At 39.3% G+C, this 68808-nt stretch overlaps 2 protein-coding genes across 2 annotated transcripts in view; one reads left to right on the top strand and one right to left on the bottom strand.

The window, feature by feature from the left end:
- Nucleotides 1-22653: 22653 nt before the first annotated feature.
- Nucleotides 22654-60042, bottom strand: EPDR1 (ependymin related 1). The gene is made up of 3 exons (XM_016199150.2): nt 59732-60042; nt 25462-25670; nt 22654-24310 (listed from the first exon to the last, which is right to left on the bottom strand). The coding sequence occupies exons 1-3, from the start codon at nt 60025-60027 to the stop codon at nt 24114-24116; spliced, it is 702 nt and encodes a 233-aa protein (XP_016054636.2). The 5' UTR covers nt 60028-60042; the 3' UTR covers nt 22654-24113.
- A 4076-nt stretch (nt 60043-64118) lies between these two features.
- SFRP4 (secreted frizzled related protein 4) overlaps nt 64119-68808 on the top strand; it is a 10060-nt gene continuing 5370 nt past the window's right edge. Inside the window, exons 1-4 of the mRNA XM_016199157.2 lie at nt 64119-64578; nt 65893-65973; nt 66069-66134; nt 68283-68481. Of these exons, the coding sequence (XP_016054643.1) occupies nt 64134-64578; nt 65893-65973; nt 66069-66134; nt 68283-68481 (791 nt within the window). The 5' untranslated portion in view covers nt 64119-64133. The remainder of the gene's footprint in view (nt 64579-65892; nt 65974-66068; nt 66135-68282; nt 68482-68808) is intronic.

Raw genomic sequence — 68808 nt, forward strand, 5'->3', positions numbered from 1 at the left:
CTTAATCTTTGGAAGGGCTACAAACTCCTTTAAGAGTTCAATGAAAGCAACGGATATTGCTCGGCCAGACGTGGCTCAGCGGTTGAGCATCGACCTAGGATCCAGGCGATCTGGGTTTGATTCTCTGTCAGGGCACATGCCTTAGTTGAGGGCTTGATCAATGACTCTCTCATCATTGATGTTTCTCTCTCTCTCTCTCTCTCTCCTTTCCTCTCTCTGAAATTAATAAAAGTATATTAAAAAAAAAAAAAAGCAATGGAATTGTTATGGGCTGAGTTATGTCCCCCCCAAAAGAGATATTGGAATTCTAATCCCTAGTATCTGTGAATGCAATATTATTTGGAAAAAGAGTCTTTGTAGATGATCAAATTTAAGATGAGGTCATTAGAGTGAACCCTAATCCAATATAAGTGATGTCCTTATATAAAGGGGAAATCTGGACACAGAAACAGACATGTACAGAGGGAGACAATGTAAAGACACAGCAAGAATGTTATCTTGTAGAACTGAAGAATGCCTGAGACATCCAGAAACTAAGAGGCTTGAAACAGATTTTTCCTCAGAGGCCACAGAAAGAACCAACACTGCTGACACCTTGATTTCAGATTCCTAACCTCCAGATATCTGAGGCAATACATTTCTATAGTTTAAGCCACCAAGTTTGTGGTACTTTGTTAAGGCAGCCTCAGGAGACTAACAGAGATACTCTCTCTCTAGAAATAAAAGTCCTTATGGACATACACAACTCTGCATGTAATTCAAGGTATTCACAGAGCCGCCAAAGTCCAGGTTAATAATTCCTGTACAGGTGCTATAAAATTCCTGGACCAAAATCTCACAGAATAAGGGCAAAGAGAGAAGAAAAAGAAAATGGGCATCAGTAACTCTGTGCTTGTTCCATGTTTGGCCCTTGGCTAGACACTTGACATTTATAATTTTGTTGAATCCTCATAACCACTCCATGAAGTAAATGTTAGCATTCCCATTTCAGAGAGGAGGAAATCCAGACCCTGTGAGATTTAATACAGTGCACTAATTTATAAATCTAGAAAGTGGTTGTTCTGGGAGTATAGCCTGAGCTAGTTTTACCCTGAACCATTGCTTTCTCCATTCTTACCCTACTTCTGTGAATGAGTGATATATGAGATGCACAGCACAAGATGTGTGGTTTCTGGGGCCATGAGGTTACAGAGATCAGGGTTATGCATGTGTAAGTGGCTTTGAGGGAAACAGGAGAATAGTTAACATTTTTAAGTTAAAAAAATTAAAGGAAGGACATTTCTTTGACTGCTTTCCTTTAATTATTTGACATAACTTCTTTTGAACAAGGATTTTGCAATAGAAGGATTTTTGTTCTTGCTAGGCAAGGATAGAGATGACAAAAGATTAATTAGGTTATACTGATGATAATTTTTAATAGAAATTTTAGGATTTTTAGGAATGGAAGAGTAATGTGGATGAGAAAGGAAAGTCCATCTCCCATACATCAGGAAATAGTTACTGATCATCCACTCAATGGCAGGCTCCCTGTCCTGTGGACAAAGCCTGGCCACATAGAACCTTAAGTCCAGAGGGGGAAATCAACAGCTATATCTGTCAATACAATAAAGTAAAATGTTGTATGATAAGCAAAAAAGAGTATACTATATAGCAAATAGTGAGAGTAACTACCCACTTCTAGCCAGGGAGGAAGCTGGGTCTAAGTTTACCGAAGTCTGAATAGTGATTATCCTGGCACAGGGAGGTAAGAGAGAGGTTGTTTCAGGCAGAGGTCCTGAGGCAACAGAAAATATAAAACATTTGAAGACTTGAATGCAATTTAGGGGCAAAAAAGTAATGACACTGGAGACCTGTGCAGGAGCTAGACCATGATGGGCTTTGTCATAACTGTGTGACGGAGACTGAGTTTCCTCCAGAGAGCAGTGGGAAGACATAAAAATTGGCAACAGAGGAGGAGTGTGGGAGAGAGGAGTATTGGCTGTGGGAATCAAGCAAGTGAATTAATCTCTGAGTCTTAACTGCCTCATAGTAAGAGATAATAAGGGCCATTGTGAAGACTAAATTAGACTTTCATTCAATATTCTTAGAATAGTGCTCCTGGGCAGCATTAGCTCTTATATAAGTAATGCAGGCAAGACATGGTGGAGGCCTGTGTTACTGTCAGGTTCAGTATTCTAAACACCATACCTTTCATTCCATCTGTCTCCTGAGAAGGGCTCCTCCATGGTAAGTGCAGCAGTGACACTTTGCCCACAGCCTCCTGGGATCATGCACAAGTTTTCAACAGGTTTGTCTTATTCCACCTTGGTCAGGATGTGAGGTGTTTTCTTTCACCAACAAGGATGTAAGTCTTCAGGTTTGTCAAAGCAGCCTGTCCACAGGTATTGCATGCAAGAGAGGCAGCAGGCAGTGTCCAAGGCATGGGGCATTCAATGGTGCAGTTCTGGGAGGCCCACACTCTGTCTCAGCTTGGAGCTCACCAAGGCTTAACTTGTTTGGGGTTGCTGAGGGATGATGGAAACACCTTGGAAGCATGCATCAGAATCTTTATGCCATATACTTCATTGCTTTTCAGCTTTTAAAAGCATTTAAAGGTTTTTGATTTTGCTTCAGTGAGGCCTGGGGGAGGCAATACTTAAAAATATCACTCTGCCTCACCACCAGAGAAAACACTTCAGAAAATTCAGTTCAATTGAGGGCTTCCCTGTTGTCTCCTTCATGTGTGGATGTGAGTTACAGCTCTTCCAAACATGCAGTATCATGGGACATAGGAATTAAGGTCACATTCATGCTATTCACCAAAAGCCAGGCCTCTGAGGATGAAGACAAAACCCATAGATATATGGATACCAGAGAAAGCAGGTTGTCTGTGATCTGAGGATTTCTTCTCATTGAAGACAGACTCTTATATATTCTAAATATCCACCATTCACATGGAACTATTGTAGTTGTTTGCTCAAACATTATCTTTTACTCTATTAAACCTGTGAAGTAATTATTAGGATTATCATCTTTATAACTATAGAAAATATGGCCCAGGGAGGTCTCTAATTTGGACCAGAAATCCTTCCTGAAAGAAAGAGAAAGAAAGAAGAAAGAAAAAGAAAGAAAGAAAGAAAGAAAGAAAGAAAGAAAGAAAGAAAGAAAGAAAGAAAGAAAGAAAGAAAGAAAGAAAGAAAGAAAGAAAGAAAGAAAGAAAGAAAGAAAGAAAGAAAGAAAGAAAGAAAGAAAGAAAGAAAGAAAGAAAGAAAGAAAGAAAGAAAGAAAGAAAGAAAGAAAGAAAGAAAGAAAGAAAGAAAGAAAGAAAGAAAGAAAGAAAGAAAGAAAGAAAGAAAGAAAGAAAGAAAGAAAGAAAGAAAGGAGAGGAAGGGAGGAAGGGAGGAAGGGAGGAAGGGAGGAAGAAAAAGAAATCTACAGAGTAGATACATGAGAAATGCTGGCTTTTAAAATTTGTTTTTAGTAAGAGCTAATTCCTTTATTTACATCTCTCAAACCCACTCCCATTTTCCTGAAACTCCATTAAGGATCTGGGTGAACTGAATAATACCATCTTTGTCCCATGATTATCTACCATTACTATTGACGTCCTCAAGCAGAATTCAGCCAGGGAATTTTAGAGGAGACTTACCATCATTAAAATCTTCAACCTCAAAGTTTATTCAGCTTATCCTCAGCTACAAGTAGGGTAATGGAAAGATAGGGATTTAGTGAGATTCCTTAATGAATCCAAAGTTGTAGCTGTGGTTATAGGCCCAGAACTTTCTATAGGGTCTTTCTTCTCAGAGTTTGGCGGTTTATGAATTAAGATCAATTAGCAAATTTACATTGGTCATTGTGCAAATAACTATAGGGATTTCAAGAAAAGCTGAAGGAGTCTTGCTCTTGAGGAAAATAAAGTCTAGCTGGAAAACCATGAACTGATCTTACATTAAAAATAGTGACTGTTAGAGTCTTGCTGGGCTTTTATGATGATACCGAAATATTTCTCATATACTGGCTAAAGCATGTTTGAAAACATTCCATCATAAATTCATTTTTTAAAATATATATCTTTATTGATTTCAGAGAGAGAGAGAGAGAGAGATATCAATGATGAGAGAGTCATTGATAGGTTGCCGCCTGCACACTCCCTATTGGGGATCGAGCCCACAACCCGGGCAGGTGCCCTGACCAGGAATCAAGCCGCAACCTCATGGATCATAGGTCAACACTCAACTGCTGAGCCACACAGCCGGACCACAATTTCATTTTTTAACTCACATTTTTGCTCCCCATACTGCTCTCCAAAAGTCAGATGATTACTTATCCTGCTTACCTTGGGAATAATTTCCTCCTGGCCAGTGGTTCTCCAACAGCATCAGCATCACCTGGGAACAGGTCAGAAATCCACATTCTCAGGTCTGGCCCAGATCTATTGAATCTAAGATTCTGGGGATGAGGACCAGCAATCTGTTTTATCAACTTTTTCCAGTAATTCCAATTCATGATACAATTTAAGAACCATTGCTCTAGAAATTTTACTCTAATTCCCTGTCCCAAACTGTGTTAAAGACCTGTGGAGGACAGTGTTTTTTGTTTGAATATGTCTGTTTTTGAGGAGAGGATCCAAAGTTTCTATGGCCAATTGATGGAAGACCAGGATTTTAATAGCTCATTAGGTTGAATTAACACCCTTTAATCAAAAATAGAAAACTGATGGATAGAAAATTCCTTCAACTCTCAAAAGTGAGACAAGAGAGTATCAATGCATTCTTTAAAAAATAATGTGTGGGGGGAAAATAATGTGGAGCCTATGCTAAGAAATGATCAAATGATTCATTAAAATTTAAAAGCTCTATAGTTTACAGCCACACTGCAAGAATTTAGCTGGAAATATTTAAAGTTGGTGATACTAAATGTTTTCTCAATCATTTGGGGACAGGAGTGGGAGATAGTGGCATAAGAAATATTATAAGGCTCTCAATTTCATATCACCAAAATGGTTTCCAGAGATGCACCAAAGTACAGGTCAGCAGCTGTGTCTAAGAGTTCTTACTGCATCATCAACCCTTTAACATCACTTGGTATTGTAAACTTTTAAATATTTACAAGTCCAAGAAGGTAAAAATGGCATTATGTTGTTTAACTTGCATATCTTTGATTACTACTGAAGTTGGAGATTAAAATATGTTTATTAGCCATTTTTTCTTCCTTTATGAATTGTCTATTTGTGTCTTTAGCTTATTTTCCAATGAACTATAAATGTTGATTAGTAAAATGTCACATTATGTAAGAAGTATGTTGTAAAATATTTTCCTCCACTTGTCAATTGTCTTTTAATCTCCTTTTTGATATCATATACTTGATAGTATAATATTGCATAATGGAATATTATATATCTATTATACTTTATATGTATAATATATGTGATATTACATATATTTCTCATTTTAATTTATCTTTATTGTTGGAAGTATTACAGATGTCCCCCATTTTCTACCCTTTAACACCCTCACCCCATCTTCCACCCCTCCCCAGTTCTTCCCCTGTCTATTGACTGTGTCCATGGGCTGTGTATATATGATTATTAGTTCTTTGGTCAATCTCTTCCCCCCACACCTTCTTGCTTTCCCTCTGAAATCTGTCAGTCTGTTTCATGTTTCCATGACTGTGGTCTTCTCTTCTCTGTCAATTTATTTTGTTCCTTAGATTCCACATATAAATGAGATCATGTGATATTTGTCTTTCTCTGCCTGGCTTATTTCCCTTAGCATAATATTCTCCAGGTCCATCCATATGTCCCAAAGGGTAAGGGATCCTTCTTTTTGAAACCTACATAGTATTCCATGGTGTAAATGTCCCACAGCTTTTTTATCCATTCACCTACTATGGGCACTTGGGCTGTTTCCAGATCTTAGCTATATAGTACTTAGCTAAATAGTGCTGCTATGAACATAGGGATGCATAAATTCTTTCTGATTGGTGTTTTGGGATTCTTAAGATATATTCCTAGAAGTAGAATCACTGGGTCAAATGGCAGTTCCATTTTTAATTTTTTGAGGAAACTCAATACTGTTTTCCATAATGGCTGCACCAGTTTGCATTCCCACCAGCGGTGTATCAGGGTTCCCTTTTCTCCACAGCCTCTCCAGCACATGTCTGATTTGTTGATGGTAGCAGTTCTGATAGGTGTGAAGTGATACCTCATTGTAGTTTTAACTTGCATCTCTCTGATGATTAGCAACACTGAACATTTTTTCATATGTCTTTTGGCCATCTGTATGTCCTCTTCGGAAAAATGTCTATTCATGACCTTTGCCCATTTTTTAATTTGTTTGTCTTTTTCTTGTTGGTTGTATGACTTCTTTGTATATTTTAGAAATTAACCCCTTATCGGATGTATCATTGGCAAATATGTTCTGCCCTACAGTGTTTTACATTTGGGGGATGATTTCTTTGCTGTGCAGAAGCTTTTTAGTTTGATGTAGTCCCATTTGTTTATTTTTCCCTTTGTTTCTCTTGCCCAAGGTGTACTGGCAAAATTCCTCTATGTGAGATGACTGTGATTTTAGTCCCTATGTTTCCTTCTAGGATTTGTCTGGTTTCACGACTTACATTTAACTCTTTTATCCATTTTGAATTTATTCTTGTGTATGGTGTAAGTTGGTGGTTTAGTTTCATTTTTTTGCATGTATCTGACCAGTTTTCCCAACACCACTGATTGAAGACTGTCTTTACCCCATTGTATGTTCTTGCCTCCTTTGTCAAATATTAATTGACCATAATGGAGTGGGTCAATTTCCAGAGTGTCTGTTCTGTTCCATTTATCCTCATGCCTGTTGTTGTGAAAGTACCAGGCTCTTTTGATTATAAGGCTTTGTAGTATAGTTTGATATCTGGTATAGTGATCCCTCCAACTCTGTTCTTCTTTCTCAAGATTATTGCAGTTATTTGCATCTTTTTTGGTTCCACATTAATTTTTGGAATATTTGTTTTAGTTCTGTTAAATATGTAAATATGCTTTTGGTATTTTAATAGGGATTGCTTTGAATCTATAAATTGCTTTAGGTGGTATGGACATTTTAATGATATTAATTCTTCCAATCCATGAACATGGCATATTCTTCCACTTGTTTGTATCTTACTCTAATTTTTGTATCTTACTCTAATTCTTTTTCAGTGTCCTGTAGTTTTCTGAGTGCAGGTCTTTTACACCCTTAGTTAAGTTTATTCCAAGGTATCTTATTTTTTTAGTTGCAATGGTAAGTAATATTGTTTTTTAGTTTCTCTTTCTGAAAGTTCATTATTAGTGTATAAAAATGTTATCAATTTTCAGATATTAATTTTGTACGCTGCTACATTGCCTAATTATTTATCAAATCTAGTAGTAATTTAGGATTTTCTATGTACAATGTCATGTCATCTGCAGATAATGACAGTTTTACTTCCTCCTTTCCAATTTGGGTGCCTTTAATTTTTTCTTCTTATCTGGTCACTGTTGCAAGGACTTACAATACTATATTGAATAAGAGTGGTGAAAATGGACATCCCTTTGTTTGTTGGGAGTTTTTTGATTATTGCTTCAATTTCAGCCTATTCAGGTTTTCTGATTCTTCCTGATTGAGTTTTGGAAGATTGTGTGTTTCTAGGAATTTGTCCATTTCACCCAGGTTGTCCAGTTTGTTGGCATATAGTTGCTCATAGTATTTTCTTACAACCCTTTGTATTTCTGTGGTGTCAGTTGTTATATCACCTCTTTCATTTCTTATGAAAATGAGCTTGGGCATGTCACCTCACGGGGGGCACCTGAGAAAGAACCTGGGTCAGTCACTAGCTAAGGGTGAGGGACAGGAAGGGGCAGAGCCTTTACTGTGGTTTCTTCAGGAAGGAACAGGTGAGGAAGGGCCAGCGGGCTTAGGATGGCCTAGTCCGAGTGTGTCAGTGATCTCGGGGCCCAGGAGCTGCCCCCAGCTGTCTGGCATCTGGCCCTGGGGCCCAGGCTGTGAGAGCCTCCGGGAGAGGGGAGGGGGCTATGGATAATTGGTTTGTACCTGGAAGTCGACCCAGGAGGAAGACTCCTGGAGGTGGGTTAGGGAGGAGGGGGTCAAGGCAAAAGGTGTGTTTTCCCTAAGGTCATATTTTTCTGCGATTTTCCAAAGCAGAAAATGCGGTTGGTACAGTTTCTGATGTTCAGAATGTTTACGACAGAACACTCGGCTTCTGTTTGCGCATCAGTCAGTTTGGGAGAGGATTTGACATTCATGTCCTCCGATTTACTCTCCGCTCCTCCTTCAGCTTGTTACGTGTAATTCACACTGGTTAAAGGTGTGTTGACTGCTAGCATTTCCTTCTAATGCCCCGTGACCCGACTGGGTCTTCTCTCTTTGTTTCTTAGTGAGTCTGGCCAAAGGTTCATCAACCTTACTTATCTTTTCAAAGAACCAATATTTTGTATTATTTTTTAGTCTCTATGTCATTAATTTCCACTCTGATCTTTATTATTTCCTTCCTTCTACTTCCTTTGGGATTTTCTTGCTGTTCTTTTTTTAATTCTTTTAGTTGTAGTGTTAAGTAGTTTATTAGACTTTTTTCTTGTTTTTGAGGTATTTCTGTAATACTATATACTTTCCTCTCAGGACTGCTTGCACTGTGTCCCATAGATTTTGGGTTATTGTGTTCATTTTCACTTGTTTCCATTAAGTTTTTGATTTCTTCCTTGATCTCATTGCTAACCCATTCATTGTTTAATAGCAAGATATTTAGCCTCCATGTGTTTGAATATTTTTGTTTTGTTATAGTGATTGATTTCTAGTTTCATGCCATTGTGATCTGAGAAGATGCTTGATATGATTTCAGTCTTCTTGAACCTGTAGAGACTTGTTTTGTGTCTTAACACGTGGTCTATATTTGAGAATGTTCCATGTGCACTTGAGAAGAATGTATATTCTGCTGCTTTGGGATGAAATGTTCTGCAAATATCAATTAAATCCATCTAATTTAGTGTGTTATTTAAGATCTCTGTTTCCTTGTTGATTTTTTTTGTTTGGATGATCTATCCAATGATGACAGTGGGCATTAAAATCTCCTACTATGATTATGTGGCTATCAATCTCACCCTTAAAGTCCACCAAGAATTTTTTTTATATATTCAGGTGCTCTTATATTTGGTGCATATATGTTTATATGGGTTATATCCTCCTGTTGGATTGATCCTTTTAGTATTCTGTAGTGACCTTCTTTGTCTCTTGTTATGGTCTTTATTTTGAAGTCTATTTTGTCAGAAATAAGTATTGCTATCTCAGTTTTTTGTTTGTTTGTTTCCATTTGCATGGAATAGTTTTTTCCATTCCTTCATTTTCATTCTGTGTGAATCTTTTGTTCTGAGATGGGTCACTCGTAGACAGCATATATATGGGCCATGTTTTCTTTCCATTCTGCTACCCTATATCTTTTGATTATTTTATTAATCCATTTAAGTTTAAGATTATTATTGATGTGTACTTATTTAATGCCATTTTTTCCCTTTATGCCTATGTGCTTTACTCTCTATTTTTCTTCTTCTTCTTAAAGCTGTCTTTTTAACATTTCTTGCAATGCTGGTTGGTGGTGCTGAACTCCTTTAGCCTTATTTTGTATGGGAAGCTCTTTTAAAATAGACAACTTTATAAAGTCAGTTGTTTCTCCTGTGTGTTTTTTTTCAATACTTTTTTTGTTTTTGCTTAATTTATCAAATCTAATATCAGGTTATATTTTTTTGTATTTTATTTTAATAGGCTTAAAAAAGCCCTATAGTGGTTTCATACTGTTTTTATATCTATCTCGTTAATACACTACAACTTATTTCAGTGCATGTTATGGGAAAAACTACAACTAGATTTTCTTTCTAAAAGAAATGGATAGAAAATTTTGGTCAAGATGGTGACATAGGTAAATAAGATATTCAAATCCTCCCACACCACATCAAAATTACAGTTAAACTACAAAACAACCATCATTAAGAACCACCTGAAGCTTAGCTGAACAGAAGTCCTACACTCAAGGATAAAAAAACAAAGCCACATTGGACTAGTAGGAGAGGTGGAGACATGGGACAGGCTGGTCCCACGCCCATGTATGGTGGATAAGAATCAGGAAGGATATCCAGGCCCTCCAGCCCAGGATTCTAGTGCCAGGAAAAGAAGTCCCCATAACTTCTGACTGTGAAAACAAGTAGGAATTGTGGCTGAGTGAGACAGAGGGCTGCTTGGGTCCCAGATATTTCTCTTAAAGGGCTTGTGCACATGGACATACTTCTAGTCACTTGCTCTGAGCTCTTGTGCTAAGACAACAGCTCAAAAGGCACCAGGGACATAGGGGTTACTTTCTCCCAGACAGAACTGCTGGCAGAAGGTATTGTCCCTTTTCTGAGCTCACCCCCCACAGATCCATCAGTCTGGAGCCATTTCTGAGTCTCCAGTAACCTGGTTAACACTGTTTTAGCTCCACCCAACTTTTAGGACCACATAAGCCATTTCTAATGACTTTTATATACAAACATCTTCTCTTGGCTCATTCTGTGGACTCTCCTAAAATCTCTCAAAGAAAAACCAACTAGCCTCAGTGTACCCTATATTTCTTGTTAAGTGGTCCCAGGCTTACCTCTAGTGGAAGCCAGCCTCAGTTTGCAGCTTGACTTGTGCCAAGCACCTGCAAGCCCAGCACAGGTAACAGCCATCGGCAGGTCACTCTGTACTTCATGCCAAGTTACCCCAGGCAGAACACAGGTGATGGTTGTCCTTGGCCTGAACCTCCTGGAAAGCCACAGAGCCAGTGGACAGCTTCAGACCATGTAGAAGCACTACCACAAGCAACACAGTCAAGGGGCAAATTTGGCATGCACCAAAGTCCGACTGAAACAAATCCTGCTCCATGGGGGTCAGTCTCTGCACAGCATCTCCTTCATAGTAGTCCCAGTCAGTCTTCCCAGCCAGTGGGTTTGAGGGTCAAAATCTGTCAGTGACATGCCAACAGTAATCAAGTCTCAACTATTACAAGAGGGTGCACACAAATCAAATAGAGGGGCACACCTAGAGCACTGACTGAGATGATTCTGGACACTGTACCTCTGGGCCCTATAGAACACCTACTACATCAGACCAGTCTACCAAGACCAGAGATGTAGCAGCTCTACCTAATATATAGAAAGAAACACAAGGAAGCAGCCAAAATGAGGAGACAAATAAATAGAACCTAATTGAGAGAACATAAGAAATCTCCAGAAAAAGGACTATATGAAATGGAGGCAAGGAAACTAACAGACATAGAGTTTCAAACAATGGTTATTAGAATGTTTAAAGAATTTGGGAGAACTTCAACAGCATAAAAAGACATGGAAACCATAAAAATGAACCAGTTAGAAATGAAGAATACACTAACTGAAATGAAGAACAGATTACAGGGAACCAACAGTGGAGTAGATGAAGCAGGGGATCAAATTAGTTACTTGGATGGCAAGGAAGCAAAAAACACCCAGTCCGAACAGCAAAAAAAAAAAAAAAATTTAAAAAGTGATGATAAAAGAAGGATCCTCTGGGACAGCTTCAAACATACAAACATTCTCATCATGGGAATACCAGAAAGAGAAGAGAGAAAGCAAGGAATTGAAAACCTATTTGAAAAAATAATGACAGAAAACTTCCTTTACCTAGGGAAATAAATAGACATACAAGTCCAGGAAGCACAGAGAATCCCAAACAAGATGAACCCAAAGAGGCTCACACCAAGACACATAATAATTAAAATGTCAAAGGTTAAAGACAAAGAGAGAATCTTAAAAGCAGCAAGAGAAAAGCAGTTAGTTATCTACAAGAAAGCTTTAGTAACTATCAGCTGATGTCTCAACAGAAACTCTACAGGCCAGAAGGGATTCAGAAGAAATATTCACAGTGATGAAAAGCAAGGACCTGCAACCAAAATTACACTCCCCAGGAAAGTTATCATTAGGAATCAAAACACAGATAAAGATCTTCCCAGACAAGAAAAAGCTAAAGAAGTTCATCACCTACAAACCAACTTTACAAGAAATGTCAAAGGGTCTTCTTTAAGAAGAAGATGGAAAATAAAAGATTAAAACCATGAATAACAAAATAAAGACATATCTATCAACAATTATTGTAAATGCAAATGGATCAAATGTGCCAAACAAAAGACAAACAGGGGCTGAATGTATAAGAAAACAAAATTCTTACATATGTTGTCTACAGGAGACTCCAGTTTAAAAAACACACCCAGACTTATGGTAAAGGAATGGAAAGAGATATTTCATGAAAATAGAAACAAACAAACAAAATGTTGGGTAGAAATACCTATACCAGACAAAATAGACTTTAAAACAAGGCTATAACAGGAGACAAAGAAAAACCCAGGGATTTCACTTGTGGGTATTTATTCAAAGAAACCCAAAACACTAAATCTAAAACACATATACATCCTTATGTTCACTTCAGCATTACTTACAATAGCCAAGGTATGGAAGCAACTTAAAGGTCCATCAATAGATGAAATAAATGGATAAATAGAAGTGGTGCATATATATAATAGACTATGCCTTGGCCATAAGATAAAGAATGAAATCTTGTCATCTGCAGCAACATGGATGGACCTAGAAGGTATTGTGCTGAGTGTAATAAGTCAGAGTCATAGATATAGAGTACATTTTTATGGTTACCAGATTGGAGGGGGTTTAGGGGGAGGGATGAAAAAGGAGAAGAGATTAAGAAGTGAAAATTTGCCCTACTCTTTTTGGCTCAGTTGGTTAGAGTGTCAACCTGTGGCCTGGAAGGGTCTCGGGTTCGATTCCGGCCAAAGGCATGTACCTCGGTTGCAGGCTCAATCCCCGGGCCCTGGTCCAGGTACATGCAGAAGGCAACAGATTGATCTGTATCTCTCAGATTGATCTTTCTCTCTTTCTCTCCCTCCCTCTCTCTCTTTCTCTCTTTCCCCCTTCCACTCCTTCTGAAAAGAAATGGAAAAAATATCCTCTGGTGAGGATTAAAAAAAAGAAAAGAAGTACAAATTGATAGTTGCAGAATCATCATGGGGATGTAAAGTACAAGCATAGGGGATATAGTCAATATATTGTAGCAACTATGTATGGTGCCAGGTGGGTGCTAGATTTACCAGGGTGATCACTTATTAAGTTATATAATGTCTAATCACTGAATTCAAGAACTGAAACTAATATATTATTGTATGTCAACTGTAATTGAAAAATAAAAAACTAAAGTAAAAAAATAAAAGAAATGGATAATTTTCCCAAATTTTTTTTATAAGAAAACCCATCCCTTATGTGGCTTATGATGCTTTATTATGAAATGCTAAGTTTGTGTATCTGTTTCAAGACTATGTACCCAATGAATTATCTGTGAACTCTAGATTCTGTCCAACCTTTTATTTAACACTTCATTCTATAACTAACATCTCATAGGGAGAGTTCACAACTGTGTTCTCTAGTCCCATTGTTTATTTTTCCAGATAAACTTTAAATTATGTTGTCAAATTGGAAAGTAAACCCTTTGGGGCTTGGAATTAGATTTTTTTAAATCCTTATATTAAGTGTGGAAAATTATCTCTGTAGACTACTAATAGGTAAATTAAAAATTATTTTAAAATTATTATATACTGATGTATATTTATAAAGTCTATGTTTACTGGGCATTTATTTTTTAGACTATAGGTTCCACAAATTTCTGATGCTAATGTGAATAAAATTTCTGTTTGCGTTTTATTTCTGCTTATGTCTGGCATTTTAAAAACTATTGATTTGCAAAATATTTGCCATTAAAATGTCTCCTTTCTAAAACAGATGTTCAACTGAGTAACAAGAGGCCAACAGGCCAACACATTTGTGTTTACAGGTGATGTGGGCAGGGGAAGGCCATGTCTCTGTTCAGAAGCTGTGCACTCCCTACGACACTTGTTTCTTCACAGTCCTCATCTTATGTGATGAGTGGTAGGGCCATGTCTTAGTCTCTTTGGACTGATATAAAAAAGTACCACAGCTTAGTGGCTTATAAACAACAGAAATGTATTTCTCAGTTCTGGAGGCTGGGTGGGAAGACCAAGATCAAGGCACCAGGAGATTTGGTGTCTGATGAGAGCTCCCTACCTGGTTCATGGAAAGCTGTCTTCTCACTGTACCCTTACATAGTGGAAGGGGCAATGGACCTTTCTCCAGCCACTTTTATAAGGGTACTAATCCCATTCATTAGGACTCTCATTCATGATCTAATCACCTCCTAAAGGCCACTACTTCCTAATACAACATATGAATTTCATGGGGAGGGAGGCACATAAACAGTCGATCTATAGCAGGCCAATTCTTCCTTAGTAGAAGAAGGTGGCAGCTAGCCTCAACTACTGGCAGCTCTCTAAATGTTGTTCTCAGCTTTGAGCATTAGCATAATTCCATGAATTTAGGGAAAATTCTAATTTATATATTATTACATAGCATCACAGACAGACACGGTCATGCATGTATACACAGTATCCATAAAATGTTCTAATAGTTCACACACACACACCTATATACTACACTGAGGGAAGATTTTCTCCTGCTTCCATTACCTAGTTCTCTGAATCTGAGGTAAACTTAATCATGACTTACAGTTGACTGGGATTTCCTTGACTCAGTCTTCCTCCTCATCTTCCACATCTAATCCATCAACACATCCCACTGACTCCCAAACGTACCCTGACCCTGTCCTCTTCTTGCCAGCCCACTGCTGCCATCCTTTCCCTTGATGACTGCAGTAGCCTCCACTATTATTGCTTTCCCTCCCACTCTCCTACCACCCATTTCCACACTGCAAACAGAATGCTCTTTTTCAAAATATAAGTCAGATATTTTTCATTTCCATCAGCTCCCCATTGTCTTTAGAATAAAGTCAGAGTCCTTTCTCTGGTTGCCAGCATCCAGGACCCTGCCCTCATCTGGAATTACTCTTTGAAGATCTTGACCACAAAGCTCCTTTTACTTGGGCTTGTATGTTTCCTCAAACAAGATGAACTCATTGCATCCTGATGCTGGATCTTTTTATGGCTAGCTGCTTCTTGATCTCTAATTAAAGGGGACCTCCTCAGAGAAGCCTTTTCTGACCATCCATCTAAAGTAACTATTTATTCACTCTACTCTATCACTCCCTTTTCATTCTGTTTACTTCTTGTCACTCTCTGGATTTTTAAATGGTCTCTCTGTTGAACCCCCGCCGTGCACACACACCAGAATGGAAGCTCCCTGAGGTCAGGACCTTGCCCATCTTGCCCTCCAAGGTATTCTAGTACCTAGAGAGTCACACACAAGAAGGCCTCAGTAAAGCTCAATGAATGGATGAGTTTCTGATCTTTCAGACTGGTGACATTTCTTCAGCCTGAAAACTATAATTTCTAGGATCTTTTCTCTCTGTGGGGAACTTTACATACTGTGTACAATGAACCTGTCCTATTTCACCCTTGGCTACTACTAGAAATAGTATTACTTGGAATTGATTCAGTAATGTGACTCTATTGATGAGTAGAGTGAGAAGAGAGGATGAACGGTAGGCTTTAGCTGTTCCAGAAATTTTCTCTCCCAGTAGGGAAGATACATGCTCACTTTCTGACTGATCAAGCCAGACCTTTGGCAGAAGTAGTAACAGTGGGTGGGAACATTTTTCTGTTATTCTTGCTTGCCATGGTGCTTTTCAAAGCCTAGCAGTGGAATGGCCATGGCCCCTACTCAGCTAGCCCCTCTGACATCTAGTTAGTGATAACTCTTGCACATCTTGGCAAACTGCTGATGGAAAATTCTCTTTTTCAGTACTATTGAGAGTTTGTATCTTTTTGTTTGTTTGTTTGTTTGTTTAAATGGACATTTTACCATGAAGTTTGGGAAAAGATAAGAAGGTGCCACCATAACCCAGAAGTCCACCAGGCACTGCTGTCAATCAAACAAAGGTAATTTTACCATAGTTTTCTATTCAGACCATACTCAAAATTGGCTGCAGAGAACTGCGTTTTAATGTATTATTAGGCTTTTCTTCACTTAACAAATGTGACTTTATAAGTAAGATGCTAATAACATACACCTAGGGTGTAAAATAATAATTGAAGATTGTTAATAACTATCCTCTTAAGTCAAGGGCCTTTAATATAAGTTTCAGTCTTCTCATTTATGAGATGGGAATAATAATAATAATATATAGTTCAAAGGTTATTGTAGAAAGTAAATGAAATAATCTATATAAAATTCTGCATAATACCCTGACACAAAGTAAATGCTCATTAATGTTCTCTAAGATTGAGGTTGATACTATTTTAATTTTTTCTATCCTTAAGGTATTGTATACAAAATGTCAAGAACCATAAGGGCCATATTTATTAAGAGACAGTCACTGTTATTTTAAAAACTAAGCTTATGTTATACCTTATGGTATCTCAGTGTGGCTAAGGTTAGGTGTACATTTCTGCCAATGGGCATGAAGCAATGGAGAACAGACACAACTATCTCAGAGGGTAGGCCAGCTAATAGGTCAAGGGGAGCCCACAGAGGGCACTGCCTTTGAGGGTTATCATAACCCTAATCCTTAACAAATTTACACAGTAACAAAAGTGTGATTGTGTTGGCCCAGAGGTGATTAGTCTGACTCTCAGGGGAAAGAGAACAAAGGTAGAAAGTATCTAAAATTTTGAGTGTCGATTACTTGCAAAGCCATCTGCTACACACTTTATAAATACTACTTCATTTAATTCTATAAAAATATATATTTTTAAAATATATCTTTATTGATTTCAGAGAGAGGAAAGGAGAGGGAGAGAGAGATATAGAAACATCAATGATGAGTCATTGATCGAGCCCACATCCCGGGCATGTGCCCTGACCGGGAATCGAACCCTGATTGCCTGGATCCTAGGTCCGTGCTCAACTGCTGAGCCACTCCAGCTGGGCTCAAAATCTTTTTTTCTTTTTTTTTTTGGTTAACCCTCACCTGAGGATATTTTTTCCAATGATTTTTGGAGAGTAGGAGTGAAGGGGAAGGAGAAGTGAGAGAGAGAGAGAAAATCAATGTGAGATAGATACATCAATTGGTTGACTCCTGTACACTACCCAAGAGAGGCTGGGGATCAAACCTGCAACCCAGATATGTGCTCTTGACCAGGAATCAAACTCACGACCCTTCAGTCCGAGGGCTGACACTCTAACCACTGAGCAATACTGGCCAGGGCTCAAAATCTTTTAAAGTAAGAAGTAGAGAAGACTTAGGCTCATAGAAAGTTCTAATATCTCATTTAGGATAATAAGTAACCTAATTAGCCTTTGAACTCAGGCATGTATATTTCAAACCCTCCTCCTTTCTATTATACCACTAGTGTTTCTCAGAAACTTACATATACTAAGCAATTTTAACTTTGATAAGAGAATAGTATATAAACCAGAACAACAATGCCTTATTTTATAATGGTATTTTTAACCTTCATAGTGACTGAAATACTTAAATCTGACATTTAGGACATTCACCTGTGATAAATTTACTGAGAAGCAAAATTTCTAATCAGAAAGGAATCCGCCTAGTCAGAAGGAATAGTTCTTCTAGGCCACTGAGTCTATTGAGTTCTGCCTGATTCACAGGCCTCACCACATCTTTCTCTCAATTTTAGGTGTTCTTCTTCATGCGAGCTGGCCATTGCTCTACCAGTCAAGGCCTAAGGAAGGCAGCACTGGGCATTAAGGCAAATGCTTGCTTTCTGTTGCCTTGCTCCTTTCCTCTGGTGCCAGGAGGTCTGCTCTGTGGGCCCTTTTGCTCAACTGGGAGTGATAAGATCTATTTGAATTAGCATTTGTTGTAGAATGGGCAAACCTAGTAATTTAGCCTTCTCTGGCCCTGGCTACTTTGGCCTCTACTTCTTCCACTTGGTCTAGCCTAATTCACTAGAGTTCTTCAGAAGGACCTGGAGCAAAGTTCCAGCTAAATAATGGTAATGGTTTGTTTGCCTCTCTTCCGAGCTTGCTTGGTTATAGGTCCCTGACAGACAGGGGGAAGTAAAATCTGGGTATTTCTGGATCTTGGTCAAAGTAACATCACATGATATTTATCTTAAAATTGTCCCCAACATTCTCTGTTTGACAGATTCCATAATTTTCTCTCCTGGACACAACACAGTTAAATAAATATAAAATAATCCTTCATCTCAGATTCCCTATCTAATTCAATGTAAACCAAACTCCTTCTGATAAAACACTTTGTCTTCAGACAAAATAATTATTTTCCTGTGTTCTTTCACATGAACCCCATTCTGACAGCAACTTGATGAGATGGTATTCCAATGGCAATCTGGCTTTATTAGGTCTTCATAATTTTACCACTTTTTCATCCCTGAACATGTAGACCTTCTCTTTCCATGGCTTAAATATTGAAATAGCTCATTTGTCCATTCATTATGTATTGATTTTAACCTTTCAGTTACATAGCTTAACCTTATTTTAAGTTTGGGGACAACTAAGTTTAACCCATCTATGTCTGACTTACTTAAATTTGTTACTTACACTCTCCTAGAGACACATGGATTCATCTAAATGGAAAATTTATTAACAAACATTTTTTAACAGATTGATTTATTGAATGATTATATATCACAAGACTCTGGGAGGAAATGTGTTTCCATTCCAGGAACATCCATTGTAAATATCATAATAAATTCTATCATTCTTGTATTATCTGAACTATCTTAATTATCTGAAAAAATATTGTTTACCCTTTTTCCTAACTTTCAGCTCAGGAAATACAAAGTTTTCATGGCTGAATTGGGAAAGTAAGGGGTTTAGGAAGCCTGAGATAGACTAGTGAGTTTTCAAAATCACATGATAAACTGTTATTATCTAAAGACTATCCACATAATAGTATAATTTTCATACAAAGTTAAACTGAAAACTGTCTTCCAAGGTTCAGTTTCTACACACTTAAACACACCAGAATACTGAACTTTAGTTGTTCTGAGTAAACAAAATAAAAATCATTCCAAATTTGTTGAACTGAAAAAGCAGGGGCCATATTCCCGAAATCAGTAGACTTTCTCATTTGAGCTTCCTTTCTCATTAAGTGGCAACATCTTCTGTGAGGTACATAAAGCCACAGGCATGGAAATAATTCTGAATTTCTGGTAGAAGGGGACAATGGTTTATGGTTTAAGGAAGAAAATTTGGTTTGGAAATGCTCTATATTAGGATAACTTTAAAGGGGAGATATCTGAACTGAAAATATCTAAGGTGCTGCTAACAGTTTGCATTCAACTGTTGTCATGTTAGTTCATCAATACACATCAATAAATTTGGATTGAGGATTTATGATAATAAATCAAACAGCTTCTCCTCCTCTTCCTCTCCTTCCTTCCCCCTCTTCCTCCTCCTCATAGTCTTATTTTTCAGTTCTCTTTGCCATTTGGGACATAGTTTGAACTAGAATTTATAGAATTGCTGTAATCATGATATTTGTTGATATTAGATAGAGAGATAGAGATAGAGATAGAGATATATAGATATAGACAGTCTCTATGTCTTAGCCCAAAAGTATACAGTTAATGAAACAGGTTTTTCTATATTTAGTTAACTGGGAACTTTCCAATAGTTTAGGTTGATGGGAAACCAATACTAGTGTTTTCCCAACCTTTCTCAAGGCTGAGAATTCTAATCAACTATTAGGCTGAGAGGTTAGTAAATAATGTACTTTAGGTTTGAAAAACCATTTCACAAGGTAAGCTTATTTGCTTTATTTTATAACTTTTTTTATTAAAACTATAAACCTCAACTGAAAATTTTAAAAATAGCAGTCACATTTTAGTAAGAAGAATACATATTTTGCCATAAAAAATTATTCTGATAAAGGAAAGAACACTTAGCTATGGGATTTGAACAAATGTATGCTAAAATAATACACAGTATGACATTGGGAGTGATACAGCTGCAACTGCTGCACAGCATATGCACATACTCAGATGACCTAAATACTGTGCAGGCCGTACTCACTGCAAATTACTCCTAATTTATAAGATAATGATAGCCCACCCCTTAACTGCTGAGGCTACACTACATGTCCCATTTTTAAATATGAAAAAGATATTATAAATATGTGTTAATTTTTGCTCTAATGAAAACAATATAAATTTTAAAGTTGTCATATGATAAAAGTAAGCATTACTCTCCCTGAATAAATTATACAACAAATTATAGGCCCAATCTTTTTTCTACACATGTAGCTGAGCTAATAATTCTGCTTTAAAACAAATAAAAATATATTTCTGTTGTTATTATCCTAGCATAGTTATTAAAAGAAAATATTATTGATGCTAGAATATCCATATATAAAGTTTGTCTTTTAAAGAGATGTTTAGTTACAAGGCTTTTATTTATTATTATTATTATTATTTTAATTTTCACTTATGGATATTTTTTCCATTGCTTTTTCAGAAAGAGTGGAAGAGACACAGAGAGAGAAACATCGATGTGAGAGAGACACAGTGATTGGTTGCCTCTCACACGTGCCCTGACCAGGGCCAGGGATGGATCCTGCATCTGAAGTACGTACTCTGGGCCAGAATCAAGTCTGGGACCCTTCATTCTGAGGGCCGATGTTCTAACCACTGAGCAAACCTGGCTAGGGCTAATTAGAAGGCTTTTAAATCTCAAATTTATTCACAAGATTGGCTGAGAAGGCTTAGTCTCTCCTCCAACTGAAATCGTTTTAACTCAACAAGAAGGGTAAGGATATGGTTCCTACATTTGAGGGGCTTTCCACATACTTGGGAAAACTGAAAAATACCTTAGTGTGTTACAGGTGAATACATAGACAAAGTGATTTAAAATAACAGAGGGAATATAGAAAGGGTAGACTTTGTAAAGAAAAATCCAGCAAGAGGTGAGTGCTGTTTTCAAAGATATGGAATTTAGCTTGGTAAGAAATTAAGTGGCTCAGCGATTGAGCGTCGACCTAGGATCCAGGTCAGGATTCGATTCCCTGTTAGGGCACATGCCCGGGTTACGGGCTGCAGCCGATCAATGACTCTCTTATCATTGCTGTTTCTATCTCTCTCTCCCTCTCCTTTCCTCTCTCTGAAATCAATAAAATTATATTTAAAAAAAAAAAAAAGAAAGAAATTAAGTGTACTTTATGGGAAATTTCCTCAGACCTAAACTTTGTGGCTTTTAAAAAATATTTAAATGATTTTAAAATGTGAACACAATTTCAGGAAATGAAGCATTATCTCAATTAGCAAAGCTTCTTCTAAGAAAGTAACCCTGATAATAGAGCAAATGGGGGCAGAAAGGCCAGGCCCCTTTGACTCTACATGGTCAGTGGGAAAGAGGGAAGGATGGTTCTGTCCCAGAGCTGGGCCTGCAAGGTTGAAGGCAGAAGATAACAAACATCCAGAGCTTGCATGGATCCTGGCAATTTGCCTGGGGAGAGGCGGAAAGGAAGGTGTTCTTTTGTAGCATAAAAGCTCAGAGATACATGAGGCAGGGTATCAGGCAAAGTGGCAGGAATACCATGGCTGCAGGTGAGACACAGGATGCTTCTCTTTGTTAATATTTAAGAGCCCTTTTCTTTCTGACTATAATGGCTACTAGAGAGATTTACATAAGACTGGTGACTAAGGAAACCCTCCTGCCACCCAGAGGTGGCCCAGGCCTCACTTCTCAGGCTCTGTAACCATTGGGAAAGAGAGGGGAGTGCCAAGTGCTGAGGCTGGAAAAGGAATGAGGAACCTGGTGGGCAGGGCCTTCCTTGAGACCATGCTAGGGAGACTCCACCTTACTTTGAGACTGGAGAACCACAGGAGCAGGGCACCATCAAGTGTGTATTGAGGTCCCACCAGATGTAAAATCCTTCTGGAAGGGGGACTTTTCATTCATTTCTGTGAAATGGCTTACCTACTAAAACAGGCCAATTGAAAAATGAACAGGCACACACTTTGTATATTCCTGAATAAAATACAAGGAGTTCCTTTCTCCTTTGAATAGGAGTGTGGGTTGGGGTGTGCACTGCAAAGATCCACAGCTAAGGGGAATGAGCATTCTGGAGAGCAGCGGGGCCATCCTGCTGGGTGGAGAGATAAGAATTGGGGCAAACACTGTCAAAGGCTTTATCAGGCTGGCTCACCTTGAAGGCACTGTGAAAGTCCCCTGTCTGTGCATTCCTTGTCTGTGCTTCACTCTGCTCTGTGACTCTGCCAACCAGCATGGGCCCTGGTTGGTAGGTAACAAGGTTTCAGTATTGACTTATGACTGACTGACTGAGCAGAAGGTGACTTCTAGAAGAAAAGACCAGGGAAATGACAGAGGATATAAAGGTAGTGCAAAGCCAGTGATACTAACAGCCTAGACCTGAATGGTGGCTGAAGGGATGGACAAGAGGCAGCAGCTCTAAGAACTATTCTGATAGGACTCAGGACCCTGATTGCATGTGAGCACTAAAGAAAAATGGGTCAAGAATGACTCTAATGCTTCTGACCCAGTCAACAGGACTTTAAGCAGAAGAACAAACTTTTGAGAAAGGATAAAGAATTTGGCTTAGATCACATAAATAACTTTATTCATTAGAGAAAAGTTTTAACTCCATTATCACCTAGATAATTCATATTTATTACAAAAGCAAATGTATCAAAGAATACTTTGAAATGCAAAGTTTGTTTATTGAAATAATATAAACAGTGAGTAATACAGATTGTTTCAGCATAATATAGATGTCACACATTTCTCTGGGTAACAGATAATATGTAAATAGATGGGCAGAAGAAACACAATAATACAGTAATCTAGAATAATCCATTTTATTACTGGGAGCCCCCCTAGAGATCTGCAAATGCAACCTCATTAACAAATGAGGAAACTAAAAACTAGAGAGGTTGGCATTCTCCACTCTACAAATTTTTAGGGCATTAACCATGTGCCAGGCACTTACTTGGTGCTGGGCATATAAACCTTAACAGAACATGGTATCCATGCTGTATGAGCTCCTAGCCAAGCTAGTGTATGACAGTGTCCAGTAAGCAGGAAATTAACACAACAGCCTAAATAATGCTGTGAAAATTGCATAAGCTGCAAAGTGCACCCAATCCAGGCTTGGGAGCAATTCTCTGAAGATCTTGTGTGAGCTGACCTATGAAAGATGACCTGAAGTCAGGTAGACAAAGAGGTTGTACCCCAAGAAGGCCAAGGTGGGGGAAAGCATAGAGCATTTTGTTAATCAAAGGAATTCAAGTACAAGGAAACTCCGGTCCTGGATTTTGGAGACAGTAGTCTTCAGACTCCCAAGTTGGGGCTATTTTTAGAATACTACCTGTCTCTGTAGGCCTCCTGACAGTAGGGGATGATTCAGCACAAGTATCAATACTCTTGCATAGAAAAATGGAAGCATGCGTGGCTCATGTTTACCCGGGGGTAGACATTAAAGATTTTCAAACTCTCTTGTTTAAAATGTCTCTTTAGAGGAATAATTACTTTGTATTATAGCCTTTCATTTCCTTCCAAAACGTTCATATCAATTGACTCATGCCATAAGCTCTTAAGTCTGGAAGGGGTTTTAAGGGATAACTTTTTCAGTAGTCTGGGGAGCATGGGGTGGGGACAGAGGGAGCAGTCACCTCCTTAGTGAAGGCAATACAGGGGTCATTATCTGTAGCAAACTTAAAAATTAATAATAAATTGACCAAAATTGTTCTGCTTTTTATTATTGCCATATGCCAGGAATCTGGTGATTCTCACTAATGTCAATAATAAAACATTTTTCCCTGCCAAGACGAACTGCTCCCACTGACTCTCAGCCCCATGCAAGCTACTATACTTCATATACACATGCACATGCAGAAAGCACAGCACCCAGATAGGCTACACAAAGTCCCCATGGTCATCTCTGCAGATCATATTACCACATCATCTCCATCCTCTTCCCTCTTTTAATATAGCTTGAGTAGCCAACATCATATGTACAAAAACAGCAAAACAAAACAAAAAACCCCACATCAATTTGTATCTACAAATAAGATTCTCATCTCTCAAGTTCAAATACATTTTGAGCTAAGGCCGCCAGTGTCTGATGTCTGATGCTCTCACACCTGCATTCACAGGCTTACCAGGAACAGTCCTCGCTCATCCTCTCCAGCTGGGCCGTCTGGCACGTGCTTGGGGGAATAAACACTGAGGGGTCTTTAATACCCAGCTGTATGTCAAAAAACCGTGTGGACAATATCACACTGTAATTTTTGGTGAAGGTTTCCTGGACCGGATAGCAGTCCTTGACTGTATAAATGCCAATCCAGGTTTCATCTATAAGAGGAAGGAAAGTTGACTTTTTAATATAGAAGACAGGCAAAATGCCTATATTTTTGTTGTGGTAAATAATACATAAAATTTACCATTTTAACCATTTTTAAGTACAGTTTAGTGGCATTAAGTACATTCACATTGTTGTGTAACCATCACTACCCCCTCTCCAGGACTTTTTCATCTTCCCAATTGAAACTGTGCTCATTAAATGCTAACTCCCCATTCTTCTACCCCTTAGCCCCTGGCAACTACCATTTTCTTTTTGTCTCCATGAACTTGACTACTTGGAACCTCATATCAATGGAATTATACAGTATTTGTCCTTTAGTGACTGGCTTATTTCACTTAGCATAATGTCCTCAAGGCTCATCCATATTATAGTAGCATGTATCAGAATTTCCTTCTCTTTTAAGGCTGAGTGATATTCCATTATATGAATACACTACATTTTCTTTATCCATTCATCTGCTGATGGGCACTTAGGTTGTTTCCACCTTCTCACGATTATGAATAATTCTGCTATAAACATCAATGTTCAAATGTCTGAGTCATTTCTTTCAACTCTTTTGGTTATATGATCACAAGTGGAATTGCTGGGTCTTATGGTAATTTTATGCTTTTTTTTTTTTTTTTTTTGCAACTGTCATAGTGTTTCCCACAGCATAAAATCCTGTGTTTCTGACAGTCTTGGGCTAGGCATGTTGACAGACAGAGAGGAGTTTCATATCTATGTATAAAAGCAGACACTGAAAATAATGGCAGTAAATCTGGTCACTTTGGCTTTAGGCAGTGATGTGGGGAAGGAAAAGGAGGCACCCAATTGTAATGTGTGCCTTAGACAACCTTCCATGTCACTGGTCTGGGGAGGTGGGGTGGGAGGATCATTAAATGTTGAAGTCAAGGCTAAGTCCATAAGAGCTAATGCGGAAGAAAGGTGCAGGCAGGACTAGAAGGCTGAAGTTTCAAATATGATGCTTAGATCCTGGTGGTACACAACTAGCAGAGTTCATGTGGGGGTTTTAATGGGGCCTTAAACAATTCAATTACACTTGTAAATTCCCCTAACAACTACCATCCTTAATGGACTTAAACATTTTTTCACATGATGCTCTCTGAGATGCAACCATCCCATATTTTTTTTGAACCCTTACATGATCTAGCTGACTTTCTGTCAGACCATTCCTGAACGGTGATCTGCTCCTGGGGCCCCCCTATGGAGTACTGGTCCTCAAAGGTGGAGTTCTGAGGAATGTCAAGAGGGTCCCAGGGGTCTGTCAGGGTGATCTTGGAACACTGCTTGGTGGCTTGTTCAATCTGAAACATCACTCCATCCTTATAGAGCAAAATATATTCAAATAATCTGAAATACAAAGTAAAAGAGAATATTCAACACTTTAAGTGACGATCATCATGGCTTGTATCAGCACAAAGGCTAAAAGCCTTTGATATAAATTACTGTTAAAATAGAAAATAAATAGTTTTGCTTGTAGGCAATCATTTACTTATTTATAAACACTAGTCATACAAACAATCTAAATATAAAATAATTAAAGTTCAGAGTTCAAAACTGAATATTCACTGGACAATTACTTATCAAGCACCATATGCCAGATTCTGTGCTTGTGATACAAACATGAGAAAGACCTGAGCCTGGATTAACAGATCTGTGACCTATCTTTTAGACACAGGGGCACAGGAGGATTTGACCGTTGGCTTGGTTGAGCTCTCCTTACAGCACTAAGTCAAGGAATTACATATACTGAACGTAGAACGAACCCACTGAGGATGGACCAGGCACCCTAGCCCCATTGTCTCTACTGTCAGGCATGAATAAAGGGCTTTGGTGAGAAGACAGGTGCACTGAGAATGGGTGGCCCCTCACATACTGGGAGGAAGCCGAGATGAACAAGGACAAAAGCTAAGGAGGCCCCAGAGTGAATGGCTTCCCAGGCAGTTTGTCTGCATGCTCTCTGCCTCACCTCTCATGCCCATGTGCACAGAATATTCCCAGCCTATGCCGGGAGTCAGCAGACTACCCAGTGATCACCTTAAATGCTGTATTGTCAACCATCCTGTGTCATTCTTTTTTATTTTTTTTAAATCCTCACCTGAGGATATGTTTTATTAATTTTTAATGAGAAAGGAATGGGGAGAGAGAAATATCGATGCAAGAGGGAAACATCTATCAGCTGCCTCCCTTAGAAGCCCCCACTGGGAATCAAACCAAAACCTAGGTATGTTCCCTGACCAGGAATGAACCCACCACTGTTTGGAGTAAGGGAGGAAACTCCCACCATCTGAGCCACCTGGACAGGTCCCTGTGCCATTTTTTTTAAAATATATTTTTATTGATTTCATAGAGAGGAAGGGGGAGAGAGAGATAGAGAGATAGAAACATCAATGATGAGAGAGTCATCATTGATCAGCTGCCTCCTGCACACCCCAGACTGCGGATGGAGCCCGCAACCCAGGCATGTGCCCTGACCAGGAATTGAACCACAATTTCCTGGATCCTAAGTGGATGCTTAAATGCTGAGCCACTCCCGGCAAGATTGTGCCATTCTTAAAGCTAGCAATCTTGGGTGAAGCCCACTGAGTTTCTTTTTTCTTTTTATTTTTTTTACTTTAAATAATTTTTTATTTTTCAATTACAGTTGACATACAATATTATATTAGTTTCAGGTATATAACCCAGTGGTTAGACATTATATAACTTACTAAGTGATCACCCCAATAAATCTAGTACCCATCTGACACTATACGTAGTTATTAGAATATTATTGACTATATTACCTATACTGCACTTTATGTCCCGACTATTCTGTATCTACAAATTTGTACTTTTTAATCCCTTCAACTTTTTCACCCATCCCCCAACTCACCTCCCATCTGGCAACCATCACAATGTTCTCTATCTATGAGTCTTTTTCTGTTCTGTTTGTTTGTTTATTTTAGTTTTTAGATTCCACATGTAAGTGAAATCATACGCCCACTGAGTTTTGGTGTGTTTGATTGTCCATCCTAAACTCAGGCCATGCTGCTGGTTGAACAGTGAGACTAAAGCCCTGATCTCAAAAAGTGAAAGTCGTAGCACCTGAGGATGGAAGAGCCTAGAGAAGTGGCTTTTCATGAACAAATAAAGATAGCTAATCCAAATGATCTGTGGTGCGTGAGACTCACTCCACTCCACAGACTCCATGGAGGATGCCTGTTCGCCATCCAAAGTCTGAGTGTAAACATTATTTTCTTCAGGAAAAAGTAGTATAAATAATCACTGTTTATGGGGTTAAAATAGTATTACTGATAGGATTATGCTTCTGCTTTCTATGAGCTGGTATAGAAAAAAATACATGGCCTCATTGTATGTATCTAGACATATCTATCCTGCTTATTCCAGAAACTATTGGAAATGGCTTACAAGGGTAAAACTCAAGCACAGACCTTTAGAAATGGGAGTGTATGTAGACAGAAAAGGAAGTGCTCATTTTATGTCATATTGCTCAAAAATGATGTCAGCCTCTTATAAGCATGCATGGTTCACATCATACTATAAGCACTGTGGAGGAGTTTGGGGTTAGGTTGTCAGTTTTCTCATGTCACTGTTTTCTCATTAGGTCCCTGGCACATGAGAGTCTAAACATTCACAGAAGGAATACAAAAACAGCATCGATTTTAGAGCACAGTCCATTCATTAACTGAGTGGGAATTTTTGTGCATACACAAATCCTATTCCATGGTCCTTTTAATGACAGCAGGCCCTGCACAAAACACCTGCACTGTTTGCCCTCAGGGGTGGTCTCCGTTCTTCCCTTCACCACCAAACCATGCTCTTGTGCTTTCCCAAGGTTAAGGTGTTTAGCCTAAAGATTCATTCCTAGCTTTTGCTGAAACTTCAGTTTCATGCTTCTCAAGTTGCTATGATTACCCCTGGAAGATATGCAGTCATGTACAGGAGAGGAAATTCCTTCTTGAGAATAGCCCACAGCCTCTGAATCCACGAGATCACAGAAGTGAGGGTCTGGCAGCCATGTTTGCATACATGATTTGGCCACACTCAGCAGGCTTGCTAAACCCGAAATGGACATCTGACCTAGGCAGGACAATCAGCTTTGCTCCCTCAGACATGTGGAATTGTGACAGAAGTTCTTCCAGTCCATCTGTTCATGTGGCTGGGAATGTCATATGTAAACACAGAAGTTATGGGAGGCTACTTTCCAACATGTGAACTGAACAAGAGCAAAAAATGAAGCAGAGAGAAGCATGAGCAAGCTGGGATTCCTGTAGCTGTTCGGTTCCTAGATGCATCTCTTTTCTGAGGCCCAGTGCCTGGTGAATGCCCCCTGTAAAGTTATGTTTCCTTTGTTCTAATAAACTTTCCTTTTTCTGCTTGGAATTTTTGTGTGACTCATAACCAGGACTCATTTCTAATATGGTTGAGGACTCCACTGTTCCACCTACACTCCCGGGTAATAGCTGTTCTGGGAGGGGCACAGCATGGCCTGCTGCAGAAGGAAGGACCACCAACGCCTAGTCAGTCACCTGCCAGGGAAGGAAAGGAGACAGCAGGAGAGGAACAGCCAACTTCACTGTTTTCTTGAGGCCAGCTCTGACTATTCCAAAGAGTACAATTTAATTTTAAAATGAGAATTCTAGACTTAAAACAATCATTACAAAATGTTAACATTTGTTAATTCTGGGTGGTCTGAACACAGGTGTTTGTTATATGGTGTTCTCTGTTGTTTTATTTTCCAAAAAAAATTTCTTAATGAATGCATAGTCTGATATTGAGCTATGTCAACAATCCCTTAAGTAAAACAGAAAATATTCATTTAATGAGAAACAAAATAGAACTGTAATAATTTGTTTTCCAAAATACCATGTGCATATAAATGCGAGTATAGCTCTGCATGAAGTTTTGGAAAGACGATATTGCTTATGCTGTAGTGGTTTGTATATTAATGTGAACATATACACAGTTAAGTTGTCAGGTTCTCCATCACAAATAGGATACAGGGCTTGGAACCTGACAGGTCAAAATGCAGAGGTCAGCCAAGGTTGAAATGAGTCATTGGCCTGGGATACTGTGCGAGTACTATCTGTAGACCAGAAGAACTGACCAACTACAACAGAAACTAGATTCTGGGAGGTGAAATTAAAGGCTGGCTCTGAATCGAAGGAAATTGTCACAAACTTTACCCCTGGGGTGCAGTCAAGCAAGGTGAGGTGCTGGAATGGATGTGGAAGACAAGGCAGGCAGGTCAGCCCTGGTTCATCAAATTCCTCCTTGCTGGCCAGACACCAAGTAAATACGGTTTGGGTGACCCCCCCCCCACTGGGCCTCAGCTGTGAGCGAGGTCCAGCTCTCCAGGTCTGGCCACTTGTCAGTAGGCCCAGCTCTCCAGGACAACCTAAGTGCAGTGGAGGTATCCAGTGTCCCATTTTGCCACCCACTTCTGGGACAATGTTTTTATTGCTTTTGACAAAATTCTCAGACTACATTGACAATTTCTATTGTTTCCTGAAAATCCATTTTCCTTAGAAAACATGCTCTACCATCCTCATGTCTTCTAAAACACTAAAGACCTGCAGAAGTTATTTATATTTTGAAAATAGGTCTCTGGTTTTTGGAAAATTGATTCATATTTAATGAAAAAAGTCAAACAATATAGAAATAGGAAAAGGAAATAAAAATTGTACAGAAGCTCTATCTTACAGAAATGACTCTCTAAACCTATGTTTTTAATTTTAATTATTAATGTTATGTGGTACAATACACATAACATAAAATTTACCATTCTAACCATTTTTAAGTGTACAGTTTGATAGTATTAAGTACGTTCACATTGTTCTGTAACCAATCTCCAGAACTCTTTATCTTGCAAAATTGAAACTCTATACCCATTAAACAATTCCCCATTCCCCACCCCCACCCTCAGCTCCTGGTAACTACCATTCTTCTTTATGTCTCCATGAATTTGACTACTATAGTTACCTCAAATAAGTGGAATCAAACAGTAGTTTTTCTTTTGTGACTGGCTTATTTCACTTAGCATATTCTCCAGGTTCATCCATGTTGTAGCATGTGTCAGAATTTCCTTCCTTTATAAGACTCAGTAATATTCCATTAACTGTACATATGACAATTTGTTTAACCATTCATACATGGATGGACACTGGGTTGTTTCTAACTTTTGGCTATTGTGAATGATGCTGCTATGAATGAAAATGGATGTGCAAATATATCAACAGTTCAAGATGAGTACTACACACATTTTACAAAAATGAGTGAATATTTATTTGTTTCCTAACCTGCATTTTTTAATTTTTACCTTTATTATTCAGAGTATTACAGATATCCCCCCTAGTTTCTCCATTGATCCTTTCCACCTCACATCCTGCCTCCTCCCCCCCCCCCCCCCGGCCTTCATCACACTATTGCCTGTGTCCATGGGCTATGCATATATTCATGTAAGTCCTTTGACTAATCTCTCCCCACACACTCTGCCACCACATATGAGTGAAATCATGTAAAACTGAATCAGGAAGAATCAGAAAACCTGAATAGGCTAATAATAATATGCTGTTTTGCATTACCTTCAATACTTTGATGCAGTAATAAGAAAACTCCCTCCAAACAAAAGCCCTGGTCCAGACTGCTTCACAGGGGAACTAATTCTTTAAGTTATAGGGTTAGATAGTTTATGAAAATTTTTCCTGCTTTTTGAGGTAGGCCTGTAGTGCTATGAACTTCCCTCTTAGGACTGCTTTCACTGTCTTTCCTGATTTCTTTCTTGATCTTATAGGTAACCCATTCATTGCTTAATAACATGCTATTTAGCCTCCATGTGTTTGAATGTTTTTGAATGTTTTTACTATAGTTGATTTCTAATTTCATGCCATTGTGATCTGATATGCTTGATCTGATTTCAATCTTCTTGAACTTGTAGAGACTTGTTTTGTGTCCTAACATGTGGTCTATCTTTGAGCGTGGCCCATATGCACCTGAGAGGAATGTATATTCTGCAGCTTTGGGGTGAAATGTTCTATAAATATCAATTAAATCCATCTGATCTAATGTACTATTTAGAGTCACTGTTTCTGTGTTGACTTTTTGTCTGGAAGATCTATCCAGTGAAGTCAGTGGGGTAATAAAGTCCACGACTATGACTGTATTGCTGTTGGTCTCTCCCTTAAAGTCTTTAAGGTTATTATTGATAGGTCCTTATGTATTGCTATTTTAAGTCTTTATGTCTATGTTTCTCTCTGTATTTCTTCTTATTACAGTAATCCCTTTAACATTTCTTGGAATGTTTCTATTTCTACTTCTAATTACAGCAGTCCCTTTAACATTTCCTGCAATGCTGGTTTGGTGTTAAACTCCTTTAGCCCTTTTTTGTCTGGGAAGACCTTTATTTCACCATCTATTTTGAATGAGAGCCTTGCTGTATAGACTGTTCTTGGTTTCAGATCCTTGTTTTGCATTAACTTGAATACTTAATGCTATTCCCTTCTGGCCTGTAGAGTTCTGATGAGAAGTCAACTGACAACCTTATGGGAGCTTCTTTGTAGGTAACAGATTGCTTTTCTCATGCTGCCTTTAATAGTCTTTGTCTTGAATTTTTGGCCTTTCAATTATGATGTGTCTGGGCGTGGGCCTCTTTGGATTCTTCTTGCTTGGGAATCTCTGTGCCTCTTGAACTTGTGTGACATTTTTCTTGAGCAGATTCAGAAAGTTTTTTGCCATTATTTTTTCAAACAGTTTCTCTAACCCTTGCTTACTTTTGACCTCTTCTGGCACTCCTATGATGCAAATATTGTTACATTTCTTGTTGTCCCAGTCACTTAGGCTGTCCTGCTGTTTTTTAATTGTTTTTTCTTTTTGGTTCTCTGACTGATTTTTTTCTACCCTGTTTTTCTAATTTGCTGATCTGATCCTCAGCTTCCTGTAATCTGCTGTTTATTCCTTCCAATGTATTCTTTATTTCTGCTATGTCATTCTTCATTTCTGACTGTTCAGTTTTCATAGTTTCCATATCTTTTTCATGCTGTTGAGCATCCTTATAATCAGTATTCTGAACTCTATATTGGATAGATTGCTTATCTCCATTTCATTTAGCTATTTTTCTGGAGGCTTCCTTGATCTTTCATTTGGGGCTTTTTTTGTGTCCCAATTTTCGCTGCCTATTTGGGTTTGTTTCTATGTATTTGGTAGGCCTGCTAGGACTCTCAGTCTTTTTTGGGGGTGTCTCTGGTGCAGGCCAATATCATATGCTGCTTGTGACTGGTCTTGAGTACCTTATTTGGAGCTATTAACAACCCACGGCTTGAAGTCCCCTGTGTTGGGGCTGGGTGAGGTTGGAAAAGACCAAGATGTACACCAAAGTTTGCTTTTCCAAGGTCAGTGTCCAAAAGTAGATCACCCCAGGACTCAAAGCACTCTGAGGTCTGCTTCTGCCTGCAGGATGATTAATCTGCTTCTCTTAATGAGCCTAAGGCTGTAGAAACTCCACTGGGTAGGGTAAGGTGAGAGGTTTTCCAGCAGGGTGGGGCAATTGTTTTCCTCTCAGGTAAAAGCTGCTTGGAAGGTAAATGTATGGGGGAATGACTCAGTGCACAAATCCAGAGGGGTGCCCTCTGTGCTCTATCTCCAGAGCTCGCAACACTAGGTTCTCCTCACACAGCTCCAGTCCACTCTGCCCTCCCACTGCTAGAGCCCAAGGTGAGTGGCTGCACATGAAACTTAGTGTGTTGGCTCTTTAAGAGGGTGCCTGTGTTTCCAGCCATCTCTCCCTGGTAGACAGAAACCCAGCTGCTTATCACTGCCAGATGTTATGTGGGCATCTTTCTCAATTCTGGTGCTCTTGGCTGGGAAGCCCAGCCTGGGGTTTAGGCCCCAGAGTCCTCAGTGGTAACCCCCCACAGCTGAAATATCCCTCTGGACCTTCAGCTGCTGCCTGTGGGAACCCAGCCAGCCCTCTTGCTCCTCAGCACTTCCTACCAGTCTCTATGTGGTCTCCACTTTTCCTCCTTGGTTATGAGGGTGCTTTTAAGATCATCTTCAGTGCAGTTGATTTTTCAGTATGGTTTTTTTGTATGTAAGTTGTAATTCCGGTTTGGTCCCAGGAGAGTGCCAGTGTAGCTTCCACTCAGTCCACTGCCATCTTTCATCTCTCTAACCTGCATTTTAAATTCAATTATTTGTCCTTGATATCCTTCCAAATAAAATACAGCTCAAAGGAATCATTTTTTTCTAATTTATTTTGAAATATTTTAAACACACAGAAAAGATGAGAGATTAGTATAATGATTACCTTAATACTAACCACCTAGATTCAACAATTATTACATTTTTTCATATTTGCTATGTTTATTTTCTAAATATTTCTTACAAACAAGAATTTTCTACCTCTTGACTGCGATATCATTGTCACATTTAAGAAATTAACATTCATTCCCTAATACTAGCTAATATCTGGTCCATATTCAATTCTCTCCCAAAATGTATTTTAAAGCTGGTTTCTTAAAGCAGAATCCAATCAGCGTTCAAGCATTATATTTTGTTGTTATGTCTTTTTTAAAAAATCTGGAACACTCCTACTATCTTGTTTTTACTTTTAACTTGGCATTCATTTTTTGAAGATCCCATGTTTGCAGATATTACACATTCAAGATTTCTTTGATAGTTTCTTCATGGTGTCATTTAACTAAACTGGACATGAGATTTAAGGGCATGATTAAATGTTTGTGAAAGATTTTTGGAAAGAACATGTCATTGGTAAGGCTGTATACTTCATTTTGTGTCACATCAGAAGACAGGTGATGTCCCATCCCACTATGGGAGTAACCAGGTTATTATGTGGTTACTCCATGTATCTCTGTAATAAAGGTGTTTCCTTTGGCAATTACCAAGTAATTGGTGGGTGATACTTTGTGCTATTGGGGATATTTTGTTACCTTATAACTTTCACCTAATGGATTTAGGTAAAACCATTTTATGAATTTATTATTTCATTGGAGATTGGTATAATAGTACCAATGGTATATTCTAATGACATCTATCTAGCTATCTATCCATCTGTCTATTGATTATCACTCTGCACTATTGGGTTTTACTTATTCAATGTAAGATAAACAATTAAAATAGTTATTCCTTATAATGCTCAAATTATCCTAAGTTTGGTCAGTGGGAGCTCTGAACTCCTTCCAACTAGTATTTGTGGCTTTTAACATAACTCCATTATCCTGTGTTTCCTGGTGTTCTGTGACACAAGAAGACACAGGCTTACCTTGGATTTTTCTTGCACCAAATCTGAAATTAGCCATTTCTTTAAGGAACCCTGGGACTTAGTGGGAAACAACTTAGAAACTGACATCAAGGCAGTAAACATGTTCATTGTCATTAGAATGTCATTCTTCTGAAGATGTTTCATAATTTGATTTAAAAAATAATAGTGAATTCATATTGATATTTCCAATTTAACATTATAAGTTTTCTCCTATTGTTTTTGTTTTTACGTTTGTATCTCATTTATCTTAAACTAAAAATCATGGTTCCTAAAAACACCAGACTCTCCCCAAACCCAAACATCTTTGCATTTTGGAGGGGGGAGGGAATTGAGTTAAATTTATATATTAATGTAGGAATAATGGATATCTTTCCATATAGGATGATGTTGAGTCATCCTATCACGGCCAAAAAATATCTTTCTATGTTTTCAAATATTATTTTGTGTCTCTTGGTATATTTCAGGAGTGTTTAAAAGTTTTCCTATACAGATTTTGCACATTTTTAAGTTTATTCCTAAGTAGCTTATATTTTGTGTTTGCTATTATTGTTTAAAATGTAACCTTCTCTTTCACTGTAGTTTCTAACAGATTATTGTTTGTATATATTAAGACTATTGATTTTTCATGTTAGTTTTGTATACAGCTACCTTACTAAATTAAGTTATTGTTTGATATAGTTGTATTTTTAGGTCTTTTATGTTTTCCATGTATACTGCATCCACATCAATGGCAGAGATAGCTTTTATCTCTTTTCTAATTCTTGTACCTCTAATTATTTTATCTCCCTGATTATATTGGCCAATAAATCCAACAGAATATAAAATAAAATAGAGATAATGAACATCCTTACCTCCTTCCTGGGTTTAGTGGGAAAAGAGGCTATGGTTTTAATATTAAGGATGTTAAGAGCTGTGCAGATTTTATCATATTAAAGAGGCATCCATCAGGTGCTACTGAATGCTTAGTATCAGAAATATTTATTGAATTTTATCAACTGGATTTCTGGATACTAAGAAGATAATCACATATTTATTTTCATAGATGTTTATGGATTCCTTAAATTTTAAATTATCTTTGCATTCCTGGAATAAGCTTCATTGATCATAACGTATTCTTTTTTTATGTGCCATTAGATTCAGTGTGGTATATGGAAATTTTTAATCAATGATTGTTTCAATTTTCATAAATAAGATTGCTTTGCAATAACTTTACTAAATGCATATTTCTCATATATATGAGATTAGATTATTTCTATAATTTTTTAATATTAGCAATATTAACAATGCTGAATTTGAGATATAAATTTGAGATAAACCCTTTTGCCTTTCAGTAATTACAACAAAATGGAAAATTTATAAACTGGCATTGCTGCATCAAATAAAATTCCTATTTTATATTTTATAAGATACTACTGTTTCCCAAAAAAGAACACTACAAATTTTTTTTTTGTTAATACTCATATGAGGATATTTTTTCCATTTACTTTTTAGAGTGGAAGGGAGGGGAAAAGACTGAGAGACAGAACACTAATGAGAGAGAGACACATCCGCAGTGCCCTGACTAGGACTAGGGATTGAGCCTGCAACCGAGGTATATGCCTTTGACTGGAATCGAACCTGAGACACTTCATTCCACAGGCTGACTCTCTAGCCACTAAGCAAAACCAGCCAAGGCCAGAACACTGTAATTTCCAACTGGATGTAGGGCTTCATTAATTTCTGTTCCAAAAAATACTAAAAGTTTACCCTACTGTAAAAGGTGGGAGAAAACTTTTTGTTTGTTTCTTTATTTCCTTGTGTGTTTTAAATTTATCTTTATTGTTGAAAGTATTACAGATGTCTCCCTGTTTCCTCCCATTGACCTCCTCAACCCCCCTCCCACCCCTTCCCACGGTTTCACCTCATTATTGTCTATGTCCATGAGTTTTGCATATATGCATATAAATTCTTCGGTTAATCTCTTCCTGCCCCCACCCCCCCTTATTCCCTGTGAAATACATCAGTCTGTTGCATACTTCAATGTCTCTGGGTCTATTTAGTTCATCAGTTTATTCTGTTCATTAGCTTCTTCTTAAAGAAGACCCTTCAACATTTCTCGTAATAGTGATATGGTGGTGATTGACTCCTTTAGCATTCTGTTGTCTAGGAAGCTCTTTATCTGACCTGCAATTCTAAATGATAGTTTTGCTGGGTAGAGTAATCTTGGTTGTACATCCTCACTTTTCATCACTTTGAATATTTCTTGCCACTTCCTTCTGGCCTGCAAAGTTTCTGTTGAGAAACCAGCTGACAGTCTTGTGGGAGCTCCCCTATAGATAACTAACTGCTTTTCTCTTGCTGCTTTTAAGATTCTCTTTGTCTTTAACCTTTCACATTTTAATTATGATGTGTTTTGGTGTGGACCTCTTTGGGTTCCTCTTGTTTGGGTTTTTCTGTGCTTCCAGGACTTATAAATCTATTTCTTTCACCAGGTAGGGGAAGTTTTCTGTCACTATTTTTTCAAATAGATTTTCAATTTCTTGCTCCCTCTCTTCCCCTTCTGGTACCCCCATTACTTGAATGTTGTTATGCTTGAAGATATCCCAGCATCTCCTTACACTATCTTCATATCTTTTTAGTCTTCATTTTTTTGCCCTTGTGATTGGGTGCTTTTTGCTTCCTCATATTCCAAATTACTGATTTGATTCTTGGTATCCTCTAATATACTGTTGATTCCCTGTAAATTATTCTTCATTTCAATTAGCATATTCTTCATTTTTGACTGGTCCGTTTTTATATTGTTGATGTTCCCACTAATTTCCTTGAAATTCTCATTAAGTTCCTTGAGCATCCTTATAGCCAATGTTTTGAACTCTGTATTTAGTAGTTTGCTTGCTTCCATTTCATTTAGTTCTTCTTCTGGAGATTTCTTATGTTCTTTCATTTGTGACATGTTTCTTTGTTTCTGCATTTTGGTTGTTTCTTTGTGTTTGTTTCTATGTATTAGATAGAGCTGCTATGTTTCCTGGAATTGGTAGAGTGGCTTTGTGTAACAGGTGTCTGTAGGGCCCAATGGCTCAGCCTCCACTAGTCACCTGAGCTGGGCCTTCTAGGTGCTCCCCTGTGTGGGCTGTGTGCACTGCCTTGGTGTAGTTGAGCCTTAACTGCTTTTGGTGTCACTGGGAGGAATTGACCCCCAGGCCAATTAGCTGTGAGGGTGAGCTGTGACTACAACAGGAGAGCTGCTGTGCCAGAAACACCCTTCTGGAGCAGGATTTGCTTCACAGGGCTTTGGTGCTCACCAAATCTGCTGCTTGAGTGTGTCACTGGTGATGTAATAAGGTTGTAATTGAGTGTAATCTGAAGCTCACCACTGGGTATACTATCTCTGAGGCCTCCTGGGAGGTACAAAGTCAGCTTCTGCCTGTGCCCTGCTCAGGGCCACCTAGCATGAGCTACACAGCAATCTGTAGGTGGGTGCTACTTGTGTTGGGCTGGAGGTACCCAGGAGAGGCCCAGTTATGAACCAAGGTGGGCTGCTGCTAGTGCCAGGCCTGGTGCCACTTATTGAGAGCTATGGAGCATGCTGAAGCCAGCTGCTTGTTTGACAGATTTTAGGAAAATCCGAAGCATGAGGCAAGAGAAGCCAGTTGTATGGAAAACCCACTGGAAATTGCTTGGATGAGCCTACAAGTAGGGGGGGCCAGGGTCTCAAGGAATCACCAGAGAAGGGCAAAAAGTGTGAAGCATGTTGATGGAGATTCAAATATGGCCTGAGAAAACTCTTTTTTAATTTAAATCATTTTTTAGTTTTCAATTACAGCTGACAAACAATATTATATTACTTTCAGGTGTTCCCCCCAGTGATTAGATGTTATATAACTTATTAAGTGATCATCCCTATAAATCTCTTATGCACCTGACACAATACAGTTATTAGAAAATTACTAACGATATTCCCTGTGCTGTACTTTATATTTCTGTGACTATTCTGTAACAAACAATCTGTACTTTTTAATCCCTTCACTTTTATCACCCATCCCCACAACACTCTTTCCATCTGGCAACTGTCAAATTGTTCTCTGCATCTATGAGTCTGTTTATGTTCTCCTTGTTTTGTTTTGTTTTATTAAATTCAGTTGTTATTTGATATGTATTTCTTGCCATTTTATTATTCATCTTTATAAATTCTTCTTCTTCTTCTTCTTCTTCTTCTTCTTCTTCTTCTTCTTCTTCTTCTTTTTCTTCTTCTTCTTCTTCTTCTTTTTCTTCTTCTTCTTCTTCTTCTTCTTCTTCTTCTTCTTCTTCTTCTTCTTCTTCTTCTTCTTCTTCTTCTTCTTCTTCTTTTTCTTCTTCAAGGGGACCTTTTAACACTTCATGTAATACCGGTTTGGTGGTGACTAACTCCTTTAGATTTTTCTTGTCTGGGAAGATCTTTATATGTCCTTAAATTCTAAATGATAGCTTGCTGGGTTGAATAATCTTGGTTATAGATCCTTGCTTTTCATTATTTTGAATATTTCTTGCCAACGCCTTCTGGCATGCAAAGTTTTTGTTGAGAAATCAGCTGACAGTCTTATGGGAGCTCCCTTGTATATAACGAACTGCTTTTCTCTTGTTGCTTTTAAGATTCTCTCTTTGTCTTTAACATTTGGCATTTTCATTATGATGTGTCTTGGTGTGGGCCTCTTCAGGTTCCTCTTGTTTGGGATTTTCTGTGCTTTCTGGACTTTTATGTCTATTTCCTTCACTAGGTTAAGAAAGTTTTCTGTCATTATTTTTTCAAATAGGTTTTCAATTCCTTGCTCTCTCCCTTCTCCTTCCATTACCCCATGATGAGAATGTTGGTATGCTTGAGGTTGTCCCAAAGGTGCCTTACGCTATCATCATTGCTTTGGATTCTTTTTTATTTTTGCTGTTCTGATTAGGTGTTTTCTGCTTCCTTATTTCCAAATTGCTAATTTGATCCTCTGCTTCATCTACTCTCTTGTTTGTTCCCTGTAACGTGTTCTTCACTTCAATTAGTGGATCCTTCATTTCTGTGGGTTTTTTTTATGGTTTCCATATCCTTTTTATGCTGTTGAAGTGTTTTGAACTCTGCATCTAGTAGATTGCTTGTCTAAATCTTGTTTAGCCCTTTTTCTAGAGATTTCTTGTGTTCTTTCATTTGGGAGCTCTTTCTTTGTCTCCTCATTTTGGCAGCCTCCCTATGTTTGTTTCTATGTATAAGGTAGAGCTGCTACATCTCCCAGGCTTGGTAGACTGACCTTATATAGTAGGTGTTCTGTACGGTACAGAGGCACAGCCTCCCTGATCACTCAATGGGAATGATTTACCCCCACAAAAACCAGCTGCAAAGACCAACCACTGTGGAGGATCAGCTGTGAAAGGCCCTCCCCTACAAAGCAAGACTTACTTCACTGGGGCTCTAGTGCCCACTAAGTCTGCCCCTTGAGCTATTTTCTTGTGGAGGTGGCCCAGTGGTGCTTCAATGTGGTCTGAAGCTGTCTACTAGATACACTGGCTTTGGGGCCTCCCAGGAGTTCCAGGTCAAGATTAGCCACTACTTGTGTTGTTCCCAGGGCCACCTAGCACAACATGAGCCACAAAGCAATCTGCATATGGCCGCTATTCGTGCTGGAATTGGAGGTGCTCAGTCAAGGCCAACCTGTGAAACAAGGCTGGCTACTGTTAGCTCCCGGCCTGGGGCCACTTTATGAGAGGTATGGGGCATGCTGAGGTCAGATGAGCTTGTTTGGGAGATTTTAAGAAAATTTGAAGCATGAGCCAAGACATGCCATTCGAAAAGCCACTGGAAACAGCTCAGGCAGGCCAGCAAGTTGAGCAGGGAAGGGTGTCAGGAAATCACCAGGATGGGGCAAAGAGTGTGAGCCAGGGTGATGGACACTCAGATATGATGCCCACCTGCTAGCTCTGTGGTGGGTAGTACTCAGAAAAGGAACAATGGCCTCTGCCAGCACTTTTGTCTGGCATAAAGCTGCTCCCCTTACTCACAGCTCTTGCTCTAGTGCCAGACAATTTAATTCCTCCCAGTATGTTCCTGGTGCCTTTCTAGCTTCTGCCCCAGCACTGGAGTTCAAAGGGAGTGAGTGCAAGTAAGTTCATGTATGAGTCCTTTAAGAAGAATGGCCTGAAACTCTAGCAGCCCTCCATCTCACGCAGCCACAATCCCTCACCACTTTTCAAAGCCAGAAGTATGGGGATTTCTCTTCCTGGCACTGGAACCCTGGGTTGGGGCACCTGGTGTAGAGCTGGGACTCCTCACTCCTCAGGGAGGACCTCTGCAGCTAACATATCCCTCCTGATTTTTATTCACCACACATGGGTGTGGGACCTGCCAGTTCTGCGTCTCTGCCACTCCTACCAGTCTCAGCTAGATTTCAGGTGGTTCTGGGTGATGGTTATTCTTTAATTAAGTTGTAATTCTGATGTGGTTGTGGGAGGATACAGGTTGCCATATTTACCTAGGTCATCAGGGAGAAAACTTTATGTGTAGTTTTCCTACTTCAAGACAAGATTTACAAACAATGTGAAAAGCACTGTAAAAAAGCTTAGGGCAAGGATTCAAAGTTCCCAGTCTACCACTCAAGAGCTGTATGATCACAATTTTAATCTCCCTATTTCTCATACGTAAAGAGAGACTAAAATTTTGAAACTCAGAGCATTATTATCAATATGATTTGAGATAATGGATATAAAATTATTATAGAAATGCAAATATTTACAGCTTTGTAAGAAAGTCTGATTATAGTTGTGTTTACTATAATAAGTTAATGTTTAACAAAGAACTACTCATTTAACTTGTACACTTAACACTATCTACTATGTAACCAAGAAGGGTTAATTCACCCTGGTGAGATGAAGAGGTAAGAAGAGAACATTCCTGAGTTCTACAGTGGATAGTTTAATAGAAGACCCAGCATGCATTCCCACCCCATTCTCCCTTACCTGCCTCTCAATATAGAAGCTGAGAAAGTATGTTTCTTTGCTCATTTTCTTAGTTTCCTTTGGAGCTAGGTGTATAGTTCATTCTGGCATTGGACACCTAAAGGGAAGATGATCACATGTGGGGAAAGAAAATCCTCTGGAAATTTCTCTTCTTTCAAAAATGAAAAGGAGGATAAAGAAGATGCGGTACATATATACAATGGAATACTACTCAGCCATTAAAAAAACACTATAAAATATTGCATTTGCAGCAATAAGTGCAACAGGGAATGAATATAGTATACTTATATAAATCTACCTGAATTAATCTTATTAAACCCAGCTTGTTATTCTAACCTGATTTTTTTCTTGAAACTAGAGCTTACATGTTAAAAGTTATTTTAGTATACTTCACAATCCAGCAGTTTCAGTTCCTGTGTGAACCTCAGGAGCAACCAAATCTTCAAGACCCTGGTTAATGCCAACCACCCAGGCAGAGGAATTTGTTGATTAAAAAAAAAAAGGAAAAACAGGTGGCCAACTCAAGGACGCCGACGATGAAAATCCATATTGGGACCAGCAAGGACACTGCCTGCATGTCCACAGGCCTTCCCTTTTATCTCTGTTCTGTTATCTCTCTCCCTCCTAATAAAAATCTCTGCCTGCACTGAAATGGGGAGATGGGATTTTGAGGATGAGAAAATTCCTCCATCTTCTTGAGCTCCCAGCACTTGTATAAACCTCTTTCCTTTATCACCAGCACCTGCCTCATCAGTTTGGCTTTTGTTGTGGCAGGCAGCCAAATCTGGATTTGGTTTCACAAGTATGAGTCATGCTAACTGAAATAAGTCAAGCAGAAAGGGAGACGACCCACATAATTCCATTCATATGTAGGATACAAAAAAAAGCAACAAAAGAACAAACAAAACAAACAAACACAGACAACAGAATGGTGGTCATCAAAAGGGAAAGGAGATGTGGGGAGGACAAAGAGGGTGAAGGAGGTCAAGTACATGGTTATTAAAGGAGGTTAGACTTAGGGTGATGAATACACAATGGAGTGTGCAGATGTATTATAAAATTGTACACTTGAACATTATGTAATGTTATCTCAATAAATTGAATTTAAAATATTAATTTTTTAAAAATTCAGTGAAAAAAAGAAGTAAAGGAGAGTATCCTATTCCACTTCCTTCATTTCCTATCTTTGAGTATAGTTGGGTAAGGACATATGCTTGGAGTGGAATTAACCACCTTTAAGTGATGAGACAAGAAGTCAGTATGCTCTTGCAGCTAAAAGCCAACATTCTAAGAATGCCACAGTAGATGGATGAGGAAGAATCTGGGGCCTTGTTGAAACTGCTGAGTCAAGCCTGAAAACATGTATCACCAGGATCTTGAGGTACAAGCCAAACATCCTCATAGTTTAAGCCTCTGATAATCAGATTTGCTGCAGCTGAAAGCACCGTAAATGAAATAAATAAAAATCACTCCTTTACAAGATATTACCTATTGGGTTCTTTATAACAAGTCTACAAGTCTATGGGAGTCTTCCCTTCCAGAATGAGCAAGGTCCAAAAATTTGGTTAATCTTAGAACCCAAAACATCAGAGCCTGACTTGGGCACAGATGACCAAAAAAGAACAGTCTAAGGATTGGAAAATTCAGCTCACTGACATGTTATTAGCTTTTTTCTTTCTTTCTTTCTTTTTTTTTTTAACAGATGAGAAAATATGAGGCTCAGAGCATAACTTAAGAGTAAATAATTGTGTCAGGATTTGACCCAAGGTCTTTCTCCAACCAGACTCATTCTAATTTACTAACACTATCCTCCTTCCCTCCTTCTCTCCCTCCCTCCTTCCACAAGAGGAAGGAGTGATTCTTCTTATCCATGTAGAACTTCTTGGCTACCCAAAGTATATTAAATTACAGAAAAGAGAATGGACAAATATTATATTGTGATTCCAAAAGGACTCTGGCTTTCATGAAAGAAACTGGACAAACTTAGGATTTGTTTAATATGCAATGTAATAGATTAGTAGTGCATGCTGGCTCTCTGACTTTTTGCAGGAAGAATTAAGCTGCAGCCACTTGCCATTCTGGCATAAACCAAGACTGAGTTACACCCTACAGTAATTATGAGACATTAAAAAAAAAACCACTATTTTGAAATTGTTGTGTTAGACACAAAACTCATTGTGCAGGCTGATGCTAACCACATACAACAAAAGGAAAATTAAATTACTTGAGAATGCAGCGCTATGAAAAGTAAAACAAAGAGTGATTATGTGTGCAATTTAAGAAGCTGTAAGGTGATGGATCTTCACTACTTGGATTCTAGTTCAAAGACAAAAACAGTGCTCAAGAAATTCAAGAGATTTTTTTCCCAAAAATGTATCTGGATGAATACTGGCAAGGCGTAGGCATATATTCTTTCATCTGATGGAAGATAATGAAAAACTTCTCAAGGGACAGTAGTTAACATGGCCTTTTTTTTCACCACCACTAAAAGAAACAGCTTCATTAGTACTGAGCTATTCCTGTTGCCCTGGTACACAATGATTCATATAACTACATATCAGGGAGTATTAAAGAGGTTGGGAGGGTACAATAGTCATATTCATACAGGCAGCACTATGCTTTTCAGTAGAACTGTATCAGTTCCCTCCATGTTGCAATATAAACACACATACGCACCCTTTCAGCTAACATACAGTTTTAGTTAATGAAACTAAAATATAAATCTTATTTTCTTACCTTCACTGGGACTTGGGATAATGATGCATTTAAGAAAAAAGGAATAATGTGTGACCACAAAGATAGTTTTCTAGTGAAAAACATGATTATCAAAATAGACAATGCAGAGGAGGCAGTGTAGAGCACATTATTTATGGGAAACAAAAAAACAGAAGCAGTGAATTAAAAAGTATTATTCCAGAACTAAGGGAAAAACATAAAGTGATGAAAGGCTAATAAAAAGGTAAGAAATCTGGGGGACAGATGTAAGAGAACCAATGCATCTAAGTAGAGAGATATTCTACAAGAAACAAAGAGATAAAACAGCACATTAAACCCCTATAAGCAGTAGGTAAAATGTCCCTATATCAAGACATAACCTGGAAACATTAATTAATAAAGTTCAAGAATAATGGAGCCCAACCAGCGTGGCTCAGTGGTTGAGCATTGACCCATGAACCAGGAGGTCACAATTCGATCCAGGTCAGGGCGCATGCCTGGGTTTTGGGCTCAATCCCCAGTAGGGGGCATGCATGAGACCGCCGATTGATGATTCTCATCACTGATGTTTCTACCCCTCTCTCCCTTCCTTCCTCTCTCTGAAATCAATTACACACACACACACACACACACACACACACACATATATATATGTTTGTAGGTTGTTTCTATTATCCTTTATATAAATATATATATTATCCTTTATATAAATATAAATATATATGTGTGTGCATATATATATGTGTGCGCTTATTATATATATATATAAAGAATAATGGAAACAACCTACAAAAACCTGGGTAGAAAAAAAATTACTAAAACTAAACTAAAATTACTTTGGTATCAGACTTCCTTTCTAGTGCTCTAAATACCATAAAATTTTTAAGGAAAAATATTATTATTACCTCATGAATTGTATACCCCCTGCAAATCATCATTATGTAAGACAGCATGAGTACATGTCCTCAAACATTCAAAGTCTCTGAAGAAAATTAATTTAATATGTTTTCTAACTGACTGAAACATGAATCAAAACAAAGGATTCAGGTAAATAAGAAAATTAGTATAAAAGAAAAATGAGTAAAATAATATATCTTTTTTAACTTTTCTTTATTGTTGAAAGTATTACTGACGTCCCTCTTTTTTTCCCATTGACCCCTTCTCCCCCTCTCCAGTCCCTTCCCCAGGCCTTGTGGTAAAGCTACTTAGAAGTTTGTACAAACACACACATAAAAATTCATCTGTGTTTTAACCCATGAAGAAGTTGACCTTCTAGAGGTTTGACCAACATGACGAAAGAAGGAAAGACTAGAAACCTAAGTTCTTTTCAACATATCAAGTAGTACTTAAAGAAATGCTTGTCTTTTACCAAAAAAACAACAAAATAAACACTGTGTCCTGGCATCAGAAAAGCAGATTTCCAAGCTTCATTCTCTAACTGAGACCTCATAAGGGTGTCTCCTCTGGGGTCCCAATGGTAAGCCAGACAACCTGGAGCTGGGCCAGGAGGAGAATCACTGTCAAAAATATAGAATGTGTCACAAAGTAGACAAGCAGAGGGCTCAATTCAGAGAAAGAAGACCCCACACCCAGACAAATCATATAAACCACACCAGAACACAGAACCTGATGTGGTATTTCGATGGATTTTAAATCTGGAGTAGTGTTTCTCCCCAGCATCATTTGCTCCCAGGAGTGTGGGCTGATAGATTTGTGCACTGGTTTATTGTCCTGTTTCTCCTGAAATTAGAGTTTTCATCCTTTTGTGCTTTCTCCACATTTGCTACTTTAGCCTCCCTACTTCCTCCAGGGCCTCTCTGCCAAGAGTTGTCTTGGGACAGCTACCTTCTGTTTGGAAGCTATCTATCTCAAGAGTTTCTCCTTTCTTTGGAGGGTTTGAGAGTAATGTAGGCACCTTGTTAGGGGTCTGATTTTTCAGATGACCTCTGTGCTCAAAGAGGAACCAAGGAAAGAGGAAAAGATCACTGCTTCTGAAGGAAGCCATTGGCACTTGGAAAACATCCAATGCCCATAAGAAGAGAAATTCCTCAAAACTGAGATTGAAGAGCAAGGACAGTGTTTGATGAGAGAACAACTGGGAGAGGCTCATGCGTGAAAAGAACTTGGGGGATCCATTTTCAGAAGTTGTGATATACCCTCCAAGGGGTGCTCTACTACAACTCTGCTTAATTTTTTTCAAAATATGGGTACACAGTGTAATTTGATGTCAAAAATTATTCTTGACCAAGGAGGAATATATGATGTAAAATATAAATGAATAATACACCATAAAACCACTGCACAAATCCATGAGTGTATTGTTAAAAATGTACTTGAGAAGAAGAAACAGGGGTATCAAAAGACAAGGTGGAGTTGTTTAGGAGTTAATAAAATATTTTGTACAAGCGATAAATAGAATCTTAAGGAAATGTAAGATTTCATAGAAAAATGTAAATAATCAAAAATAGCACAGAATGAGAGAGAAAATTAAGTGAATCAATATCCAGAGGGGAGAAATCTTTACAGTGACCTAATGATATCTTATAGCTTTGATCTTTGAACTTAAAAAGAGATCAAAGAGTTACTTATTCAAAAGGAGTTGGGTCCAAAAGTTTTCATGAATTAGTCCTTTCCAACTTCAAGGCTTTAGGGCATAGAGAAATATACAAAGCTTGCCAACACTTTTACAAAGCTATGAAAAACCTTACATTAAAACATATAAAGCATAAAAATAAAAACTATAGATAAAGCTAAACTGTGGCTATGGATTAAAAACAAGTTTTAAGTAAAATAATAGCACAGCAAATGTAGCAAACTATTAAATAATTATACATAATGATGTTAGAATTTATTTCAGGAATGCAAAGATGGTTTAATGTTAAGCAATCTATTACTTAAAATCACTATAGGTTGGTGAAGTTTAATATCTATTGATTAGAATAAATTCTTTATAAAATAGGTCATAAAAATATTTATTGAACATGATAGAGTATCATTGTTAACCCAGGAGCCTGTAGGAGACTTAACTGAAATATTAGAGGCATTCACATTTGACTGAGAATCATGACAAGGGGGTGTGACATCACTGCAGGTACATCATTTTGCCCTTCTTTTTATTATCATGTTAAAAAATCACTAAAAATAGACTCTTTATAAGTGTGAGAAACATGAACACTCATATTCTGTCAATTAAAATATAGGTTGGAACAACTTCCCTAAAGGGCAAAGTTGCCAAAAAATTTTAAATGTGCAGATCCCTTTTCTATTATTTTCTGATCAAAGAATTTATCAAAAATATATTTTAAATGGTACACACATAATTGCACAAGGTTATACATGTAGTTGTTTATACTAGTGAAATTTGAGGGTAAAGAAACTTAATTGTTCTATAATAAAGTACTGCTTAAAGAAACAATGTTCTATCCATTAGCTGGAATACCATAGTCACTAAAAATGATTCTGTTAAAGATTGGTTAGTGGCATAAGAAATATACACAACATTTTGTTAAATAAAAAACTGTATAGCATGTTTCCATTTTAATGTTACAGGAATAGAGAAAAATCCAGAAGCACATTTACCAGGGTTGTTAATCCTGGACAGCAGGATTATGAGCAATCTTTATTTTGCTCCTGTGTTGTCTAAAATTTCCACCATGAACGTGTATAATGTTAGTAACCCAAAAGCCATAAAAATGGTATTTATTCATTCAACACACATTTATTGAAACTTCCTATGTGCCAAGCACCTCTAGGTGCTGGGAATTTGCTGGTAAACCAGGTTGATAACATTCTCCTCTCACCCTAGGGAGGAGAGACAGACAATAAATACCATACAGCTTAATTGATAAGACAATGTTACACAGTGATATTGTCCTGAGAAAAACAGAACAAGATGTGCTGTACAGTGGCCTGTAGGGAGGGGTTTGTTTGATGGTCACAGAAAGCCCCTGTAAGATGACAAGTTGAGACCTGAAGGAGAAACCAGGAGTTCAAAAATGACAGAAATAGACTAGTTTGTACTGATGAGCTTGCAGAATGTTTTGAGGGAAAACTTAAAAAGTATTAAATAGTATGTTAGATAGTGGTTAAGTATTTGAACATATAAGGCAATATGAGAATGTGGAGTAGAAAGACAGCCTAATTTAGGAGTCGGTCATGCAGCTTTTTAAGGAAAGGCTTTCTAGGCAGAGGGTAAGAAGCATGCTGAAGCCATGGACTGCAGTGCACTGCTGGTGATATGATAATGGATGGATGGTGGAGTGATGAGATCAAAGACAAGGTGTGGAGGGAGTGGGCAAGAAGGTCCCATAGGATGGTCAGGTCCTCTTAAAGACATTTACTCTGATAGACAGCAAGGCATTGGAGGATTTTGAGCAGTGACATGGCAGAACATTTTTTAGTGGAATCACTTGAGATCCTGTGTTGAGACCAAAGGAGGCAGTGGCAAAAGTAGGGGAACTCATGAAGAGGCTATTGCAAAAGTACAGGCAAGAATGATGAAGGTTCGGGTCAAAATGACAGTAAAGCTGTGTTTAGATTCTAGGTCTACACTGAAATTAGAGTCAATTGGGTTTGCTTATGGATTGCTTGTGGCAAGGGGAGAAAAAGAAATCAATGATGACTCCAAAGATTGACCCTAAGCAACTGGAGTTGTTATAGGCCGAGATAATAAATAAATAAATAAATAAATAAATAAATAAATAAATAAATAAATAATAATAAATAAATAAAAAACCTCAAGAGGAAGAACTTTTGTTTATTTGTTTGCAGGGCATGTTGAGTTGGAGATGACTACTAGAGATCCAAATGAGGAACTCAACAAGCATTTGGATATTTGAGTATAGAGCTCAGAAGAGAGCTACATAAGCTGGAGATATAGATGTGGGAGTCTTCCATGCAAAGATGGCATTTAAAGCCATAACCTACATGAGATCAATAGGAGAGGAGTATAAACAGAAAAGTAAAGGGCTGGAAGCCCTGAGCCCTGGGGCATTCTACCATGAATGGTCTGAGAGAAGAGGAAAAACAGAGGAGACTGAGAAGGAGAGGAAGTGAGGTTGAAGGGAAAACCAGAACACTGCAGTATCCTCGAAGCCACGTGAAGAAAGTATATCAAGATGGAAGGAATGGACAACGGTAAAACAAACAGTGATAAAGCATCAGTTGATTACTAATGTGGAGCACATTGCTTCTTGACCACAGCAGTTTCAGTAGAAATGGTGAAAGTTTGATTGGAGAGGATTCAAGAGAGCATGGGAGGAAAGAAATTGGAGTTAGCATGAGATTGGCTTTCAATATAAAGAAAGAATGGGGTTTCAGCTAGTAAGATCAAGAGAAAAAACATTTTTTTCTTTAAAGATGGGTAAAATAAATTATAAAGGAGGAAATAGAAGATTTTTACTGGAATTGGGGAAATATGAGACTATCACATTTATTCCAGGAAAAACAAACCACTAATTGGTGGAATATTTTCAGATCTTTGGGCACTTTGCCTCTGACCATCATCTTTGAGATCAGACTCAGGAAGAAAGAGCTCAAGGTTAATGGAGAGAAGTAAATGTGTTTTCAGAGCAGTATGGGGACCACCTCTGGCTTCTATCTGTGTTAGTCATACACAAAAAGGCCAGTTCCTTTACTTTCCTGGGCTCATCGTCCTTGAAACGTCTTGTTCTTCACTGTCTGTGTCTCCCTCCACATCCCAACATCAATCTTCTGAAATCCAAGGTCAGTAGAGCCATAGAATTAAGACTCTTAAGGCAAACTTTATGTGCTTCCAAAAAAATCTTATTCTTGAAGAAAAACTCACTATTGCAAATCAGCATGGTTTATTTTTCAAGGATCCAAAGGCCACAAGCAGTCAAACTTCTGAGCTAATAAAAGAGAAGGCTGGCTCCAGCCATCAAGGATCTAGAGGAGGAAGCAAAGTGGAAAGGAGTTATGCTCCTGAAATTCTGAAAATCACGATTTCATAAAATGTAAGCCCAATCCATGCAACACAGGGTTTGCGATCAAATTTGTTGAGCACTTCGTACTAATTTACCTCCCTCAGCCACACAGACACATTCTGAGAATTTACAACGATGTTACCCTGAGAGATTCCAAAGAAAACACAACATACAAAAAAAACCCCACAAAACATAATATGATCTCCACATTCCTCTCAGTAAACAATTTAGAGCCACTAGATAAGGCCAAACAAAGTAGGTATCTGCATGGTCCATCCTAGGGTGCAGAGCCCAACTGGGGGAAGAGGACACCTGTGGAGGGAGAAGCATCATAGCAATGTGCGATTGGCTACTACTGCAACTGAATGACGGGAGCCAGTATCCTCTGAAAAGGGAGTAACAAAAATTAACTGGAGAAAACTAGAGTGAATCATGTGGCAGTAGATCAGAATTAGAGGTATTGGTATAAATGCGTCTATGAATTAGAATTGGGAGCTTAGAAATAAATATAGACATAACTGTGTGTATATATGTGTAAGTGACTCTGTGTGCGTGCACGTGTGTGTGTGTGTGTGTGTTCAAACCTATATCTTCTTGATTTGTCCATGGACAGTGTCTGGGAGCAGCCCCACCCAACAGCCATGAGCACTTGGCTTCCAAATATTATTCTCCAGTAAAAGTACCTAGAGCTTCTTGAGAAATGGATTGTTCCGAGACTCTGGCAGGGAAAGTACAAGTGATCTTGGATTATCTTGTGGTGCCTGAAAGCAAGAAAGTCCTCAAAGACTAAGAGAGACATCTCAAAAGAATATAGAAGCCAACTTAAAGAGGGTCCCACTAGCCAAATATGGGACAATTTGAACATCAAAATAAACAATGAGAGCAAATGAAATACAATGACAATCCTTGAATCCATGCTGATATAAGTAAATGGATAAATTGAAAGTTTAATGAAGAATGGGCCATGCACATGGTTTTAAAATATCTCCCTACAAAATACTATTTACAAAATAAAAAAGTGTCACTTCACACAGGAAATCTTCAGTTAATCAAATGACCAAAGTAAGCATCAGGATGCATAAAGAATAAAGTATTACCTCTGTGATATTCCTACCATAGGCGAATAACTTGAGTCTAATTATGAAGAAACAGCAGATAAACCAAAATCAAGGAACATTCTTACCAAAAAACTGGACTTAATCTTCAAAAGTGCTGAGGTGTAAGAAAGATTAAGGAACAGTTCCAGACAGAAAGAGAACAAAAAGACACAACACCTAAATGTATGCTTGAATATAAACTGGGAGGTTTTGCTATAAAGAACATAAAAAAAAACAACTGTCAAAACTTAATTTCAAATGGTAGAAATGAATCCAGGTTAATTTCTTGATTTTTATGGTTATGTTGCAGTTATGCAGGAAAAAATGTGCTTCTTTGTAGCAAATACACACTGAAGTATTAGGGAGTTGTGGGGATATCAACTTGGCAACTCCACTCTCAAATAGATCGGAGATCGGGGATGGTGGCTGTGGAGATAGTTTCAAAGGAATGTAAAATTACTGCAACAAAAAGAAAAAATAAGGTACCTAGGAATAAATTGAACCAAGGAGGTAAAAGACCTGTACTCAGAAAATTATAAGATATTGAAGAAAAGAATTGAGGGATACAAATAAGTGAAAGTATATACTCTGTTCATGGACAGGAAGAATTAACATCATTAAAATGTCCATACTACTCAAAACAATCTATAGATTCTATGAAGTTCCTTTTAAAATACCAATGGCATATTTCACAGACCTAGGAAAAAATATTTCCAAAATTTATATGGAATCAAAAAGACCTGCAATAGCCTCAAGCAATTCTGAGAACGAAGCAGCAAGTTGGAGGTATCATGCTACCTGATATCAAACTATGCTACTACAAGGCCGTTGTAATTAACACAGCCTGGTACTGGCATAAGAACAGGCATATAGATCAATGGAACAGAACAGAGAGCCCAGAAATAAACCCACACCTTTATGGTCAAATAATATTTGACAAAGGAGGTAAGAGCAGACAATGGAGTAAAGACAGTCTCATCAATAAATGGTGCTGGGGAAATTGGACAGGTACATGCAAAAAAATGCAACTAGACCACCAAATTACACCATACACAAGAATAAACTCAAAATGAATAAAATACTTAAATGTAAGCCTTGAAACCATACAAATCCTAGAAGAAAACATAGTAAAATCTCAGACATCTCTCGTAGCAATATTTTTGCCAATATATGTCCTCAGGTAGGTGAAACAAAGGGAAAATTAAACAAATGGAACTACATCAAAGTAAAAAGCTTCTGCACAGCAAAAGAAACCATCAACAAAATGAAACGGGAACTCATTTAATGGGAGAACATATTTTCCAATCATGCATTTGATAAGGGGTTAATTTCCAAAATATATAAAGAACTTGTACAACTCAACGCCAGGAAGACAAGCACCTCGATTTAAAAATGAATAGACACTTCTCCAAAGAGGACATACAGATGGCCAAGAGACAGGAAAAAATGCTCAATGTCACTAATCATCGGAGAGATTCAAATTAGAACTACAATGAAATATCACCTCACATCTACCAGAATGGCTACCATCAACAAATTAACAAGTGCTGGTGAGGATGTAATGAAAAAGGAATATTCATGTGCTGTTAGTGGGAATGTAGATTGGTGCAGCCAGTACAGAAAACAATATGACATTTCCTCAAAAAATTAACAGCTTTTTTTTTTCCATCTCTAAAAATTAAAAATGGAACTGCCTTTTGACCCGCTTCCAGGAATATATCCTAAGAAACCCGAAACACCAATTTTAAAAAAGATATGCACCCCTATGTTCACCTATGTTCATTGCAGCATTGTTTACAATAGCCAAGATCTGGGAGGAGCCCAAGTGTCCATCAGCAGATGAGTGGATAAAAAAGCTGTGGGACATTTACATAATGGAATACTATGAGGCATAAAAAAGGAGGAAATCTTACCTTTCGTTACAGCATGAATGGACCTGCAGATTATTTTGCTAAGTGAAATAAGCCAGTCAAAGAAAGACAAATACCATATGATCTCACTTATATGTGGAATCTAATGAACAAAATAAACTTATGAACAAAATAGAAACAGAGGCATAGATACATACAGCAGACAGCTGTCAGAAGGGAGTGGGGTTGAGGTACTGGCTAAAAGAAGATAAAGGGATTAACCAAAAACATATGTACATAACGCTAAGATACAGACAAAAACGTGGTGATAGCCAGAGGAAAAGGTGGTGGTGGGGAACTAGAGGGTGGGCAAAGGGAGGGGGGAGTGGGGACCAAAAGAGACTTTGCTTGGGGTGGTGGGCACATGATGCAGTGTGCAGATGATGTTTTATTGAGTTGTACACTTAAAAGCTATATGGTTTGGGGAACCAATGTCACCCCAATAAATTCAATTTAAAAAGAAAAGAAAAAGAAAACAAAATAATGTAAAATTATATATTTGGAGAAAAAAAGACTCATCTGTTTCTCAAACACATATGATCCCTGTAGTTACCAAGTGTGATAGCATCCCATGGAACTGATCTTCCTCATCAGATACTTGGAGAAACACTTCTGTGAGCAGTCCCCTTCAGTCCCCTAGTACAGAGGGAGGTTCCACTGGCATGAGAGAGCTTTCTGAGTTGGGGTCCAAAGCATTTAAGGATAGATCTTCTTTTCTCTACCCACACACACAAGCTTAGGTGAAAAGGAGAAGGAAGGAAAAGAACTCTGAATGTACCTACACAAAGGGATAAGTGGAGAAAATTTTATAATCTATTTCAAATTCATTACATCAAGGTATAAACAGGAATTAGCCTGATACAATGAGTGCTTTCATGGTATCATTTAATCTTATCTGTACCTAACTTAAGGAAGAAGACCTAAATATTTAGTATCAACATTGTAGGTATCATTAAATTAAATTAAAAGATGGAAAACACTGATGTTCTGAGAAGTTAAGGACCTTGTTGTGGTGAAGCCAGGGTTAGAAGCCATGTTTGCCATCCCATGACTGTCTAAATGGATGCCCATCCTCTCTCCACTACACTAGGTGGCTTTCTGTGGGGGAAAAATAGATAAAAGAAATGATATTCTGTTCTCCAAGAAAGAAAATGCCCTGAGAAAATTGAGACAGACATAGACTGATCAGAATGAATAAAAACCATTTGCCAATTCATTTAAGATATATTTTTCTCTTCATCTTTTACCCTCCTCTGCCAAAAAAATCTCCAAACTAGTAGGATTGATTGTTTGCTTGTCTTTCATTTTTCTATTACATTTGACATTCAATGATATTAGTTTCAGTTGTATAGCATAGTGATTAGACATTTATATAACTTATGAAGTAATCCCCCCTATGAGTTAGTACCTACCTGACACCATACATAGTTATTACAATATTATTGCGTATATTTCCTATGTTGTACTTTACATCTCCATGACTATTCTGTAACTACCAGTTGTACTGCTTAATCCCTTCACCTTTTTTATCCAGCCCCCAAGCCCCCTTCCATCTGGCAACAATCAAAATGTTCTCTGTATCTATGAGTTTGTTTCTGTTTTGTTTGCTTGTTTATTTTGTTTTTTAGATTCCATATGTAAGTGAAATCATAAGTCTGTCTGACTTATTTCACTCAGCACAATACCCTCTAGGTCCATCCATGTTGTTGCAGATGGTGTGATTTCACTCTTTTTTATAGCTGAGTAATATTCCATTGTATATATGTACCCCAGCTTTTTTATCCACTAGTCTGTTGATGGGCACTTGGGTTGCTTCCACATGTTGGCTATTGTAAATAATGCTGCAATGAACATAGGAGTGCATATATCTTTCCAAATTAGTGCTTTGGATTTCCTCAGATAAATACCCAGAAGTAGGATTGCGGTAATATGGTAGCTCTATTTTTAATTTTTTGAGGAATCTCCTTACTATTTTCCATAGTGGCTGCACCAATTTGCAATTCTACCAACAGCACACAAGAGTTTCCTTTTCTCCACATCCTCACCAGCACTTGCTGTTTGTTGATTTATTGATGATAGACATTCTGACAGGTGTGAGGTGACATCTCAGTGTGGTTTTAATTTGTGTCTCTCTGATAATTAGTGATGTTGAGCATCTTTTCATATCTCTTGGCCATCTGTATGTCCTCTTTGGAGAAATGTCTGTTCAGGTCCTCTGCCCATTTTAGGATTGGTTGTTGAATAGTCTTCTAAGATATTATTCCTGACTTATCACTGCACACTCTCTTAATGCCTCTTTGCTCACTCTACCTGAGTAGTTTCATTAATCATAACACCCATGGCACCATTTCATAAGTGGGAGTAGTAAGTTATAGGTAGACTAACAAATTCATTCAGTATCTACATTGTTTCTTCCATGAAATTCAACATGTTGACTGATTATGAAAATAATCTTCTTCAACTGTTTCAGTCTTCAAATGTAATACTTGTGAGTTTAATCAGAAAACCAGAAAACAAAATAGTATCAATTAGTAACACTTCCTATTCTTTGCTCAGGCTTCTTATCTGAAGCTGGTAACATTATTTAATCTTTTCCATCCTCTCTGGGTAAAAAGGGCCTGGAAAATCCTAGTCACTCCACAGTAACTGTTAGTAGTATTTTCCATAACTATCTGAATGCAAAATAAAAATCTTAAGAAATTGATCCAATTCTAAAATTTGCTTCTTAACTTACTAATAAATATGAAGAGACAACCTATCCATATTTTCTTCAAATAACATCTGTTGTTGTTTTTTCTGGCCAGACTGCTAATACCTAAAAAAGTTCCTGAGTTTGTTCCAACCAATCTACATTTAAAGAGCTTTAAAATGTATTTATGTAGTAAACATTCTTTTCTACATCTGACTTACAAACAGAAATTGGACCATAAGACAGAACCCTGCAAAGAAATTAGAAAGAGGGGGAATAAAATCATCTTCTAAAGTTAAACTGTGAAACCAACACTTGATGGGTCAGGGCAGGGAAATAAGAAATCACCACATGGGACAAAAAAGCTTTTAGGCCAGCAAGATTTGGCTGTGACCCTATTAAAGATATAACACACACACCAAAAGCCAATATCAGTCAATCATGGAGTTATAGAAAAAGAAAGGTTGCTAAGACAGACCTGAGTAGGACCTACCAGGGCTCTGTGCAGAGTGGAGGGAATCTGGACAAGCAGTGAAGCCGTGACAAAGCATCTCCACGGTGAAAATGAATGCATCACTTTATCTTAGCCTGATTACTCTGGGCTGGCTTGTGTTATTCATGATGGAAAGCTCAATATTGAGCTTAGAGCGTAACCTAGAGTAGGCAATCATTAGATTCACTGAATTTGTTCCAACTCTTTGCTCACAATCTCCTGATTATAATTTGGCTCCCACATAGTTCTGCCTACAGGAGAAGAATTACTTGGTCTTATAGATTTGAGAATTCTGGCCCACATGCTGGCTACAGCACTCATTGAAATATACAGTTTAGCATTTGAGCTTGCTTACTCTGACTCAGCTCTGAGGGCCCTGAAGGATCAGGTTTCTGAGCCCAGAAGGCTGGCAGAGAATCTCTGGGCCATGCTAAATTCACCAGGGTGGTGATGACAATGGTGGTGACAGGGACAACCATGGCCATGTGCTGAGCAACCTCTGCCTCAGACACTGCACTATGTGCTTTACACATTTGAACTCATTTAATCCCCACAGGAATCCAATAAATTAGGCATTATTAGTATTCCCATTTTGTAAATGAACAACCTAAGAAAGCTTTAGTAAGTTACTCAGAAACCTACATAAGAAATCTGAATTCAGACCCAGATTTGTCTGACTCTAAAGTTTAATCTCTTAAAATTTGAAAATACTACCTCTGGAGGATAAACCCTATGCTTCTCCTGGCCACACTCCTCTCTGCTTCTGCAGCGTGCGTTGAGCATTCAGCCCACCTTCAACATGACTATTCATCAATACACCACTGCTATGCCAGACTTCACATCAATGCACATAAGGAGAACAATCAGCCCTTAACCAGAAGTGCAGAAAAACAAACCCTGTCTCAATGAACAGCATCACTGTCACCATCTATTCTGTGCCATCATGTGGTTAGCTTCAGAAGTCAAATGATGCTTCCCTCTCCATCACCACTAGCCACATACTGTCTAGTCATTTGCATGCCCTTCAATAAACCTCTTCAACACTTCCGTAGTGTGTCTACTTCTCACTATCACCATTGCCACTACCTGTCTTTCACCTAGACCTCTAAAAACTCTCCTAGAGCATGTTCTTGCTTCTACTCTTGCTCTTCTTCATTCTCAACTGTGTGCCTAGTGATCTCAGTATTATCTAATCATGGCATTCCACTGTTTAAAAATCCTTCAGTGGACCCCCAACCTCTTATCATACTCTGTGCTTCCGTCCTAACAGTGATTAGCCTGCAGTTTTTGGAATATACTCAGTCATGTCTGCTCTAGGATGGCACACAAGCTGGACCTGGAATACACTTGCATCTCCCTGACCATTCTTCCCTCCATACCTCCTATGGTCAGCTTATACAGGGGCTTTGGAACTCACTCATGTTTCATCTTCTCCAGGAAGCCTGGGTTAGGTGCCCATCTGGAGCGCTCTCATCACATGCAGCTCATCCCTTATCTCCCTGTATGGGAATTTTTTATTTATGTGACTCTGTCTCCAGACTAAAACCTCCCTGAAGCCTGTTTACACACAGTGCCACCCCCACACATACACACACAAATGCATGTAGAATGAATAAATGAACAAACGAATAAAAGGCTGGTATAATACAGGTGTAAAAATCTACCCCGCTTCCTCAAGTTCCAGTTGCATGATCTTATGGAAGGTGTTTCATCTCCCTAGACTTCAGATTCTCTGTCTGTAAAATAAGTATCATAAATCCTACATTGTGAAGTTCTTGTGAGATTTAGCCAAATTGTACAATATACGGAAAGTCCACAGCACCATGCATGGTATATAACAAGTGTTCAAATGTTGGTTGTTACTATTATTATTGCTATGTCCTTGGAGGCCTAACCAAAAACATTCAGGTTCTTGAAAGGCCTCACAGAAAGTCTGGGGGTGGAGTCACATAAATAAAAAATTTCCATACAGGAAGATAAGGGATGAGCTGCATGTGATGAGAGTGCTCCAGATGGGCACCTAACCCAGGTTTCCTGGAGAAGGTGAAACATAAGTGAGTTCCAAAGCCCCTAATGGCCTCTAGAAATATTCCCAGACCCCACAATGACTCAGCCACTACAGGCCTCCTCAGCACGTTTTACATTTTATAATGCATTATCTTGCACTCTTGAATTTATTGCTTTGAAAAGATCCCTTACTTTCTTCAAGATGCCTAATACTCAACAAAAGTTTTTAGGTGAAATGATACTAAGATTTGTTGCAGATCTTACTCCCCACTGGAGCCTTACCCCATGGACATTCACATGGCACCTCCTGATGATGCAAATGCCACACAGAAAAACTAACATAACCCTGAGGGAAACACAGGGAGAAATGGGAAGACTGTGGACTTGACAGGTGGTGATCCCAAAATAGAAACCAAGGTTTAAAGGGGTCAGAAGTAAGATGAGGTCTCAGATGTCACAACAGATGTGGAAAGGTGAATTATAGACCAGTGGTTAAAAAAAAAATTATACCTTAACCCTTCGGTGGAATTGTGCAGCCATCAAAAGTAGATAGGGGCCCAACTAATAAAATGGCGAATTAGAACAAGTAATATGTCATATTAAAAACATACAGGTAATATATGTTTTTGATCACCGGATGTAAAATTTGCTTTAAAAAAACTTTAAGGGAGTAGACCAAAATTTTAATAGTTGTAACAGAGTGGTGAACTTCTGGGCAATGTTTTCTTTGGTAGATTCCCCACACTATTTGTAGTGTCATATTCTTTAAAATGTAAAGACTCTCCCTGGCCAGGCGGCTCAGTTGGTTGGAACATCCACCAAAAAGGTTGCGGTTGGATTGCAAGCCAGGTTACATACCCAGGCTGTGGGTGCAATCCCAGATCAGGGTGCATAGGGAGGCAGCCGATCCATGTTTCTCTCTCTCTCAAAATTATTATAATAAATCAACAAAAACTTATCCTCGGTGAGGATTACTTAAAAAAAAGTGAAGACTAATTCTCTAGAAATATATGTTCTGAGTGCCTCCTCGCAGATTGCTCCAGGAAGAAATTAGGCAGTGCAGAAGACGCCCTCGGCCGAAGGCGGCTCCCGGAGCCTCAGCCTGGGCAAGGCGCCGGGCGGTTCCATCCAGCTCTGCCCGGGACCTTTTCACCCGCCACCGCCCCGCTGGGTCTCATTTGGTGCCCTTGGGCAGGCCGCCCTAGATGGGCTCAGCCCCTCCACCCACACCCTACGGACCACAGCGATCCTCCGCGAAGTTTCTGTTCGGTGGAGAGGAGGCGCCGCAAGCCCCCCGCGGCCCGGAAGCCCGACCCCGGCCGCCCGCGTACCTCCTGCACGGGACCAGCGCCTTCCTCTCGTCCAGCACCCGCACGCGCCGGTTGAGCCCGTCGTAGGAGAGCAGGGCGCGGCTGTTGCGCCCGCTGCTCTGCCGGTACAGCACCTGGCGCCCCTCCCACTGCTGCGGCGCCTGACAAGGGCGTGGGGTTCCCGGGGGCCCCCAGGTGTCCGCTAGCAGCACTCCCGCCCCTAGGCCGCAGAGGCCGCCCAGCACCCAGAGCCGCAGGCCGCCCAGCAGCCCGGCGCTCAGGGGCCCCCCAGCCCCGCGGAGAGCGCGCCCTGGCATCGCCGTCCGCCGCGCCCGCCTCGCCGGGAAGGCCAGCCCGAGACCCAGGGGCGCTAAGCCGCGGGCCGCAGCTCTTGGCTCGCCCACGCGGTGCCCGAGTGCTGTCTTGGCGAAGTTGCGTGAGCCCGTGAAGGCCTCGACAGTTACTGGGAGCCGGGAGCGCGAGAGCAGGGCCGGGCCCAGGAGCCTGGGGAGACGCGGGTGAAGCGCGCAGGAGCCGTCCCTGCCCGGGCCCCTGCCCTCTGCCGCTCGCTTTTCACTTGCTCTCTGCTGCCAGCAGGAAACGCAGTGGCAGTGGTGCCAGTAGCATCCTGAAGGGCATTCAGGTTTAAAAGGGGGGGAAGGGGCATGGTGAAAAGGGATATGTTTCTCCACTAATTTAAGTGTTCAGTAGGTTAACGCCCACACGAGGGGACAAAAATCAAGGTCAGGAAAGCAGTGCCGCTGCACTTGTTTGGTCCCACGTGCCTTGCCCCTTTTGCTAAAATTGCCATCTTCTTCCATCAAACTAAAAGTGGAAAAAAGAGTGTCTTGCTGAAGAAATAACACCAATCACTCATCATGGCCCTTTCCCTGTTCCCATTCGCAGCGCAGAGCCTGGGTACTAGGGGACAGCCCTTGCCCCTGGCCTGAGGGCTCCGGACGTTGCTTCTGTGGCACACTCGCAGTGACAGTGCTGCCCTCGCCTGTCACGTGGCAATACCACAAGACTTGATAGGTGTGGTCTGGGAGTTTAGCATTTTCAAGGACAAAGTTCATTGGGTTTATGATTTACGTCTATGTAATGTTGGGATCTATAATATGGAATCAAGATAAAAGAAGCAACTTTAAAAAAAAGACTTGCTTTCCAAGTTTATAGCATCTTTTCATTTGATGTACATCTCAAAGATGTGGAGGAGTGAGGCAGGTAAAAGTGGGAAAGAACATTTCTGGGTGAAAGACATGGGGACAAAAGAAAATGAGTGTAATGGTGAGGTTCAGTTATAAGGCAGAGGGTAATATGGAGCCAGGTCGCTCAGGACCTTGAAAGCCATTTTAAGTATTTGGCATTAGTGCTGAGGGTGGTTGGCATGGATAAATTCAAAGCTAGGAGTGGCATCAGCAGGTGTACACACCTTAGGGCTCTCACTCAGGTGTCATGTGGATAACAGGTAGGGCAGAAGGCAGGAAGAAGAATGAGAAAGATGCCGTCATAATCCAGACGAGAGAAGCTGTCAGAGGCAAAGTGGCGATAGTGGGAATGCTGGGAGCCATGGAGAAGGATTTGTACTCAGAGAGCATTCTGGTTTGGGCCAGTAGAAATTCCAATATTCCTGAGCTAGAAAAGATAAATTCAATTTAGAATTGGTTGATTTTGAGATGACTGTGGTATACACAGGTGGAAACAGCCCAGGGACAGTTGAATAAGCACTTCCAGCGACCAGCAAGGGAAGGGGCCTGGATAGTGCACCATTGGCATCTAGGTAATTGAAGCCAAAGAGTAGAAAAGTGGTCCTCCACTCAGGGTGATTTTGACTCCCAGAAGACAGTTGGTAGTATCTGGAAATGTTTTTTATTGTTACAGGGGGGTGGGGGCTAAGCTGCCAGTGGCATCTAGTGGTAGGAGGCCAGAGATGTTACTATCCATAATGCACAGGATAGCATCCTCTCCCTCCCAATAAAGAATTATCCAGCCTCAATGTCCATAGTGCCCAAGCCAGGAAAACCCGGAGTAGCAGGGAGTGTAGAGAGTAAAAAGAGGGCTAAGGAAAGAGCTTCAGAGAGGTCGAAACATTTGAAGGAGGAGCAGAGAAGCAGGCACTTGAGATTGAAAATGAATCACCAGAGGGAAGCTAATGACCAAGGCAACTTCCTTAGTTACACAAGCTTTTAGCAAATCTGGGTCAAGTATGGGCTAATGGATTGAATGCTAAAGCCAGCCATGAAGAGGGAGGTGGGTTGACAGAATCTCCTGATGAATCCCTCACTGCCCCCCCCCCGCCTGAAACACTACACTAGGGACAGACTGCCAATGTACCTAATGGGGTAAGCAAAGAACTCTATGGAGAAGGTCTCATAACTTCTCACCCTTTCTTAAAGGACATGCCATGGAGAACATCAAGGAAGCACCTGAAACGTGACTTGGTACTTGCATGACTAAACAACTGCAGCAGGTTCAAACTGGCTGCAGACATATGAGCCCTCTCCAAGTTTTCTTTCTTCAACCAACTCACAGGAAAAGGGTAGGCAGTTCAGTTCTTTCTCAAAACTGTATTTCTTCCCTCATAGGAACTCAGGTTGAAAATCTTTTTCACTCGTCTCATTGGATTTTACTGCTGGAAATACCTTGAGATCTCATTGGGCTCACCCCTTGCTTGCTATCTCGCTAGCCTGGCTTGGCATTTTTGAAGCTGAGATCTGTCCTATAGAAAACTGAAATACCTCCCTGGCCTGGCCTGGCTGTATTTGGATGCCCTGGGCTTCCTCTAAATAGAACTGCACTTCTGAGGTGAATCCTGAAATGCATTGTCTCATTTATCCTTTAAATTTACGTGCCTAATTCATGTACCACCACCCCAAAAGATAATATATTTAAAGCACTTGGCACTGTGCCTAGCCCATTTTGTTCCTTGGGTTATTTTAGTTCTCAGTTCCAATCAGAGTCAAAACTAAACTAATTTGGTGGTTCTGTTTTAGGGAGAAAAACCTGTCTGCCTTAAATTCAGATTTCTAATGAAACTATGTCTTTAAAGATTAACATTCAGAGAACATGTTTGCATATTCTAATGCCCTAAGAAAATAACATATACCAGCAATCCAGGTACAATGTTGCCCTTTTCTGTGGATAGCTGAGCCAGCAGAGGTAGTTCGTTTTATTATCTCTTCTTAAAAATAAGAGAAAAGAGAAAACAAAACATACATACTTACTTTCCATGGTACATAGCTTCTTAATTTAAACAACAGTTTCCAAGCACATCAAAAATCAAGATTTTTAGATTGCTGGGTTAGAATCACTTGGCATGAAGGGGGGGAAAAAATCTTTCAGACTGTGGTGTCCAAAATTTTCTTTGTTTACCCCCGGGTTTCATTCATGTTGGAGAGAGGAATAGGGAGTTAGAAGAAGAAAGGGGAAATGTTGGTAGGTGCAAGACATTTTTCAAACTAGAAGATGCTATTGAATCTTCAGGTAGTTTTGTTTCTGGAGCAGGTACAGACCAAATGCCACTCTGGAAAAACTTGAGCCCAGACTAATGTCTATTAAACACTATAGTAACAACAAAACAGACTCCATACAATGTGAGGAGAAGTGGGGCAGTTTGTTTCCATAACCTGCGCATTCTTTTCCAGCAGTGATTATTACCGCGCTCTCCAGCCCCAAACATCCATCTCACTACTCAGGGCTTCTCATGCCCCCTCCTGGAGAAACCAAGTATTTTTTTCAGAATTAAAGGACAGTAGATGTTCCCATTTCCTTCCAACTGTGTTCCTGGGGAACCTCTAAGGCAGAAGGTGCAAAGTTCAGCTTTGACTCAAAAGAGCTTCTCTTTCTCTCTTAAATCCCCTCCTGCACCTTCTTGGATCCGGTATCCAAAACGACAGCCAGAGGCTCTTTTTCTTGGTCCTAAGAGAAAGGATTGGCCATATCAAAAAGGAGGGACTTTGGGGGAATGTCCGATTCCAGTCCAGGGCTGCGGCCAGGAGGAGGTGATGTCACCGCTTCTACAAAGAGAGGGCTGGGGGTGGAGCGGCGGAGGGGGAGCCCGAGACGCGCTCGCGGCTGCCAAGGGAGCATTCCGAGCCCACGTCAGGGGACGTATCGGGATAAATAGGGTCCCGCAATGGCCGTGGCTGGCTGCGCTCGGAGCTGCCGGGTCGCGGGCTGGAGCTGCCAGTGCGGGTTCGCGCCCCAGAGGCTGAAGGCTGGCTCTGCTCGTGCACTGTGCACCAGACGGCGGACATCTCCGGCCAGCCCCAGTGGCCCCAAATTGCTGCCGAAGGGAGTTGGGGGGCTCTGTGCCCTAAAGGACTTCCTCCTCGGAGAGGGGAGAGAGAAAGAATAGGGGGGTGGCGGGAAGAGAAGGGCCCTTTCCGCCTGTCGGGGTCGCGGCGCAGGAGGACCCAGTACCATGCTCCTCTCCAGCCTGGCGGCGCTGTGCCTCTGGCTGCGCCTGGCGCTGGGTGTCCGCGGCGCCCCTTGCGAGGCGGTGCGCATCCCCATGTGTGGGCACATGCCCTGGAACATCACGCGGATGCCCAACCACCTGCATCACAGCACGCAGGAGAACGCCATCCTGGCTATCGAACAGTACGAAGAGCTGGTGGACGTGAACTGTAGCGCCGTGCTGCGCTTCTTCCTCTGCGCCATGTACGCGCCCATCTGCACCCTGGAGTTCCTGCACGACCCCATCAAGCCCTGTAAGTCGGTGTGCCAGCGCGCGCGCGACGACTGCGAGCCCCTCATGAAGATGTACAACCACAGCTGGCCCGAGAGCCTGGCCTGCGACGACCTGCCCGTCTACGACCGAGGCGTGTGTATCTCGCCCGAAGCCATCGTCACTGACCTCCCAGAGGGTGAGGCCCGGGGGAGGACTGAGGGGGGTGAGGAGCCACCCTTGGCTGTCGCTGCCGAGTGAGAGCCTTGCTGCCACACCTACCGCTGCCCCAGGGGTCGGCCAGCTCCCACCCCACCCCACCGCCACCCCGAACCCCACTTCTGCGGGAAGTGCTGGTGACGTGACTTCTAGAAGAGCCTGATTTTTCTACAGGAATTTCAGGAGATGAAGAACGCCATGTCACATTAAGGGGGCGGGGGAAAGATTTTGCTTACAAAGAGCCGTTGGGGGTGGCTTCCTTCACAGTAATAACAGAATAGTCATAGTAGCAGCAGTAAAAAGGTACATGGGTCTTACGGTGGGTCTGAGCCAGCGTTAAGCACCTTACAGGTATCATTTAATCTTTAAAGTAATCCCACCAGGATTCTCCATTTGATGTTAGCTCTTGAAAGCTGTTTCTGAAAAATCATGTTCCGTTATCACGCCCTATCAGGAGCGCAGCTTGCAAACTTAGTCACCGTGATGTCTGTTTCATGGTCTTTAACCAGGAGCCAACATCTGTGGCATCTTAGTTAACTGGATCTCATTTTCTACTTCCTTCCTTTGTTTTTGGTCATTTTGTTGTTTCTCTAGGAAGAAGGAGCAAGTTTAAATCCACTTGTTGAAATGAAGCCTAGGAATATTTTTGCATTCTTTTATCCCTGACCCAGACTGCTGCACACTTAAAGAGATTATGGTGTAGTGTCTGAAGTTATGCATACCTCAGAGCATTAACCAAAGCATGAAGGAAGAGAAGTAAAGTGAAGGGGGAAATGGAAACTCCTCTCTAATTCAGTTTTAGAAAAAAACTATTTCTTCTTAAATTATACAAATGATAGAGGGTTATGCTTGTTTTGGATTGTGTAGCAGTGGACTGTTTCTGTACTGCAAAATGTAATGTGGAGATTTGGAAATACTCTGGTTATTTTTATTAGTGGAAGCTGGCAACTAGTAAGATCAGCATTTTAAAATGGATTTGAAAAGGAATGGCTTGATTTGTCCAGGCTGGCTGTGACTATCAGAAAGGTTAAATGGATGTGTGTTCACATCAATTTGTGATGGATAAGCAGTTTCACCTGAAAGTCTTTCCTAAACCCAGGGATGTCTATGTGAAAGAAGTAGTCGACAATTGCATGCCATTTTCACTATTTAGCTTTTTGGTGGTTTTTTTGTTTGTTTGTTTTTTGTTTTTTGTGATGCTGTATTAGTTTATGTCTCCAGATGGTTCCTTATTCCAGCTGGGTGAACAGGCCAAATCACTGACCACACCCATGTGACCCTGTGTGTGTTTCAGATGCTAAGTGGATAGATATCACACCAGACATGATGGTACAGGAAAGGCCTCTTGATGTCGACTGTAAACACCTAAGCCCGGGTGAGTTCTTTGCCCTCAAGGCTCAGTTTTTTTCTCCCCAGAATGACTTCTCTGAGTCTTTTTCCAACAGTTTGTCTCTCTCTTCTCTTCTTTAGACCGGTGCAAGTGTAAAAAAGTGAAACCAACTCTGGCAACATATCTGAGCAAAAATTACAGTTATGGTAAGTCATCTAGTGAGACCATTAACTTTGGAACTTGGCACATTCTAAAGCCAGGTCTACTAGTCATAAAGTAAAGATGAGATTGGTACCCCAGCAAGTTTTACTCAGTGGTTAGAGCATCGGCCTGTGGACTGAAGGGTCCAGGGTTTCATTCTGGCCAAGGGCACATATCTCAGTTGCAGGCTTGATTCTCGGCTCCAGTCAGGGCAAGTGCGGGAGGCAACCAATCAATGTGTCTCTCTCACATCAATGTTTCTCTCTCTCTCCCCCTCCTACTCTCTCTCAAAAGCAATGGAAAAAATATCCTCAGGTGAGGATTAAAAAAAAAAGGAGAAGCGTTTTGGTGATTTTTCTAGTTAACTGTGTAGGTTTCAAATGGCATAATAACAACTGTAAAACTTCTTGCTTTTCTGTGTAAATCAAGTAAATACAAAGTAAATTACTCAGGTGAAAACAGTGATGTGACTCAGTTTGACATCATGATCCTATTTGTCTTGGTGAGAGGTCCTGCTCAGCCAGAACAGCACACCTCACTTGTTCTTTTCATAAGATTTCATTGCTGTAAGAAGGACGAGTGAGTGATTCATGATTTGGTTATCTGAAACCCATAAGCCCAGAATTAAGATCTGCCCATGTATCTTTTTACTTATAAATAATTATGAATATTTAACATCTTAAAGAAGCTGTAGGAATATGTTAATCACAGGACCCTATGGCTATAATTATTGACATACCTTAAATGCCCTCTTCTCATTTGAAAAAAACAGCACTTTCTTCAAAGAATAAGTCATTCATTCTATTTTGAATGTTTTAAGTCAATTTAATTCTGCTATCATCACTTGAAAGTAAATTTAATTAAAAATATTATTTTTAAAATATCTACTAGAGTTATTTTATGTTTCTTTGAATTTCTTAAATTATTTCTGCTGAAATAACAAAAACTTTTAGGAAAAAATGTTCATTTTATTTGCTAACTTAGTTTTCTGTATTCAAACTGATATTTTATTTCATGATAATCTTTATATTATATACACATATGAAAGTAAGATGATCATGGCAATATAAAAGTCTGAAAAAATAATTTATTTTTTTTAGGTTGCCAGATTTGTTATATAACTAATGTGGGTAATTGAAACAATAACAAAAAATACACTTTCTTTTCTAGTAGGTTTTTGTTGCGTTTTTAAAACCCATTCTATGTAGATATGTTGTCTTAATCTGAGCTACTTAGTCTGTCATCTGAGTTTTACTTTCACACTGTTCTCTGGGTGTCATGGCCTCATAACTACTTTGATGATGAAACCATTTCTATTTAAATCTTTTGGCTTCTTTATAAACCAGCTTCCAAAACAGATCCATACTAGGCTGATTACAACTGTATGGCAGGCACTAATAGCAAGCGATCAAAAGAGCCAGAATTTAAAGTGTGATCAGGCACAGTAACATAAACAACCATCTGTAATAATAGTTCTACCTCTATTCACCACAGACTGTGCATTGATAGTGTGGGAAATTAAAGGATTGAGAACAGTGATCTTCAGAGACTCCTCGCAGTCTAAAATGTTATGACTCTAATGACTTCTGGAACAGAGGAAGTTGAAGCCTCAGATGGATAACTGAAGCATACAAACTTTAAGGTGGTTTCTGATTCTGAGAATATATGATACCCACTTCAAATCATCACAAGGCAGAGTATAAACAAATATTTGTTTCTATGAAATTTTTATTGACAGTCTCTGTAACTAAATTTCCTGATATGTTTTTAGCAACAAAAACAAAACAAAACAAAACAAAAAAACCACCTAATTTTAGAATTATAGAATTTTAGAGCTGAGAAGGATCTATGGCGCTCTCTAATCAAACCCTACCTAGTCACTGACCCAAAGGCAGAACCCAGACTAAGCCTGCTTGTTAATTTACTTTTACATCTTGAAGCATGATTCAGGTCTTTTAAGACAATGTTGACAATATGGGCGGCCTTATATTTAGCATGTGATTGTGGGCTTTTTGTCTGCATTTGGGCAACTTGGACATGACCATAATTACAGGAGTAATTCTTTAAAAGAGGTTCAGGAATTGGCATGAATACAGCATCCCTATTTTTCTCCAAAGACTTCAACAACACTTAAATCAATTTTTAAATTGCAGTCATCCATGCCAAAATAAAAGCTGTACAGAGGAGTGGCTGTAATGAAGTAACAACAGTGGTGGATGTGAAAGAGATCTTCAAGTCCTCATCACCGATCCCTCGAACTCAAGTCCCACTCATTACGAATGCTTCCTGCCAGTGTCCTCACATCCTGCCCCATCAAGACGTTCTCATCATGTGTTATGAATGGCGCTCACGGTAGGCACAGAGGGGTAGAAGAAACTGCACATGGCTTACGAAAACATCAGTCTCATTTAGTAGTCATGGTTAAAAAATATGGCACCAGCTTTTTTAAAAAGCAATTTTAATAGATGCCTTTCTTGGAATATCATAAGTATCAATTAATTCTTCATAGAATTAAAAAAATAGAAATATAAGTATTTCAATAGAATATTTAAAAATAAATTTCAGAATTTATCAGATGATTTAAAAATGTATAGGCAGATAAATTACCTTGAGTAAAACCAATTCATTTCAAATCATTCAAATCAATCTTACTGGGGCAAATACTGAATTTTTTAAAAA

Source organism: Miniopterus natalensis, chromosome 10 (assembly GCF_054644295.1).
Source record: "Miniopterus natalensis isolate mMinNat1 chromosome 10, mMinNat1.hap1, whole genome shotgun sequence".
NCBI classification, from domain to species: domain Eukaryota; kingdom Metazoa; phylum Chordata; class Mammalia; order Chiroptera; family Miniopteridae; genus Miniopterus; species Miniopterus natalensis.

Coding starts and splice junctions, on each gene's coding strand:
- EPDR1 (XM_016199150.2), bottom strand. CDS start 60,027: ATGCCAGGGCGCGCTCTCCGCGGGGCTGGGGGGCCCCTGAGCGCCGGG. Junction 25,671..59,731: donor GCGCTGGTCCCGTGCAGGAG/GTACGCGGGCGG, acceptor TTTGTATTTCAG/ATTATTTGAATATATTTTGC. Junction 24,311..25,461: donor CAGAAAGTCAGCTAGATCAT/GTAAGGGTTCAA, acceptor TTCCTCTTATAG/ATGAAACCTGGATTGGCATT.